The sequence below is a fragment of the Nicotiana tabacum genome, chromosome 5 (assembly GCF_000715075.1).
Source record: "Nicotiana tabacum cultivar K326 chromosome 5, ASM71507v2, whole genome shotgun sequence".
Classification (NCBI taxonomy): domain Eukaryota; kingdom Viridiplantae; phylum Streptophyta; class Magnoliopsida; order Solanales; family Solanaceae; genus Nicotiana; species Nicotiana tabacum.
In genome coordinates this window covers 90,588,002-90,660,090 of record NC_134084.1, presented here as the reverse complement: position 1 = coordinate 90,660,090, position 72,089 = coordinate 90,588,002, and the positions used below count along the sequence as shown (strand labels likewise).

At 39.4% G+C, this 72,089-nt stretch overlaps 1 protein-coding gene and 1 pseudogene across 1 annotated transcript; one reads left to right on the top strand and one right to left on the bottom strand.

The window, feature by feature from the left end:
• Positions 1-46,621: 46,621 nt before the first annotated feature.
• LOC107830103 (UPF0481 protein At3g47200-like) lies at positions 46,622-48,351 on the top strand. The gene has a single exon (XM_016657584.2). The coding sequence runs from the start codon at positions 46,663-46,665 to the stop codon at positions 48,175-48,177; it is 1,515 nt and encodes a 504-aa protein (XP_016513070.1). The 5' UTR covers positions 46,622-46,662; the 3' UTR covers positions 48,178-48,351.
• Positions 48,352-49,294: 943 nt separating this feature from the next.
• Positions 49,295-55,347, bottom strand: LOC107830100 (inosine-5'-monophosphate dehydrogenase 2-like; annotated as a pseudogene).
• Between the last annotated feature and the right edge of the window lie 16,742 nt (positions 55,348-72,089).

Sequence of the window (72,089 nt, the reverse complement as noted above, 5' to 3'; positions counted from 1 at the left end):
TGAAACAACTTCAGAAACTCGAATAGGTCCAAAGAAAATAGGGTTTTGAAACCAAACAAGTTCAGAGATGAGGAACCAGTAAATCACATAGCAAATAGTCTTTGGACTCGAATGAACCCAAAGTTTTAGGGTTTTTACCATCAATCGAGTCATAGAGATGAAAAACAAGCAATCGAACACATACCAACACGAAAATATATTCAGAAACCTCAAAAAGAACTAAGACTTTTAACATGCACACTCCAGTAGAAGAACAACATAAAGAACACAGTAGAATATGTTAAAAATCAAAAAAGCTTCGAAATAATTTAACAAAAAACCTAAATCAAAAAAGGTAAAGATGTTTCGAAAGAAACTTTGAGAAAACGTTTAAAAGCTTAGAGAAAACACAGATCTACAACGGATCTAAAATAATCGGGAGAAACCTCGAAGGTTAAGGTTCCAGAAGAACCAAGAAGGTGAGAGAGGCTTGGAAAGTCATTGATCTAAGCAGGAGAAGTCAAGATCAGGCTTGAATAGCCATGGCTGGCTGGAGCAAGGTCGAAAATGACCGGAGACAGCATGGCACTGAAATAAACCAAGGTCTGGACCAAACTTCTTCAAGGTCTGGTCTTGAGACCATAATAGTCGAGCATGTAGGAGTCGTAGGAGGCAGGTACAGGCCTTTAATGGCTTTGGAAGCCATGGATTCCGGCAATTTTAGGGTGGAAGCGGAGGGAGACAGCTAGGGTTTGAGAGGAGCTTGAGAGAGAATTAGGAGAAGGGGGAATTCAAGGGTGGCCACAGATGAGAAATGATTCGGTTTAGGGGTTAGTTCAGGTTAAAAAAAGGAAGGGGCAAATGTGAGCCGTTGATCTAAATGATCAACGGCTGGGATTAAAAGGGGATCCGGGCGGGTTATTTAAAAGGGTCGTGGGTCGGGTAGATTAGGACTTGGGTAAGGGTAATTGGGCGTATGGTTGGGTCTAATTAGAGGTTCAGATATGGCTAAAATTGAAATGCAAATGGGCTAACATTTAAATAGCCATTTTCCCTTATTTATTTTATAAAAAATAGTAAAATAATTTCTGGAAATAAATTAAAAGTAATAAAATGATTAAAATACATAATTACCAAATGAAAAATACTGGAGTCAATTTTATAAATATAATTACAATTAAATCTTAAAAGAGGCCAATATTGCAATTATATGCAATTTAGTTTTAAAAATACTAAATAAATTTGTAAAAATATGCAAAAATTATGTTAGCTATATTTTAGTATAAATATAAGAATCCAATAAATGAATCACCAAAAATAATAACTGCGGGGATAATCATTTGATTTTTCTTGATAAAATAGGGCAACAAATTGATTTAAAAATTAAGGAAAAATAATAAAATGTTTGGACATACTTATATATCCGTACATATGCTATTTTGAAAGTATTTTGCATATTAAAATATACAGAGAAAAATTGGGTATCAACATCATGTACATCCCAAAGCTTCGTTTCAGACGACCTCCCATCAACATGAAGAGCCTTGTACACATTGAGTTGGGCCTCGGCGTGAACCCACAACTCATATATATATTGAGGCACGATAGGGTCAGCTGGTGCATAAGATGAAGAAGGTTGCGACTATCGTTGTACGTCTTGCGCTTTCAAAGAATCCATTTGCTTGTTCAATACGGACAGTTCCGCCTCCAACTCTTGAACACGCCCCTCAAGCCCTACTATCTTAAGTGTGGACGCCTCCTTCTCCTTGGTCGGACAATGTGTACAAGGCTCTTCACACTCAAGCCCTACTTCACTTTTTTTGTACCCTTGAGCGGACAACTCAAGAGGGAAAGGCATGGAACCATCGACTGTACCGCTGATCGACTGGTTTTACTGCAAATATGCCTTTGCCAAATTTAGGGGGTGATAATATTGGAAGGGCGCAACCACTCATTATAAGCGTTGCTATGGTATTTTGTTTGACACGAGTGGAATATGATATTGAATATGCAATTACAGGAATGAAACAAGTTGTCACGTATTTGCACGTTCATAAAGTAATGATTACAATAATTGCTCATAATTACAACGACATTGAAGGAAAGCGGTAAACGAAAGCATTAAAGAAAAGAAACAAAGAGCCAAGTCAGTTTCATAGCAAAAAAGAGGTAAAGACATTAAATAAAGGTAATAAAGAAGCAGTGAAGTCACAAGTAACATGAGATGGTAAAAGCCTAAAGAAGCCCCCAGCAGAGTCGCCATGCTGTCGCGCCCCCCTTTTTCTAAAAGCGAAATCGAGTTTATGACATTTGGGAGGACAACTCGTTCCCTCTTGGGAATTGGGTTTTTTGAAGAGTCCCCACCTAATGATTAAAGTGCATTAGGCACTAAAGAAGAGTTCGAGTTGGAAAACCAGAGTTCGGGTAAGAGCTAGAAATTATCTCGAGGGGAAGGTGTTAGGAACCCCCCAAGATCCACTAGTGTGGTTCCTGGCCATGCTACAATTGTGACTTTGAATAACAAGTAAGCAAATAGAAGTCTCAAGTAGAAGGGGGTTTTCACATAATATTGCAAGCAAGTTGAGAGTTTGACGAAAGTAAAGAAAGCAGAAATTTTAAAGAAATAGTTTGAGAATAAAATAAACAAATAAAGGAAAGGGGGTCCTAGGTTTAAAAATAATATGGATCACATCAATGCAATACCCGGTAATGACTCCTCAGAAAAGGGGTTACACGTGGTATTAGCGCACCGGTCATCATATCCATATCTACCCTTTCCCACCCCGTTAAGGTATTAAGCACGGAATAGTATCGTTACTTATTACATGCTAGTACCCGCCCCAATCCTATCAGTCCCGGAGGCATTTGGGACTACTAGTCCTAAAGGGAAGGGAGATTTGGCTTTTCAGAGTTTTAAAAGGATAAAATTCTAGGGCGACAATCAAAACATATAAGGTAGGTGTGGGAGAACACATAACAGTTTAAATGGCTCAAACGGGCCTCCTCATTTAAAGAAACAAATTGTTTAGCATGACTTACAAATACTGGTTATGGTCTGAATTAAATTTAAAGCGTTAGGGAAGGCTGATTTATCACATATTTCTCAGATGAGAAGTCCGAATTAGGCCTCCATTGGTTGTAATTATCAAAGACTGATGCAGTTAATTAATTACCTAATGGCTTACCTAAGTGAAACCTATAGGCATGATATCTAACGATGCTTACTCTGATTTTAAAGAAGTCTTACTAATTATATATATATAAAAATAAGATTTGCAGATATTAAACGACATTACTACTGATTTTAGACTTGCAAACGATTCAGATTCGGTTAATTACTCTTATAGGCATGCTTTTTAAGCGTCGTTGGTCTAAAACAATTATGAAAGTGCAGGAGTCCTATAGATATGGTATCTAGGATGCATTTTGTTATTTTTAACCTATAACTGTTTGCCTAATGATGGAGGTATACACGGAAGTGCAGAAAACCTATAATCATGATTTCTATATGCAGAAGTGCAGAAAAAAACTACAGACAGGATTTCTATATGATATGCAGAAGTGCAGAAACTTATAGGCAGGATTTCTAAATGATATGCAGAAGTGCAGAAACTTATAGGCGGGATTTCTATATGATATGAAGAAGCTATAGGCAGGATTTCTATATGAAATGCATAAGTGAGAACTTGTAAATAGTAACACCTATGAGCATGATGTCTACCCTTTGCATACATAAATGACCCTCTCCTTCTTACTTAGAACCCTTTAAGTTATTATAAAATATTACAGACCAGAATAAATCAAAAAGAAATACATCAGAACTTCCAGCTGCAACCAAACAGCCTAATTCAGACTCAAAGTCTAGCAATATAAGATAAACCAGCTTCCAGGATCCGTTTTCCAAAAAGCCTTTCTCTTATTTGGGATGTGTCAAAGTTCTCAAGAGTCTAAAAGGGACTCAGGGCAGTGTTTACACCCCAAACGCATTGCAAAATCAGATTATAATGCAGTGTGGAAGAGTCAGCCCTAAAATGTCCAAGTTCCGAGAGAACTCAGGGTCACAAAGCATGGCTCATAAGAGGGGGACAGAACGTAGAATCTAAGAGTAAGTGCAAGTGCATAGAGGGGATTTAGGGGAAGGCCATGACAAGCTGGTGGTCATGCCCAGCAATTAGGAGTGCTGGCACACCCCTGACCAGCCTGTTAGCCAAAGTTGGGAGTTAGGATCCATTGAGGATCAGGTTCAGACCTAAGCAGCAACTTGGATGTTGTCAGGCCATGAACCTTAACTCAAACACATAGAAGAGAGTGGGGGTATAGGGAGTTCATAACAAACAGCAAATGTAAAGAAAAAAACAATTTACATAGTTAACATTAATCACTGAACATGAACAGCAAAGTAAACAAGCTTGCAGAAACTGTAAATAAACACATAGGGGAGTGAGGCAGAAAAGTTAAATTAGAACTTACCAGTTTCAGGGAAAACAAACAAGTAAAAGCAGTCTTGAGAAAGCTAAGTTGCAAGCAAACAATTCCAAAAGATCTCAGAAAGAGTAGAATGATGTAAGAGTGTTGAACTCAAAGCAGTATTGTAAGTATGTAAGTAAGTCAAAAGTATTGAACTAAAGGCTCGAGGTATTCAACTCAAAGTAGTGGTGTAAAAGTATTGAATTGGAAGTGTGTTAAAAGTGCGGAATGGTAGTCCTTTTTATAGTGCAGAGAAGCAAGTAAGAAAGGTAAGAAAATAACTTGCAATCAATCACATAAAATTTCCCTTCAGTTAAGGGATTTGATTTCAAATGGGTAGAAGACATTTAAGGAAAGAAATTTTGATTAAAACCTTTTCAAAGTAGCACAAAAGGGGTAAATACATAGATGTTTATTTAAGGAAAGGCTCAGTGGTACACGGCTTGGGAAAAATAAGGAAAGGGAATCAATCAAACAGCCAGGGAAATCAAAGTTACAGGTTTAATCTCGAATGAACGAAGTCAGGAAAGGTAAAGAAGGTTCAATTAGAGAGAATCAGTAACAATCAGTCAGGACTCATTAAAAGGAATTCGAAACCAATCAATTAGTCGGTAAAGACCTTTTGAAAGAAGAGTTCCCATATATAAAGCACACAAACATGTGAATCAAGAAGTTATATAGAAGAGAGTTTACTCAAAGAGAGGTTCAGAATCATGAGCAAGAAAGGGTACAAGTCCAGTTTGCAGACTCACAATGAGTTTGAGAGTTCAGGGTCCCAACGCGGAACCCTAACTCGCACAAATTCAAAATTGCCAAGAAACACCCAAATCCTAGGGTTTCATAGAGATGAGAAAGCAAGTCATTGAAATAGGCTCAATTGCCTCTTTCAAAGACTTATGAGAAACAAACAGACATGATACAAAGAAAGAAAGATACTTTGAGGTCATAGAGAATATATTTGAGAAACTCGGAACTTAAACAAGTTCAGAAAAGAAGAGGTGATACAGACTTAAATTAAAACAGAGGAAGCATGTTCAGCAAGAACGCAAACAGAGTTTAATAGAGCAAACAAAAATCAAAAAAACTCAACAGTAAGCACATATAGTAGAAGAGTAAGGGAAACATAACAAGGATTAACAGGAGTAACAGGTATAGTAGAAAAAGAAGAGTAGGAGAACAACACACGCATAGTAAAAGAAGCCATACGAGCATAGCATAAACAAACACACATAAAGAAAGAATCAGAAAGATCTTTTTTGAAAACTTTTTCATAAATGATTTTTGAAAAGAAAATTTGGGGTATACACTTTAAAAGCCCAGTAGAACACGAACATACCGTAGATCTAAGAAAATAAATAGATAAGAGCCTCGAACAACTTAGGGTTATAAATGAGAAAGGCTTGGAAGAAAAATCAGATCCTGAGTCGAAGAGGTGAGGAATCAGGCTCCTGAGGCCTGAATGTGCCGGAGCATGGCCGGAGAAGCTATAGAAATGAAGATCTGAGAAGATCTGGAAGAACCATCGAAGTCAGCCTTCAAAACCTCGAACAGAGGGTAGGTGGGAACCGGGTAAGGGTCATTTGGATCGGGTTGTGGGTTTGGTCAAATTAAAAATTGGGCCGGTCCAAATGGGTTAAGATTTGGTCAAAGAATGGTTAAAATTGAAAGGTAAAAAAGATGTATTTGAAATGGAATGAGGCTAGATGTTAACTAGCTAATTTTCCCTTTTATTTTATAAAAATAGAAAAAATAATTTTAAAAATAAACTAAAAGTACTGAGCCAATTAATAATATATAAATATTAATTTAAAAATACTGAAAATAATTTTACAATTGTAAGATGCTATTAATCTTAATGTAGGCTAGAATTGCAATTATATGCAATTTAGCTTTAAAAATACCAAATAAAATTTGTAAAAATATACAAAAATCACCTTAACTATATTTAGGTATAAATATGAGAATAAGAAAAGTTATTCACCAAAATAATAATATTGAGAATAATTATTGGATTTTATACTGCTAAAATAGACAATATATTGATTTTAAATTTTTTTTAAAATTAGGAAAAATACCAAAACTCTTGGGCATATATATATATATATATATATATATATATATATATATATATATATATATATATGTATGTATGTATGTATATGGTATTTTGAAAGTGTTTTGAGTATATAAAAAATACATAGGGAAAAATTGGGTATCAACAGCTGCCCCTCTTTACCCGAGAAGGATGAAAGAGTTGTCGGGTAAAGATATGATGGCCAATTTTGATCGAATGAAACGATTTTGAAGATTTGACCGAGCTCTAGTTTCTGAGCTGCCTATATATCCCTGGTATTATAGGAATCAGGCCATATGTAGTTCGGGATCCGATGGAGATTTTCGAAAAGCGGACGCGATGTTCAGGTTGAGAAAAGATGGTCAGAGTCTGATAGGCTACAGGAACTGGAGCGGGATTCCTCCTGCTGATACGGTCGTTGCTAGCCGGTGTACCTGCGAATGAACACAATACCAGCATATATATACAAATAAGCAATACAAGTGTATATTGTGCGTAAATTTAAACATGATGCAAGTTCCCGTTGGACCGTGAATGCTGTCTTTGGACGGTTAGGATGACGTCCTCAGACCATGATGTCCTGGGCCATGAAGCGTATGATAAAGGATTCACAGGCTATGAAATGATGTTCTCGGGCTTTGAGGATGATGCCTCCGAACCATGATGCCTTTGAATAATGATATGCAAAAGATAAAATGGGGTCCTCAGGCCATGGCATTCTCGGGCTATGAAAAAGGTGCCTCCAAACAATGACGCCTTTGGAAAATTTGGCGATCTTTCAACCCATGAAAAAGCATAAGGTGGCGATCTTTCAGCCGATGCAAGACGTAAATAAAGGGTGGCGGTATTTCAGCCAAGCAAGAGAAATAAGAGTGGCGATATTTCAACCATGCAAGAGAAATAAGTTTGCGGTATTTCAGCCATGCAGATGGAGGTAGAGCTTAACCTTGGAAGGCAGAAAGGTAGCCTTAGGCAATGCAGGAGATGCATATGGAGGTAGAGCTTAACCTCGAAAGGCAGAAAGGTAGCCTTATGCAATGCAGAAAATGCAGATGGAGACAGAGCTTCGTCTCGGAAGGCAGAAAGGTAGCCTTATGCAATGCAAAAGATGCAGATGGAGGTAGAGCTTAACCTCGGAAAGCAGAAAGGTAGTCTTATGCAATGCAGAAAATACAGATGGAGACAGAGCTTAGTCTCGGAAGGCAGAAAGGTAGCCTTATGCAATGCAGAAAATGCAGATGGAGACAGAGCTTAATCTCGAAAGGCAGAAAGGTAGCCTTATGCAATGTGAAGAAATGAAGATGGAGGTAGAGCTTAACCTCGGAAGGCAGAAAGGTAGCCTTATGCAATGCAGAAAATGCAGATGGAGATAGAGCTTAGTCTCGGGAGGCAGAAAGGTAGCCTTATGCAATGTAGAAAATGCAGATAGAGACAGAGCTTAGTCTCGGAAGGCAAAAAAGTAGCCTTATGCAATGCGGAGAAATACAGTTAGAGGTAGAGCTTAACCTCGGAAGGTAGAAAGGTAGCCTTATACAATGCAGCAAATGCATATGGAGACAGAGCTTAGTCTTGGAAGGCAGAAAAGTAGCCTTATGCAATGCAGAGAAATGTAGATGGAGGTAGAGCTTAACCTCAGAAGGCAGAAAGGTAGCCTTATGCAGAAAACAAAAGGCGAATAGTAATGAAATCTCTTAGCTAATAGATGATAGCTGATAGCTGATTGCTATATTATGGCTGTTGTGGATGTCGTGTACGGATAGCAATTGTAGATAGGTGATGATTCTGAGAGATGTATTCACGGGAAGTATGAGTGTATAGATATATCTGATGATTTTACGACTTGAGTGCCTGCATCCAAAGAAAAATCGCGAGTTTTGTAAAGGGGGGGAAGGTTAGTTCGTTTCCCCATAAGCTTCGCTAGTCGTGCTTGGCGTTGTGTATCATTGAGGTAGCATTGCTAAACAAAGCAATTTTGATACCAGACATGCATGATTTAGAAAAAATGTAACATAAATACATAATTTAAAATAGTTTTCTTTAGATGAACCGACGAATGTGACACGGTTCAAGACATTGCAACCTCTCTCGCTTCGGAATTTTGAGGGTCCTCCTTAAAATTCTGCCCCAGTTTACTGGGCTGGTGCTTCTAATGGATGCGTGCGACAAATGGCTGAAATCATCTTCGGAATTTTGAGGGTCCTCCTCAAAATTCTGCCCCAATTTCCAATAGTGGGAGGGGAATGAAAATTTTATTGAATTGTAACCGAACCCATAGGGCTGCCTACGTATCCCCTCTTAAACGGGAATCAGGTCAGGCGTAGTTCAAATTTATTATATAGGAAATCGTTAGAGTTACACATAGTATCGCTTCACTGCATCTGAATTGATCGGCTTCGGCCAAACTTCACCATCCATTTCTACAAGTATGAGGGCTCTTCCAGTTAGAACCCGGGAACCATGTATGGACCCTACCAGTTGGGAGAGAACTTCCCTTTGGCTTCATCTTGATGCAGGAAAATCTTCTTTAACACCAGCTGCCCCGGTGTAAACTGTCTCGGTTTGACTCTTTTGTTGAAGGCTCTGGACATGTAGCGACTCCTTACCCATTCTGTATTGTCAAGTTCTGCTTCCTGTATGATTCTCAAGGAGGGAATTTCTACCTCGGTGGGAATGACTGCTTCTGTACCATAAACCAATATATAGGGAGTTGCCCCGGTTGATGTGCGAACTGTGGTACGGTATCCCAATAAAGCAAATGATAACTTCTCAGGCCACTGCTTATGTTTCTCTATCATCTTCCTTAGTATCTTCTTGATATTTTATTGGCAGCTTCTACAGCTCCGTTCATCTGGGGTTTGTAAGTTGTAGAATTCTTGTGTTTGAACTTGAAGGTTTCACACATAGCTTTCATCAAGTCGCTATTGAGATTGGAACCATTATCAGTGATGATTTACTCTGAAATTCCGAACCGACAAACAATACGGTCGCGGACAAAATCTGCTACCACTTTCTTAGTCACTGCTTTGTACGATGTTGCTTCAACCCATTTGGTGAAATAATCAATTGCCACTAGAATGAACTTGTGCCTGTTTGATGCGGCATGCTCGATAGTTCCGATAGCATCCATTCCCCAAGCGGCAAACGGCCATGGCGAGCTTGTTGCAGTAAGCTTTTTGGAGACACCTTTATCATGTCTGCATGTATCTGACAACGATGGCATTTTCAGACATACTGAATGTAGTCCGTTTCCATAGTCATCCAAAAATAACCAGCTCGGAGTATTTTCTTGGATAAGACAAAGCCGTTCATATGTGGTCCGCAAATCCTCGCATGAATTTCCTCCAATAATCTGGATGCTTCCTTTGTGTCGACACACCTTAGTAATCCCAAATCAGGAGTCCTCGTATACAGGATTCCTACGCTATAAAGAAGTTGTTAGATAGTTTCCGAAGTGTGCGCTTCTGAGTAGGATTTGCGAGTTCTGGGTATTCACCCTTTGTCAAATATTCCTTGATATCATGAAACCAAGGTTTTCCGTCTGCTTCTTCTTCTACATGAGCACAGTAAGCTGGCTGATCATGGATTTTTACCGAAAAAGGATCAATGAAGTTCTTGTCTGGGTGCTGTATCATGGATGATAGGGTAGCCAATACATCGACAAACTCATTCTGAACTCTGGGAACATGTTGGAACTCTGTCTTTGTGAACCTCTTCCTCAACTCCTATACATGATGCAGATAAGGAAGTATCTTGGAGTTCTTGGTTGCCCATTATTCTCAGACCTGATGTATAAGAAGGTCTGAATCTCCGATCACTAGCAATTCCTGAATGTTCATGTCAATGGCCAACTTGAGCCCTAAGATGCAGGCTCCGTACTCGACCATATTGTTGGTGCCCGGGAACCTGAGCTTGGCATACATCGGATAATGCTGGCCGGTTTCTGATACTAGGACCGCTCCTATGCCAACTCCTTTGAAGTTTGCTACTCCGTCGAAAAACATTCTCTAACCATCATAGGATTCTGCAATATCTTCCCCTATGAAAGATACCTCTTCATCAGGAAAATATGTCTTTAGAGGCTCGTATTCTCCATCCACGGGATTTTCAACAAGATGATCTGCCAGTGCTTGTCCTTTGATTGCCTTCTGAGTCACGTAAACAATGTCGAATTCACTCAGCAAGATTTGCCACTTGGCTAGCTTGCCCGTGGCATTGGGCTTCTGAAAGATGTACTTCAAAGAATCCATCCTTGATATGAGATAAGTAGTATAGGCACAGAAATAGTGCCTCAACTTCTGAGCTACCCAAGTCAAAGCACAATAGGTGCATTCCAATAGAGAATACCGGGCCTCATGTGGGGTGAACTTCTTGCTGAGATAATAGATGGCTTGCTCCTTTCTTATCATTTCATCATGCTGCCCAGGACACAACCGAAAGCCCCATCCAGTACTGCAAGGAAGAGTAATAGAGGTCTACCAGGCTCGGGCGAGACCAAAACTGGCGGTGTTGACAGGTATTCCTTGATTCTGTCAAAGGCTTTCTGACAATCATCAGTCCATTTGGTAGCGGCGTCCTTCTCAACATCTTAAAGATTGGCTAACAAATGACAGCGGATTGAGCTATGAACCGGCTGATGTAGTTAAGTCTTCCCAAGAAACTCATAACCTCTTTCTTGTTCTTCGGTAGTGGCAATTCTTGGATGGCTTTGACCTTTGACGGATCCAATTCTATTCCTCGGCGACTCACAATAAACCCAAGTAGTTTTCCGGCAGGAACCCCGAATGCACACTTGGCGGGATTCAGTTTCAAGTTGTACATTCTTAGTCTATTGAAGAACTTCCTCAGATCTTCCATGTGGTCAGTGGCTCTCTTGGATTTGATGATGACGTCGTCTACATACACCTCGATCTCTTTGTGTATCATGTCATGAAAAATAGTAGTCATGGCCCTCATGTAAGTGGCCCCAGCATTCTTTAACCCAAACGGCATCATCTTGTAATAGTACATCCCCCACAGCGTAATGAAAGTTGTTTTCTCCGCATCTTCCTCATCCATCCATATCTGATGATACCCAGCAAAACAATCAACGAAAGACTGTAGTTCATGCTTAGCACAGTTTTTAATTAGAATGTGTATGTTCGACAAGGGGAAATCGTCTTTCGGACTGGCCCGGTTGAGATCCTGGTAGTCGACACAGAGTCTAACTTTCCCATCATTCTTTGGCATTGGTACAATATTGGCTAACCATGTTGGATACTCTGCTACCCTGAGAACCTTGGCTTTGACTTGCTTGGTGACTTCTTCCTTGATTTTCAAACTCATGTCAGGTTTGAACTTCCTGAGCTTCTGTTTTACTGGTGGACATGTCAGATCGATTGGCAATTTATGAGCTACAATAGATGTACTGAGACTAGCCATGTCATCATAAGACCAGGCGAATATGTCCTCATATTCCCTTAGAAATTTCGTGTACTCTTTCTTTTCTAATGGTGACAGATGAACACTGATGCACATTTCTTTGACATTTTCTACATCTCCCAGGTTGACAACCTCAGTTTCGTCCAGGTTAGACTTAGGTCTGTTCTCAAAATCCTCAACCTCTTTAACAACCTCTTCTGGTATATCATCTTTTTCTAAGTCTATATCTGTTTGTTGTGTTGTCTCGTTGCATGTCACAATCGTCGGTTCATCAAGATAAGTAATAGTAATATTGTGTAAATAAAGTAAACGATAAATAGTAATAAGAGCAAGATTTATGAGAAACTGAAATGCTTTGATAAATTTCATTATTGTTTTGAACATTGGAGCTCTTATTTCAATATAAAAAATGCGGAAAGAAAGTCAACTAGTGAAAAATAAAGATAATGCATGGTTCTTTGTTCAATCTTGCTACCCCGAAGCTTTATGGGCCCTGGTGGTTCTGATGGACCAATTGTTGAGGCGTGCTCCTCGGCTCACAGATTGTATAGAAGGGACTTCCTCCTCGAAAATGACACAACAATCCATATTGTCATCTTCCAAAAACAAATTCCTCATCGCCGCCAGTGCTTCCTCTTCTTCTGGCCCATATATGACATCAGCTGGCTAGAAGGTTTGCTCTAAATGAGGTATCGGATGCTCCAGCGGGTAGTAGGGATGGCACCATAGTGGAGACCAGTGGTTGAACTCCTCCAAAGTGTATTTATATCCCAAACTGAAAGTGGTACCGTGTTTCTTCAACTTGATGGGCTTAGCGATTCCTTGGAGATTCTTTCCAATCCCTTGCCAGGTTCGTATCCACACCAATTCAGTATACTTTCAATTTTGTTATCCCACCATTTATCCTTGTCCACGGCGTTGACTCGCTCAATGTGATGGTAAGTTTCTCCGTCTATCTTCCTTCTTCCTCTTATTGTTGGGATGGTCTGGCGACTGTATATGGGATTGTTACCATCGCCGTGAATAATTACCTCTTGGTGATTCCATTCGAATTTCACTGCTTGATGTAGGGTTGATGTTACAGCCCCAGCGGCATGGATCCAGGGCTATCCCAATAGCAAGTTGTAAGATGCTGGGACGTCTATCACTTGAAAATCAACGTCGAACTAAGTCGGTCCCATTTGCAGACACAAACTAACTTCCCCAATAGTGGACCTTTGGGATCCATCGAAATCTTGATAGTGATGGCTCCATCCTTGATCTTATGCAGGCTCTTTCCCAATGTTCTAAGAGTAACCAATGGACAAATATTGAGGTTGGACCCTCCGTCAATCAGGATTCTGGTGGTGAAATAATCTTTGCACTGCACAGTGATATGCAATGCCTTATTATGGCTTAGCCCTTCAGGTGGCAGCTCATCTTCGTGGAAAGTGATTTTGTGACTCTCCAATACTTGCCCTACCGTGTTTGCCATTTCTCCTCCAATTATGTTGCTGGGCACATATGCCTCGCTCAGCACCTTCAATAAGGCATCCTTATGTGCGTCAGAGCTTTGTAGCAGAGCAAAAGTAGAGATCTGGGCTGGCGTTTTGTTCAACTGATCAACGACCGAATACTCTTTGGCTTGTATCTTCCTCTAGAGACCATCAGGCCCAGTTTCAGTGACGGTTGGTCGTCTAGAGGCCTGCTTACTGGACTCAACTAGATGTTATGGAGTATAAACCCTACCGGTTCTTATCATACCCTGTGCTGTAATTGCTTCTCTAGATTTGGTTTTCCCTTTCCTTCTCGCCTCGGCGGTGTAATCCCATGGTATAGCCTATGGGTGGAACGGTGTTACGGCTGTCATGGCCACCGGAATGGGTACCCTTGCTTTGGGAGGTAATACAGCAACCTCAAATGGTACAGGTGCCTTTGGGGACCCAAACTCGACCTCAATAGGCCCTGGCGTCTTTGCAGAAGAAGGTGCTTCGAACTCAAGTGGTATGGACATGTTCACTTTGGCGTCTCCAGAAGGTTGCATCTGGACCACAATCAGGTTAAGGGTGACAGTTGGTTTCTTTGGCTCGTCACCTTCAGCGATCAATCCAATCGACCCTTTGGGGTCCCAATCGTCTTTTATCTCAATCATGTGAGCACCTCCACCCTTGTGGTCTGGTAGAGGGTTGTTACAGACATTCGGAGTAGGCTCCTTTGCCACAATGATCTTGTTGTCAATTAAAGCTTGGATCTTATCCTTCAGAGAGCGGCACTCATTAATGGTATACCCCTTCATGCCGGAATGGTATGCACAGGTTTTGTTTGGGTTGACCCATTGGAAGGGGTTTTCGGGGTTTATGGTAGGGATAGGGGTGACGTAACCAGTAGCTTTGAGCCTTTCATACAACTGGTCGATAGGTTCAGCAATGGCGGTATACTATTTGGAGGGTCTGCGGTCAAAGTTTGGTCGGGGTCTAGGGAAAATTTGGCGAGGGGGAGGTGATTGATAGTGGGCTTGTTGGGTGCGGGTTGAGAGTATCTGGGCGAAGTGGGCTGATATGTGGGAGGTGGAGATGATTGGTAAGTAGGCGGTGGAGCTTGGTAAGAGGGACAGAGTGCTTGGTAATTTGGGGTAGGCTAATATGTGGGTGGAGGTAATGGGTAGGTTTGGTATTTGATTGGGGACTTTGTCCTCTGTGCAACCATCACGGCACTCACATCCCTTTTCTTGGACGTTCCACCAGACTATATAGCCTTGTTGGTAGCCTGTAATGCTTCAAAGTTTGTGACCATACCACTTTTAATACCTTCCTCGATCCTTTCCCCTAGCTTAATGATGTCGGAAAATTTTTGTCCTTCAATCAACATCAACCTCTCATAATATTGTGGGTCTTGAGCCCGGACGAAAAATCTATTCATTTGTTATTCTTCTAAAGCCGGCCTGACCTTAGCAGTTTCTGATCTCCAACGAGTACCATACTCGCGGAATGTCTCTGTAGGTTTCTTCTTTAAGTTCTGGATGTAGAACACATCTGGCGCATTCTCTGTGTTGAATCTGAATCTGTCCATGAAATTGGATGCCATACTTACCCAATTCGACCACTTCTTCGGGTCTTGGCTAATGTAGCAAGATAGAGCATCCCCTTTCAGGCTTCTCATAAAGAGCTTCATGCGAATCTTTTCATCCTTCCCTATTCCGACCAGCTTGTCGTAGTAGGTCTTCAAATAGACTCTGGGATCCCCTGTGCCATCAAACATCTTGAACTTGGGAGGTTTGTACCCCTCGGGCAGTTCAATATCTATGTAAATGCAAAGATCTTCGTAATTCAATCCCTCAATCCCCTTGCTTCCTTCAACATACTGAACTCGGCTAGTCAGCTTCTTAGTTCTGCGGCCAGATTCCTGATAAGAGAGTCTTTGTCATCAGACTCAGGTGTACTTGAAATAGGTTGAGTATAGTGTGGTATGGTTTCCACATAGATGGGGGTGTTGTGGAGATGATCGTTTGTGGAGTTTAGTGGTTCAGTGATGAGCAGTGGGGTGTTGTTTGAAGTGTGGCATGTGTTGCAGTGGTGATGGGGAGCGGGTTGGTTTCGTGGTTTCAGGATGTTTTGTGGAGGTGTGGGGTTTTGAGTATTGGGAAAGTTGACATCTGGGGTGATGAGGGAAAACGACAAGCTTGCCAAGTTCCGAACTTGGTCCAGTTCTTCCTGAAATTTCAACAACTTTTGCTCGAGCTGGGAGGCACTTTCCTTGGAAACCTGAATACCTTGAGGAACCTCTACCCTTTCAACTGAGTTCTCCTTTCTGATGTTGCTCAAATCTTCCATTTTTCCCTTGTTCTTGTTTCTGATAGGACTCGGAGGAGGAGGAGGCGGAGGGCCCTTAGATCTTGTGGAGTATGATGACGATGCCAGAGTGCACGAACTAACCTTTGGAAGGGGAATAAAACAAACAAAAAAAACAAAGGTAGCAAGTTAGTGCGGGTTGTAAGAAAAAGAAGTTGCGATATTTAAACATATAGTGCGAGAATATAATTCGTGTCCTAATTTGGGAGCCTCGTTGTGCCCGAGGTAGGCCTAGCGACAAGTTGATTTGGAGAACTTATAATGTTAAATGCCTCATTTTATTGATAAAAATAAGACGAATCCCATAACGACACTAAAAACAATAGAAAATAAAATGTCACTATGGCCATTGGCCTTATTATATTCTTAAAGCAAAAGAAAAGACTCCTAGCTACTTGGTCCCAGAAGGACCTTCTTCAGGTTGAATGTTTTCGTTGATCAGATCCTCCAGCTCGCACAGATTTTCTAGTAAAAATGCCTTCGCCAGGCGTTCTCCTTTATCTTCCTCAGCGTTTTGACAGTCGGTGACTCTTTTCCTCACTTTCCCTTCCAACTACAGCAGACTGTATTCCAGATATTCCACCTTCTCACAAGCCCTGGTGACTCTCTCTTTCCATTCGTTGATTTGGTTACTTGATGGGAGGTTCCTCCACTAGGTTAGCAAGAGTGAGGGTATGTTGACCATACCAAAGTCGGGAACTTTGTCATTCATTTCTGCAAAACAAAAGGGTGAGGCCATACTTCTGACAGATTCGGCTATTAAATATCAACAATTAGCATGAGCAGCATTTAGTTCTCCATATAAATGCACAGACATGGTAGCGTCCGTTTGGGTTTCAAGGGAACCCAGTGGACTTTGGACAAGGCTATTTTAAAGAATCATTATGCGGACAGCATAACTGACTCGACTAGGTTTGACAGTGATGCATGCACAATTGAACAGAGTAAGGTTTCTATGGGTATTAGACTGGTACCCTTGAGCGAACAACTCAAGAGGGAAAGGCACGGAACCGTCGACTGCACCGCTGATCGACTGGTTTTACTGCAAATATGCCTTTGCCAAATTTAGGGGGTGATAATATTGGAAGGGCGCAACCACTCATTATAAGCGTTGCTATGGTATTTTGTTTGGCACGAGTGGAATATGATGTTGAATATGCAATTACAGGAATGAAACAAGTTGTCACGTATTTGCACGTTCATAAAGTAATGATTACAATAATTTCTCATAATTACGACATTGAAGGAAAGCGGTAAACGAAAGCATTAAAGAAAAGAAACAAAGAGCCAAGTCAGTTTCATAGCAGAAAAGAGGTAAAGACATTAAATAAAGGTAACAAAGACGCAGTGAAGTCACAAGTAACATGAGATGGTAAAAGCCTAAAGAAGCCCCCAGCAGAGTCGCCATGCTGTCCCCCTTTTTCTAAAAGCGAAATCGGGTTCATGACATTTGGGAGGACAACTCATTCCCTCTTGGGAATTGGGTTTTTTGAAGAGTCACCACCTAATGATTAAAGTGCATTAGGCACTAAAGAAGAGTTCGAGTTGGAAAACCAGAGTTCGGATAAGGGTTAGAAATTATCTCGAGGGGAAGGTGTTAGACACCCCCCAAGATCCACTAGTGTGGTTCCCGACCATGCTACAATTGTGACTTTGAATAACAAGTAAGCAAATAGAAGTCTCAAGTAGAAGGGGGTTTTCACATAATATTGCAAGCAAGTTGAAAGTTTGACGAAAGTAAAGAAAGCAGAAATTTTAAAGAAATAGTTTGAGAATAAAATAAACAAATAAAGGAAAGGGGGTCCTAGGTTTACAAATAATTTGGATCACATTAACACAATACCCGATAATCACTCCTCAGAAAAAGGGGTTACACGTGGTATTAGCGCAGCGGTCATCATATCCATATCTACCATTTCCCACCCTGTTAAGGTATTAAGCACGGAATAGTATCGTTACTTATTGCATGCTAGTACCCGCCCCAATCCTATCAGCCCCGGAGGCATTTGGGACTACTAGTCCTAAATGGAAGGGAGATTTGGCTTTTCAGAGTTTTAAAAGGATAAAATTCTAGGGCGACAATCAAAACATATAAGGCAGGCATGAGAGAACACATAACAGTTTAACGGGCTCAAATGGGCCTCCTCATTTAAAGAAACAAATTGTTTAGCATGACTTACAAATACTGGTTATGGTCTGAATTAAATTTAAAGCGTTAGGGAAGACTGATTTATCACATATTTCTCATATAAGAAGTCCAAATTAGGCATCCTCGCTGATTGTAATTATCAAAGGCTGGTGTAGTTAATTAATTACCCAATGGCTTGCCTAGGTGAAACCTATAGGCATGACATCTAACGATGCAGGAGTATACTGATTTTAAAGAAGGCTTACTAATTATAGGAAACATAATATCTGCAAATATTAAACAACATTACTGATTTTAAACGACATTACTACTGATTTTAGACTTGCAAACGATTCAGATTCAGTTAATTACTCCTATAGGCATGCTTTCTAAGCGTCGTTGGTCTAAAATAATTATGAAAGTGCAGGAGTCCTATAGACATGGGATCTAGGATGCATTTTGTTATTTTTAACCTATAACTGTTTGCCTATTGATGGAGGAATACGCAGAAGTGCAAAAAACCTATAATCGTGATTTCTATATGCAGATGTGCAGAAAAAACCTACAGACAGGATTTCTATATGATATGCAGAAGTGCAGAAACTTATAGGCAGGATTTCTATATGATATGCAGAAGTGCAGAAACTTATAGGCAGGATTTCTATATGATATGTAGAAGCTATAGGCAGGATTTCTATATGAAATGCATAAGTGAGAACTTGTAAATAGTAACACCTATGAGCATGTTGTCTACCTTTTGCATACATAAATGACCCTCTCCTACTTACTTAGAACCCCATAAGTTATATAAAATATTACAGACAGGAATGAATCAAAAAGAAATACATCAGAACTTCCAGCTGCAACCAAACAGCCTAATTCAGACTCAAGGTCTAGCAATATGAGATAAACCAGCTTCCAGGATCCGTTTTCCAAAAAGCCTTTCTCTTATTTGGGATGTGTCAAAGTTCTCAAGAGTCTAAAAGGGACTCAGGGCAGTGTTTACACCCCAAACGCATTGCAAAATCAGATTATAGTGCAGTGTGGAAGAGTCAGCCCTCAAATGTCCAAGTTCCGACAGAACTCAGGGTCACAAAGCATGGCTCATAAGAGGGGGACAGAACGTAGAATCTAAGAGTAAGTGCAAGTGCATAGAGGGGATTTAGGGGAAGGCCATGACAAGCTGGTGGTCATGCCCAGCAATTAGGAGTGCTGGCACACCCTTGACCAGCCTGTTAGCCAAAGTTGGGAGTTAGGATCCATTGAGGATCAAGTTCAGATCTAAGTAACAACTTGGATGCTGTCAGGCCATGAACCTTAACTCAAACACATAGAAGAGAGTGGGGGTATAGGGAGTTCATAACAAACAGCACATGCAAAGAGAAAAAATAGTTTACATAGTTAACATTAATCACTGAACATGAACAGCAAAGTAAACAAGCTTGCAGAAACTGTAAATAAACACATAAGTGAGTGAGGCAAAAAAGTTAAATTAGAACATACCAGTTTCAGGGAAAACAAATAAGTAAAAGCAGTATTGAGAAAGCCAAGTTGCAAGCAAACAGTTCTAAAAGATCTCAGAAAGAGTAGAATGTTGTAAGAGTATTGAACTCAAAGCAATATTGTAAGTATGTAAGTAAGTCGAAAGTATTGAACTAAAGGCTCGAGGTATTCAACTCAAAGTAGTGGTGTAAAAGTATTGAATTGGAAGTGTGTTAAAAGTGCGGAAGGGTAGTCCCTTTTATAGTGCAGAGAAGCAAGTAAGAAAGGTAAGAAAATAACTTGCAATCAATCACATAGAATTTTCCTTCAGTTAAGGGAATTGATTTCAAACGGGTAGAAGACATTTAAGGAAAGAAATTTTGATTAAAACCTTTTCAAAGTAGCACAAAAGGGGTAAATACATAGAAGTTTATTTAAGGAAAAGCTCAGTGGTACATGGCTTGGCAAAAATAAGGAAAGGGAATCAATCAAACAGCCAGGGAAATCAAAGTCACAGGTTTAATCTCGAATGAACCAAGTCAGGAAAGGTAAAGAAGGTTCAATTAGAGAGAATCAGTAACAATCAGTCAGGACTCATTAAAAGGAATTCGAAACCAATCAATTAGTCGGTAAAGACCTTTTGAAAGAAGATTTCCCATATATAAAGCACACAAACATGTGAATCAAGAAGTTATATAGAAGAGAGTTTACTCAAAGAGAGGTTCAGAATCATGAGCAAGAAAGGGTACAAGTCCAGTTTGCAGACTCACAATGAGTTTGAGAGTTCAAGGTCCCAACGCGGAACCCTAACTCGCACAAATTCAAAATTGCCAAGAAACCCCCAAATCCTAGGGTTTCATAGAGATGAGAAAGCAAGTCATTGAAACAAGCTCAGTAGCCTCTTTCAAAGACTTATGAGAAACAAACAGACATGATACAAAGAAAGAAAGCTACTTTGAGGTCATAGAGAATATATTTGAGAAACTCGGAACATAAAGAAGTTCAGAAAAGAAGAGGTGATACAGACTTAAATTAAAACAGAGGAAGCATGTTCAGCAAGAACGCAAACAGAGTTTAATATAGCAAACAAAAATCAAAAAAACTCAACAGTAAGCACATATAGTAGAAGAGTAAGGGAAACATAACAAGGATTAACAGGAGTAACAGGTATAGTAGAAAAAGAAGAGCAGGAGAACAACACACGCGTAGTAAAAGAAGTCATACGAGCATAGCATAAACAAACACACAAAAAGAAAGAATCAGAAAGATCTTTTTTGAAAACTTTTTCATAAACGATTTTTGAAAAGAAAATTTGGGGTAAACACTTTAGAAGCCAAGTAGAACACGAACATGCCGTAGATATAAGAAAATAAATAGATAAGAGCCTCGAACAACTTAGGGTTATAAATGAGAAAGGCTTGGAAGAAAAATCAGATCCTAAGTCGAAGAGGTGAGGAATCAGGCTCCTGAGGCCTGAATGTGCCGGAGCATGGCCGGAGAAGCTATAGAAATGAAGATCTGAGAAGATCTGGAAGAACCATCGAAGTCAACCTTCAAAACCTCGAAAACCCAAGGTATAATGATAGAGAGGGGTGAGTACAGACCGTCCATGGCCTGAGAAGCCATGGATTCCGGTGAAAACATGGTGAAATAAGGTAGGAGGAGGCTAGGGTTTCGAAAAGCTAATGAGAGGATTTGAGAGCGTTTGGGATTCAAAGGTGGCGGGTCAGGTGAGAATGAGGGAGGTTAGTGTAGGTTGTTTTGTTTAGTTATGTAAGGGTGAGTTATGACCGTTGATCTTGTGTGATCAACGGCCCAGATTTCGGAGGGTAAGTGGGAACCGGGTAAGGGTCATTTGGATCAGGTTGTGGGTTTGGTCAAATTAAAAATTGGGCCGGTCCAAATGGGTTAAGATTGGGTCAAATAATGGTTAAAATTAAAAGGTAAAAAGGCTGTATTTGAAATGGAATGAGGCTAGATGTTAAATACATAGTTTTCCCTTTTATTTTATAAAAATAGTAAAAAATAATTTTAAAAGCAAACTAAAAGTACTGAGCCAATTTATAATATAGAAATATTAATTTAAAAATATTGGAAATAATTTTACAATTGTAAAATGCTATTAATCTTAAAGTAGGCTAGAATTGTAATTATATGCAATTTAGCTTTAAAAATATCAAATAAAATCTGTAAAAATATACAAAAATCACCTTAACTGTATTTTGATATAAATATGAGAATAATATAAGTTATTCACCAAAATGATAATATTGGGAATAATTATTGGATTTTGTACTACTAAAATAGACAATAAATTAATTTTAAGAATCTTTACAAATTAGGAAAAATACCAAAACTCTTGGGCATGCTTATATAAATGCTATTTTGAAAGAATTTTGTATATAAAAAATACATAGAAAAAAATTAGGTATCAACATTGTATAGTGAAATTGTGAAAGTATAAGTGACGATTGAAGTTTTAGAGCATTAGCTCGAGTAGTGAAATGAGTTATGAAAGTATAAGTAAAAATTGAAACTCTTGAGCATTGGCTCGAGTTGTGAAGTGAATTGTGAAGTAAGAGTGAGAAAAAGAAGAGATCATTATGTTGCCCCCTTGCCGGGCTATTGTTGAATTGTGGTTCCCTTGCATTGTTTTTAAGAGTGAGAAAAAAAGAGATCATTATGTTGCCCCCTTGCCGGGCTATTGTTGAATTGTGGTTCCCTTGCATTGTTTTCTTAATTGATATTACAGATGCTTAGGTTGAGGATTCTTTGTGTTGGGTAGGGATTATGGGTATAGCTGAAGTAGTTAGGTGTCAGAATGAGGTTGGTTATAGCTGAGGTAGTTAGGTGTGGCGACGAGTTTGGTTATAGCTGAGATGGTTAGATGTTGTAATGAGTTTGGTTATAGCTAAGGTAGTTAGGTGTAGTATCAAGTTTGGTTATAGCTGTTTCTCCCTTGCTGGGACGTGGTTGCTTATGCTGTCGAATCCCTTGCCAGGACAGTGTAGACCTTATTGATCTCTTGTCGGGACTCTCGTTATAATTGTAAATATTATATATGAACCGGGTTGCACGCCGCAACAATATTATATATGGATCGGGTTTCACGCCGCAATAATATTATATGTGGATAGGGTTGCATGCCGCAACAATATTATATGTGGATCGGGTTGCACGCCGCAATAATATTATACGTGGATCGGGTTGCACGCCGCAACAATATTATACGTGGATCGGGTTGCACGCCGCAACAATATTATATGTGGATCGGGTTGCACACCGCAACAATATTAATTGTGGATCGGGTTGCACGCCGCAACAAAGATATAATAAAATGGGAGCGGGTGGTACGCCTACCACAAGACAAGTGAAATGGGAGCGGGTGGCACACTTGCCACGAGATATGAAAAGAAAGTGAAATCTGCCTTTGTTCCCTTTTTCGTGTTAGTTGATGGTTTTGATTCCTTAATAATTCTCTTGATATTCTGTTTTACCTGTTATCCCCCGAAACATGTTCCCCCCTCCCAACTTTACTTGTTTAGTTTGTATTTCTTTCCCACTGTATATAATTGAACTGCACAGGTTTATTTGGTAGTCTGGTCCTAGCCTCGTCACTACTTCGCCGAGGTTAGGCTAGGCAATTACCAGCACATGGGGTCAGTTGTGCTGATACTACACTCTGCACTCTTTTGTGCAGACCCCAGTGTTGTGGACTTCGGACCGCAGTGAGATTGCTGATTCTTGATCATCAGGCGACCCGAGGTAGTCCTGTAGGCGTCCGCAGGCCTTGGCGTCTCCTTCTATCTACTTTCCTGTTTCTTACATGTATTTCCAGAAATAGTGTTGTAATTAATTCTTTCAAACCTTTATTTGTAGTATTCTTAGACCGTCTATGAAACTGTGACATCAGTTCTGGGTAGTCGAGACTCAAACAGTTGTAATAGACATTTATGTTTAGATGGCTTATTGTTTTCTTCTATATTCCGTTGTTTAAATGTTATTTCTTCGTAATTGTTAAAGAGAATAAAATTGGTAAAAAGGTAGATGGTTCAATAATTGGCTTGCCTAACTCACATTAGTAAGCGCTATCATAACTCCCGAGGTGGGAAATCTGGGTCGTGATAAGTTGGTATCAAAGCTCTAGATTACATGGGTCTCACAGTTCACAGACAAGCTTAGTAGAGTCTGACGGATCGGTGCAGAGACGTCTGTATTTACCCCCCCAGAGGCTACAGAGTTAGGAAAAGTTTCACTTCTATTCTTTCCTGTTGTGCGATTTTGTTCTCTCAATGCTAAATTGAAACCTCTATTCTTGTCCTTTCACGAATGACGAGGTCATGGACCGTTTCTTCAGCCGAGCAGCAGTAGCACAGACCGGTGATAGATCAGCTACGTTTTCGGAGGCTTTGTGGAGGTTGGATAAGTTTCACCAAGCTCTTCACTACTACTTTCAGCGGAGCATCTTTTGAGGATCCCAAGACTTTCTAGACAGTTGTCATGAGGTTCTAAGGAACATGGGGATCGTGGAGACCGATGGGGTCGATTTTGCTACTTTTTGCTTGTCTGGATCCGCCAAGGCTTGGTGGTGAGATTATTGCTTGGCTAGACCAGTCGGATCGCCAGCTTTGACTTGGGAGAAGTTCACGCAGCTATTCCTAGAGAAGTTTCTCCACATTACTCAGAGAGAGGTATTAGAGGTGGAGGTAGAGGTATTAGAGGTGGAGGTAGAGATGCTAGAGGTGGAGGTAAAGGTATTAGAGGTGGAAGTGCAGGTACTATTCTGGTTTGTGGTAAAGAAGCTTCGGTTTTATTTTGCGTTGTATCTGGTCATGCCTAGTAATTCTTTGAGTGCCCTTGTTTATGTGTCTACGCCGGTGGGTGATTCTATTGTGGTGGATCGTGCCCATTGTTCATGTATAGTGGTTATTGGAGATCTTGAGACTCATTAGATTTGCTTCTTTTAGACATGGTCGATTTCGAGGTTATATTAGGGATGGACTGGTTATTACCTTACCACGCTATCTTGGACTGTCATGCCAAGACTGTGGCCTTACCTTTACCGGGTATGCCTCATTTAGAGTGGAGAGGGACTCCTGGTAATTCTACCCGTAGTGTTATCTCATATGTGAAGGCTCGGCGTATGGTCGAGAAGGTGTGTTTGGCCTATTTGGCATATGTTCGCGATTCAAGTGCTGAGGTTTCATCTATGGATTCTCTGCCCGTTGTTTGTGAGTTCCCTGAGGTATTCCCTTCAGACCTGCCAGGTATGCCACCCGATAGGGATATTGACTTTTGTATTGATTTGGCTCCAGGTACTCAGCCTATTTCTATCCCGCCGTATCGTATGGCCCCGACTGAGCTGAAAGAGTTGAATGAGCAGTTGCAAGACTTGTTTGAGAAGGGTTTCATTAGGCCGAGTGTTTCACCTTGGGGAGCGCCGGTGTTGTTTGTTAAGAAGAAGGACGGATCGATGAGAATGTGTATTGATTACCGGCAGTTGAAAAAGGTTACATTCAAGAATAAGTATCCATTGCCAAGGATTTATGATTTGTTTGATCAGCTTCAGGGGGCCAAGGTGTTTTCGAAGATTGACTTGAGATCTGGCTACCATCAGTTGAGGATTAGGGCATCTGATGTCCCTAAGACAGCATTCCGCACTCGGTACAGGCATTATGAGTTCTTGGTTATGTCATTCGGGTTGACAAATGCCCCAATAGCTTTTATGGATTTGATGAACCGAGTGTTCAGGCCTTATTTGGATTCGTTCGTGATAATCTTTATTAATGATATTTTGATATATTCCCGCAGCCGAGAGGAGCACGAGCAGCATCTCAGAGTGGTTCTTCAGACTCTGAGGGATAGTCAACTATATGCTAAGTTCTCGAAGTGTGAGTTCTGGCTGAGTTCAGTTGCATTCCTAGGTCATGTTGTATCAACAGAGGGTATTCAGGTGGATCCGAAGAAAATTGAGGCAGTCAAGAACTAGCCCAGGCCAACATCAGCTATAAAGATTCGGAGTTTCTTGGGGTTGCAGGCTACTATTGTCGGTTTGTGGAGGGGTTTTCATCCATTGCAACCTCGATGACCAGGTTGACCCAGAAGGGTGCCCAGTTCAGATGGTCGGATGAGTGTGAGGTGAGCTTTTAGAAGCTTAAGATAGCTCTGACTATGGCACCGGTGTTGGTTTTGCTCACAAGTTCAGGGCCTTATACAGTTTATTGTGATGCTTCTCGTATCGGGCTTGGTGCAGTGTTGATGCAGGATGGCAAGGTCATTGCCTATGCTTCGTGGCAATTGAATATTCATAAGAAGAACTATCCAGTTCATGATTTGGAGTTGGCAGCCATTGTTCCCGCATTGAAGATTTGGAGGCAGTATCTGTATGGTGTGGCATGTGAGGTGTTCACGGATCACAAAAGTATTCAGTATTTGTTTAAGCAAAAGGAGTTGAATTTGAGGCAGAGGAGGTGGTTGGAGTTGTTGAAGGATTATGATATCATTATCTTATATCACCCGGGAAAGGCCAATGTGGTGGCCGATGCCTTGAGTAGGAAGTCAGCCAGTATGGGCAGCCTTGCTTATATTCTGGTCGGTGAGAGGCCGCTTGCTTTAGATGTTCAGGCCTTGGCCAATCGGTTCGTGAGGTTAGATATTTCTGAGCCTAGTCGGGTATTAGCTTGCACGGTCACTCGTTCTTCTTTATTGGAGTGTATCTGTGATCGACAGTATGATGATTCCTATTTGTGTGTCCTTAGAGACACGGTGTAGTGCGGAGGTGCCAAGCAGGTCACCCTAGATGATGATGGAGTTTTGAGATTGCAGGGTCGAGTGTGTGTGCCAAATGTGGATGGGCTTCAGGAGTTGATTTTAGAGGAGGCACATAGCTCCCGGTACTCTATTCATCCGGGCGCTGCGAAGATGTATCATGATTTGCGGCAGCATTATTGGTGGCGTAGAATGAAGAAGGACATCGTTGCATGTATGGCTCGGTGTTTGAATTGTCAGCAGGTTAAGTATGAGCATCAGAGGCCTGGTGGTTTATTTCAGAGGATTGAGCTTCCCGAGTGGAAGTGGGAGTGGGTTACTATGGATTTCGTTGTTGGACTCCCAAGAAGTTCGACGCAGTATGGGTCATTGTTGATAGGCTGACCAAGTCAGCGCATTTCATTCCTGTGGCAGTCTCCTATTCATCCGAGAGGTTAGCTGAGATCTATATCCGGGAGATTGTTCGTCTTCATGGTGTGCCTGTGTCTATCATTTCGGATCGAGGTATGCAGTTTACCTCATGTTTCTGGAGAGTAGTTCAGCGATAGTTGGGCACTCAAGTTGAGTTGAGTACAGCATTTCATCCTCAGACGGACGGGCAGTCCGAGCGGACTGTTCAGATTTTGGAGGATATGCTCCGAGCCTGTGTCACCGATTTTGGAGGTTCGTGGGATCAGTTCTTGCCTTTAGTAGAGTTTGCCTACAACAACAACTACTAGTCAAGTATCCAGATGGCTCCTTATAAGGCTTTATATGGCAGGCAGTGTCAATCTCTGGTTGGATGGTTTGAGCCGGGAGAGGCTCGGTTGTTGGGTATGGATCTGGTTTAGGAGGTCTAGGACAAGGTCAGGATTATTCAGGATAGGCTTCGTACAGCTCAGTCCAGGCAAAAGAGTTATGCATACTGCAAGGTTCGAGATGTGGCTTTTATGGTCGGTGAGCAGGTATTGCTCCGAGTGTCACCTATGAAGGGCATGATGAGATTTGGGGAAAAGGGCAAGCTTAGCCCTAGGTTCATTGGTCCATTTGAAATTCCTGATCGAGTGGGAGAGGTGGCTTATAAACTTTCATTGCCGCCGAGCTTATCAGCCGTGTATCCAGTGTTTCATGTGTCCATGCTTCGGAAGTATCACGACGATCCATCCCACGTGTAAGCTTTCAGCACTGTCCGTTTGGACAAGGACTTGTCTTATGAGGAAGAGTCAGTAGTTATTCTAGACTGGCAGGTTCGTCAGTTGAGGTCGAAGAGTTTTCCTTCTATTCGTGTTCAGTGGAGAGGTCAGCCTCCTAAGGCATCGACCTGGGAGTTTGAGTCTGATATGCGGAGCTGTTATCCCCATCTTTTCCCCGACTCAGGTACTTCCTTCTTCTGTCTGTTCGAGGCTTTGAAAACCTCATTTAGAGTCACCTCAATTTGCATACGCAGTCCAGGCACGTAGCCGAAAAGCTTAAATGTGAAAATCTGTGAAAAATGATAAACTTTGACTGTAAAATGAATAAATTTGACTTCGGTCAACGTTTTGGATAAACGGACCCGGATCCGTGATTTGACGGTCCCGGAGGGTCCATAAGAAAATATTGGACTTGGGCGTATGCCCGGAATCGAATTCCGAGGTCCCAAGCCCGAGAAATGAATTTTTTAAAGGAAATTGTTTTCTGAAATTGTTTAAGGAAAATTGAAATGAAATTTGCTTAGAACATGATGGTATCGGGCCCGTATTTTGGTTCCGGCGCCCGGTACAGGTCTTATATATGATTTAAAATATTTATGTGAAATTTGGTGAAAACGGAGTTTATTTGACATGAATTGGACTTCCGGTTGAGGAGTTATGGACTTTGAGAGTTCTTGATGAAAATGTTAAGTTTTGAGGTTTAATTCATGATTTTACATGTTATTTTGATGATGTGATCGCACGGGTAGGTCCATATGATGTTTTTGAGTTAGTATACACACTTGGTTTGGAGTTTCGAGGGCTCGAGTGAGTTTCGAGTAGGTTTCGGGATGTCTTAGGCTTAAAACCAGAAGTTGCAGGTCTCTGAACCCAGCGGTCCGCGATCGACCTTGTGCGGTACGCGGTGGAGGTTGTGCGGCCGCAGTCGACTTTGTGCGGTCCGAGGCGCTTATGTGCGGCCGCAGTCGACTTTGTGCGATCCACATAGGGCACGGGACTGCAGTACCTCAGGAAGGCCTATGCGGCCGTAGTCCATTTTGTGCGATCCGCACAGGGGGTCTTAGAGGGGTATAAATAGACGGGATTTTCAGTCATTTTTTATTTTTCAAAACTCCAAAAACATAAGAGGATATTTTTCAAACAACCTTCTTCTCCAAATCAATTGTAAGTCATTTTTAACTACTTTTCTTCAATCATTAACATCTTTTAACATGATTTCAACTTCAAATCAATGATTTTCATGGGGGAAATTGGGTGTTTTGGGTAGAACCTAGGTTTTCCAAAAATTGGGGATTTAGACCTCGATTTGAGGTTTGATTTCAAAACAAATTATATATTTGAATTCGTGGGGGAATGAGTAATCAGGTTTTGGTTCGAACTTTGGGTTTTGACCATGTGGGCCCGGGGGCGATTTTGACTTTTGGGTAAAACTTTGGAAAATCCATTTTTCATGCATTCAAATTGATTCATTTAGCATTTATTAATATAATTAAGTAACTTGTAGCTAGATACGAGCGAGTTGGTGGTGGAATCAAGAGGTAAAGCGATAGTTGTGGCTTGAATTGCGTTCGTGGCATCGAGGTAAGTGTTTGGTCTAACCTTAACGTGAGAGATTAGGAGTTGTGTCCTATTTGCTATTTGCTTCTTGTTGAGTACGACGTATAGGCATGGTAACGAGTATCTATACGTTGGTGTCAAGCATGACCGTGAGTCTTATATTGTGATTTTCATGATTTCGTTGTATTATTCATGCCTTGGTGAAGATTTCTAATTGTTATATAAAGTTTGTGGAAAGAATTGTGACCTATGAACATTGAGGAGCGTTGGCTCAAGTTGTATAGTGAAATTGTGAAAGTCTAAGTGACGATTGAACTTTTAGAGCATTGGCTCAAGTTGTGAAATGAGTTGTGAAAGTATAAGGAAAATTTGAAACTCTAGAGCATTGGCTCGAGTTGTGAAGTGAACTGTGAAGTAAGAGTGAGAAAAAGAAGAGATCATTATGTTTTCCCCTTGCTGGGCTATTGTTGAATTGTGGTTCCCTTGCATTGTGTTCTTAATTGATATTACATATGCTTAGGTTGAGGATTCTTTGTGTTGGGTAGGGATTATGGGTATAGCTGAGGTAGTTAGGTGTCAGAATGAGGTTGGTTATAGCTGAGGTAGTTAGGTTTGGCGACGAGTTTGGTTATAGCTGTTTCTCCCTTGCCGAGACGTGGTTGCTTATGCTGAGGTAGTTAGGTGTGGTATCAAGTTTGGTTAGAGTTGTTTCTCCCTTGCCGGGACGTGGTTGCTTATGCTGTTGAATCCCTTGCCGGGACAATGTAGACCTTATTGATCTCTTGTCGAGACTCTCGTTATAATTGTAAATATTATATATGGACCGGGTTGCACGCCGCAACAATATTATATATGGATCGGGTTTCACGCCGCAACAATATTATATGTGGATCGGGTTGCATGTCGTAACAATATTATATGTGGATCGGGTTGCACGCGCCAATAATATTATATGTGGACCGGGTTGCACGCCGCAACAACATTAAATGTGGATCAGGTTGCACGCCGCAACAAAGATATAATAAAATGGGAGCAGGTGGCACGCCTGCCACAAGATATGAAAAGAAAGTGAAATCTGTCTTTGTTCCCTTTTTCGTGTTAGTGGGTGGTTTTGGTTCCTTAATAATTCTCTTGATATTCTGTTTTACCTGCTATCCCCCGAAGCATGTTTTCCCCTCCCAACTTTACTTGTTTAGTTTTGTATTTCTTTCCCGCTGTATATAATTGAACTGCACAGGTTTATTTGGTAGTCTGGTCCTAGCCTCGTCACTACTTCGCCGAGGTTAGGCTAGGCACTTACCAGCACATGGGGTCGGTTGTGCTGATACTACACTCTACACTCTTTTGTGCAGATCCCAGTGTTGTGGACTTCGGACCGCATTGAGATTGTTGATTCTTGATCATCAGGCGACCCGAGGTAGTCCTGTAGGCGTCCGCAGGCCTTGGCGTCTCCTTCTCTCTACTTTCCTGTTTCTTACATGTATTTCCAGAAACAATGTTGTAATTAATTCTTTCAGACCTTTATTTGTAGTATTCTTTGACCGTCTGTGAAACTGTGACACCAGTTCTGGGTAGTCGAGACTCAAACAGTTGTAATAGACATTCATGTTCAGATTGCTTATTGTTTTCTTCCGATTATATTATATTCCGTTGTTTAAATGTTATTTCTTCGTAATTGTTAAAGAGAATAAAATTGGTAAAAAGGTAGATGGTTCAATAATTGGCTTGCCTAGCTCACATTAGTAGGCGCCATCACGACTCCCGAGGTGGAAAATCTGGTTCGTGACAACTTTAACATCGGAAATGTTAATTGAGCAGTCAATTTTGCACGATTGGAATGACGAATAGTGTCTTGAGAATTTTGAAAAACTCCAAGAAGGCAATAACATGAAGGGGAAAAGTTTATCATTATAGAGATGGTTATGGAAAATCCAGAGATGGATGATGAATCTGCCCAAGTACAACTCTTGATAGACATGGTGATGATGGTTTTCTTAGGTAGCAAAGAAAGAATGGGAGAAACTTTTCTTAGATGCTGGATTTAGTAGCTACAAAATTAACCAGACTCTGGGTTTGAGGTTTGTTATTGAGCTCTACCCTTTCTCTTTCATGCTTGTATAAGATTAATATTTTGGAGAAAAATCCAGATTTGCTCTTTACTATTGTATGAAACATCTAATGTTACATTTCTATGTCATTCATATCCTTATTGTTAGCAAATCGTCTCATAGATTTTCTTGACTTCAACAGCATATAAAACAGAAAAAATGTAAAAACTTACCCATTTATATTTTTTTTACTATGATTTAAACTTTAAAAATGTCAAAACTTACCCATTTATTTTTTTTAATTCTTTCAAATTTGAATACCCTTTGTAATTTTTGAATCTTAGGCACCCTAAGCATACATATGTACAATCAAGGAGAAGCTGTCAATACCAAAGCCACCCAAATAAAATTGAATCTTAGGCACCCTTTGCTTTTATTAAAGATTAAGATGTTTGAATATTTCGATGTGTATCTAAGTGTCATCAATAATTAAGATGGTTTGTTTTTTCAACATCTCAATATGTAAGATTTATTTTTATTTAACAGGTATAACCCTTGTTCAGCTTTTGTGGCACAATTACTATTTTGAGACTCAAATATTTTTTTCAAATACTTTTAAATTATTTTGAATTATTAACTTCTGTAATTTATAATAATTTTTATACAGTTTCTAAATAAATTTTATTTCATATAACGTGATGATTCTTTGTTCAAATTCATATTGAAAAATAGGTTGTTGGATTCTCATACTTGAATCATGTCACATAAAGTGGAATGGAAAGTAATCTATCTATATTTATCTATCTAGATCTATATCTATCTATATTATTATAAAAGCACGAATATTTCATGCTACATATTAAATGACCAAAATATCCTGACAATATTGATCGACTTTTATACCTTTCAAAACTAAATTATTTTTTCATATAAATAACTTTATGTTGGATAAAATTGTAAAATTAAGAAACTTACCTCATAGTACTTAGGATTTTGAAACCAATTCAAATTTTATTAGAATTTTGTAATGGAACGTAATCGAACAATTTGAGCTTGCAAAAGGAAAACTTCGTGAAGGAACGAGATTGAAGAATTCGTGCTTGCAAAGGAAACTTTCCTCTAAGTCTCAATTTAATTAGGAATCGATTACATATTATACATTAATTAATTTTATACTGATAAAATATCGCTGACTTTTCTCCTTTTAGTATGTGTGGAGTGATGATACTTTAAGTGTTTATTCTCGTATGCCAATATTCCTTTTACGAGAATTTTACGTTGGGTCTCACACAACAAAACATAGGTGTGTTAGCCTCCATTTAAATCGTGACAAGTGGAAAAAGGGTCCCACGAGATTAGTTTATTGTTTTATCAATCAAATACCTTCTTTTATCTGTATAGTTCAAACTAATACATCTTCCACTAAAATCTCGTTACCACTTCCGGTAACTTTGCCTGCGGAACCTCATTTTTCCCTTTCTTTTTTCCTTTTTATTTTAGTCTTTTCGTCTCTCTCTCACAAACAAACACAATCATGCGCACACAATCATATAATCATATAATCACATATTTACTATTTTTCACAATACAACGTACACTTTATAATTACTATGACCCGTTTAGCCATAGATTTTGTCAAAATATTTTTTGATTTTTTTAGCAAACACATATTTATTCATAAATTTTATCTACATTTTGGCAATTCCCAAAACCCAAATCCCAAAATCATATCACTATTACATTTTTAAAAAATTGCCCCAAACTTTTGTATTTTATAAAAAAGCCCACCATTTATTATTTTGTAACAATAATACTTCGTCTTCTCGGTCATCTGATAGTGTTATTATGTAGTTCATTATCAAAATAATAATTTTGTACCAAATTTATTTTGTTCAGGACTATGGTTTGCAATAATATAATGAATGTCATTGATAAAGGTACTGTTGGATATTTGTATAGTTTTTAGAACTTGTGGCTATAAGTCATATTTCATATTTTATCAAAAAAAAAAGTGAAATATGTTTTGAAAACATATGTCCAAACACATTTTCATCTTCAAACCAAACTTTACCCAAATCAAATTTTTAAAACAAATTTGGAAATTTACGGCCAAACGCTAGCTTGTATTCCAGCTTTTTCTCTTCCTCTGGACAAAAGTTCTCTTTCACTATTCTAATATTGTGCAAAATTTAAAAAATTTAAAATTGGGAGTTTAAAAGAATTACAACTTTGAAATCAATTCATTTATTTCAAGAAGAGAAACTCCGAATTTTTCACTAACTATACATACATTAATTCTATAATTTCTATGTTATTAAAGCTATATACACAATATAGGAGTATAATGTTGCCAAAGGAAAAATCTAAAAATGAAATAAAAAAAAATTGTTTTTTTTTTGCGATTCTGAAAATTTGGCAAACGAGATTCTGAGATAGAGTTTGGTTTGTTTACAGCGGAACACGGCTGGGGTTTTGTAGATAAAGGGAGAAAACTTAGTTGCTTGGCCATTTTGGGGCCCACACTTCATTAATTAGTCCCTCACACAAGTATTAGGTGGCATGTTTCACACAACTTCAAGACCGCAAGCACACGAGTTTTTGTTTTGTATTAGCGGGGAAAGGTAAAATTTTATTTTGTGTCTCGTACAACTGACATTAGTTGTATGAGATAATTTTTTCGTCTCACAGTTTTGTAGATCCAGAAGTGCAAGATTGAGGTCCACAAATTTGTGAGATAAAAAAAAGCCTCATACAATTAGTGTAAGTTGTATGAGACACAAAATAAAACTTCTCGTATGGAAACTGATATGTTTGAGTTTATTTTTAGCACATATAAAAACAACTCGCCATATATATGACTACAGCTTAATGATACATTAATTGAAGAAAACTCGAAAAGATTTATATAACGAAAGAGCCGTTGGCGAAGTTAGACTGTGCTTCATGTGACGTCCATGTCAGGTTATTTCGAGAAATTAGGAAGTTTTTATTGCATAATTTCCTTAAGCTTTATTTTTTAATTTCAAGTCTGATTTTGCTAGAAATCGTAAGTTTATAGGATAAGAAAATTTACTTTGTCGACAAAAAGTTATTACTACATACTCTCTCCAATTGTTTTTTTTTTTGTTTGTTTTATTTTCTTCTGATCTTAAAGTTCAATTTTGTTGGAGAGCCTATGTTCACAAGAAAAGATAAATCAATTTTATAAAAGTTGTGTTTGTTCAAGTTAATGAGCTTTGTTTGACGATTAATATTTTACTATCTTTTGTACCACTAATGTAATGATTGATTTAAGATATACATGACATGTATACAAAGACTAGTTATTATAAAAGTGAGAAGCCTGAACTAGAAAGGTCAAATTACTAAAATGTCATTATTGAATACTTTTCACGTGTGATAAATAAAAGTACGACTTTATCTTCTTCTTTTTCTTTTGCGCTTGCATATATGTTGGTTTAGTTAGTATATACTATTATAATAATAAGTTTCTGGTTTAGTTTCTTTCCTTGGTCTGATTGAAAAGAGAGATGACTATAATCTCTGTGGAGCATATTTTTCATGCATTTGTTCACACGAAGGAAAGAGAGATCAAAATTATCATTTAGGCCCTGTTTGTCAATAATTTTTTTCCTTTTTCTATTTTTTTTTTAATAATGTGTTTGCACATGAAATTTTGCAAGTCTTTGAAAAAATTTAAAAAATGAGGTTTTTCAAAAATAAAACATTTTTTCCCACTCACAAAACTACAATATTTTTTTCAAATGAAATGTATGTCCAAACATAATTTCAAATTTCAAAATCATATTTCAACTTAACTCCAAATACTATTACAATTTTTATGTCCAAATACATACTTAGTATTAAATATGTTTAGGAATGAAAATATAGTAATTATTAAAATATAATGGAAAATTTGCAAACTTTAGAAAGATTTGTGCAACTCTCGTGATTTTTATGGATAAAAACAGGATAACACACCTTGATTATCTTTATCTATTTTTGTTACAAAGGAAATGCATTTGTTGAGAGTTGTATAATTATTTATGTTGTTTATATGTATACTGTTATGTGATTAGTTGTATGTTAGTTGTTAGAGTAGTGTTAGTTGAGTAGTTAGTGGCCAGCTTAGCGTTAGTTGTTACACATGTGTATATATTCACAACAGTAATGAAGAAAGACTAAGCTTTCCATTTCCACATTTTTTACTTTCATTTCTGATGAACTCTCTCTCCCTCAGAACCTTCTAGAACGACTCCATTGGAGTTCAAGTTCGAGCTTCAAACTCACATCCAAATCAGATCTTAACATGGTATCAGAGCAAAGGAAGCTCATCCTCGATTATTCGTCTTCATCTCCGTTCATTTCCCCCAATTTGTTCCTATAATAATTCTGCTTCTTCAATCAGATCGATTTTTGCCCTAATTTCTTCAAATCGCAAAATCGACAATCAATTCTTCAAATTTCTGCTGGTGTTAGTATATAACACAACAAAGCTCTATACTCATGGCCATATTAGATTAGGAAAGTTCATCTGTTGGTGATACTGATGTTCCAGCTGCGACGACCATCGGAATAGATCCAAGTGATCCACTTTATCTACATCCGTCAGATAATCCTGGAGCAATGCTCGTTTCAATTCCTTTTAGTGGAATTGGATACATGTCTTGGAGACGCAGTGTAATGCGTGGTCTATCCGTCAAAAACAAGCTAGGTTTCATAAGTGGAGAGTGTAAGCCACCGGAGCCTCAATCTCAGAGATTCAGACAATGGGAGCGATGCGATGATATGGTAACGTCTTGGATTCTGAATTCATTTTCTAAAGATATTACAGATAGTGTGGAATATGCTAGTAATGTTGTTGAGCTGTGGAAAGAATTGGAGGATAGATATGAACAGACTAATGGTGCCAGACTATACTAGATCCAAAAGGAGATAAATGATTTATCTCAAGGTGTGTTGGACATTATAGGCTACTATACTAAGCTGAAAAAGTTATGGGAAGAGCTAAACACTTTGAGCAAAATGATTCACTATAGTTGTACCTGTACATATGGTGCCAAGGAGAACATGCACAAGGCCGAGCAGGACAGAAGATTGATACAATTTCTTATGAGACTCAATGAAGTCTACCCTGATGTGCGAGGTAGCATCCTTATGATGAATCCACTACCAAATCTTGCACAAGCCTTTTCGTTACTTGTTCAGGTTGAGAAACAAAGAGAGATTAAACCAAGTAACCAAATGCTACTTGAGTCTGCCTCCCTAAATATCACCACATCAAGACCTGGCTCTTATAAAACCAATTATGCTGCTAATAACAATTCAACACGAGGTAATAGGCCTCGTCCTTTCTGTGACTATTGCAAAAGGTTGGGACATACCAAGGACAAATGTTACAAGTTACACGGGTACCCTCAGAACTTTGGAAACTCATACACTCAGAATTCAAATAGAGGACAGAATTTGAACCAAGCTGAAAGGTTCAACAAGGGAAGAAGAATAGTGGCCAGTGTGTAGGGCACTTCATGTGAAGCAATGCCAACAGGTAAAGATGAATCAGAAGATGGAAACGAGGGAGGGAAAATCAATCTCTCTAAGGAACAGTATGGACAGATCCTGAGCTTGCTGCAGCATTTTCAAATTGGAACATGAGGAGAAAGCTTCAGTTGCACAAGTCATGCCAATGGTGCTGTGAACTTTGCAGGTATAATAGTCTGCACCTCCTCCATTGATTTTAGCAAATTGTCCTGTGAGTGCTTCAAAAACAAGGCAGACTCCTGGATATTAGATTCAAGAGCATCTAATCACATGCCCTTCAACTTGTACTTATTAACTAACATTGTGACCTTACCATATCCCTTATTAGTAGTTCTTCCAAATGAATATAAGGTAAAAGTAACACAAATTGGAAGTGTGACATTGTTTCCTAAGATCATTCTGCATAAAGTCATGTACATACCTTCCTTCAAATACAATCTCATATCAATTCATTTATTAACTAGTTCAACTCCTCAAAGCATAGTTGTCTTTATTGATATGTATTCTGTAGGCCCCTTCAATGAAGAGGCCTTTGGAAATTGGTAAAGTCGGTGATGGGATCTATCTCCTCTGCCCAAGGTGTCTCAAGAGCAAACATTTAAGGTCATTTGTAAATAATCCAAATGCTAATTCTATTTCTTCTACTTGTTGTACACACAACTCACATTGTTTTCATCATTCCACTGTAAATAACTCATTATCTAGAGGTAGTTGCACATCTCATTCTGTTGTAAATACTTGTTCCCCAAATAATAAAGTGCAACTTTCCATTGTAAATGGTGTCAATTCTTTAATGTCTTCAAGTAGTGACATAAATGTGTTGTGGCACAACAGACTGAGATATGTACCCTTTGTCAAGATGAAGGGAATGTCTAGTATCCCTGCATCCTTCTCCCCAAAACAGCCTTTTACCTACTCTGTCTGCCCCATGGCAAGACAGAAAAGATTACCATTCCCAGAAAAATCCACTAATTCTACCAAAATATTTCAGCTTCTTTATGTTGATCTCTAGGGTCCTTATCACATGCCAATCCATGATAGTTTCAGATATTTCATCACCATGGTGGATGATTACAGTAGGCCCACTTGGACTCATCTACTGACTAGTAAAAGTAATGCTCTCCAAGTCATCAAGCACTTTGTGTCAATGGTTGAAAACCAATTCAGTACCACTATCCAATCTATAAGGTCAGATAATGGCTTGAAATTTAACAATACAGAAGCCAATCAGTTTTTCCTCTACAAAGGAATTATCCACCAAAAGACATGTCCTTATACACCATAACAAAATGGCATAGTGAAAAGAAAGCATAGGCATTTGTTAGAGACAGCTAGATCCCTTTTATTCAAATCAAAATTACCCTTGAGATATTGGGGTGAATGTATCCTATGTGCAACCTATATAGTAAACAGAATGCCTTCTTCTCATTTCAAAGGCAATTCACCATATGAACTACTGTATAACAGAAATCCTACTTACTCTCACATGAGGAGTTTTGGGTGCCTATGTTACCCTACAGTACCCAAAATCTACAGAGATAAGTTTGAACCTAGAACCACACCACATGTTTTTATTGGATATCCCTTTGGAGTAAAGGGGTACAAAGTGCTCAGTCTGGCCACCAAGAAAACACATGTATCTAGAGATGTCTTTTTTAATGAAAATATCTTTCCTTTTTGCATGTCTAAGGATACTACTTCATTCCTTCGTATTGTCCAATCTATTCCTTTCATTGATTACGTGTCTAATGATAATGAGCAAAGGGAAACCAGTGAGTCAAATGATCAAAATATTTCAAATGTCACACATCTAGATTTGTCTAATGTTCCTTCATCCTCTTCTCTTAATGATATAGGTTCACATACTCTAGAAGATTCACATACTCCAGAATATTCACCAAATGACTCACCAATAAGATCTATAAGCACACCTGAACATGTCTTAATACCAAGGCAATTTCATAGAATACACAAAGTTCCTACATACCTGAAAGATTATATTTACAAATTACCTCAACTCAAACCAAACATCAATACCACCACTGCATCCTTTTCTATCAATGCCTTATCTCCACCCACAGTCACACACCTACTGAGTATCCAAATCAGAACAAACAGCCCTGTCTTGTGAGAAGCACTTGCAGTGACAAGGAACCTAATTCATATGAGGAAGCAGTTATGTATCCTGTTTGACAAGCAACAATGACACAAGAGTTTGAGGCATTGCATGCCAATAATACTTGGGAGCTAGTACCATTACCAGTGGGGAAACAAGCCATAGGGTGCAAGTGGGTGTACAAAGTGAAGCATAGGCATATGGTAGTGTAGAAAGGTTCAAGGCTAGATTGGTGGTCAAAGGGCATACCCAGCAAGCTGGAATTGACTATACAGAAATATTTAGTCCTGTGGTGAAAATTACAACAGTAAGAGCTCTTATAGCTGCAGTAATGAAGAAAGGCTGGGATATTTTTTAGTTAGATGTGAATAATGTCTTTCTTCATGGGGAACTCCATGAAGAGGTATACATATAAGTACCACAAGAATTGGTGGTAGAGGACAGACACTTAGTATGCAAACTTAAGAAATCCTTGTATGGTCTCAAACATGCAAGTAGATAGTGGTATGCAAAATTGAGTGAAACACTGTGTTGCAAGGGATATACTCACTCTATGTATGACTATTCACTTTTCTACAAGAAAACAACTGAGTCAACAATATATGTGGCAGTATATGTTGATGATGTAGTACTGACATGCACTAACAAGGAAGAAATAGAAGAACTGAAGGAATTCCTACATGAAAGCTTCAAGATCAAATACTTGGGCAAACTCCACTACTTTCGGGGCTGGAAGTATTGTATAAAGCTAATGGAATTGTAATCACACAAAGGAAATTTGTACTTGATTTACTGAAAGAATATAACTGCATGGACTATAGCAGTCTTGCTTCACCATTTGATCCATCAGTGAAGTTAAGAGCCAAAGAGGGGATTGCATTACCTGATCCTACTTACTACAGAAAACTGGTTGGGAAATTAAACTTTCTCACCAACACAAGAATAGACATAGCCTACAGTGTACAACACTTCAGCCAATTCAAGCAAGATCCAAGAGAACTCCACCTAAAAGCAGCATTTCACCTGCTTATATATTTGAAGGGTGATCCCTCAATGGGAATATTCATTTCACATGATCCAACATTTAAGGTTAGAGCTTATTGCGACTCTGATAGGGCTGCTTGCCCAAATTCAAGGAAATTAGTGAGTGGGTACTTAGTTCTACTAGGGAATAGCCCTATGCTGGAAATCTAAGAAGCAAGAGACAATTTCATTTTCATCACCAGAGGTAGAGTACAGGACACTCAGAATAGTAGTAGGGGAGCTGGTGTGGCTATGCAGTTTATTTGAAGAACTTAATGTGCCCTTTAACAAACCAGTAGAAGTCTTTTGTGACAGCCAATTAGCTCTACATATAGCACAAAATCCTGTGTTTCATGAACGACCAAAACATATTAAAATGGGGTGTCACTTTGTTAGAAGCAAGTTATAGGAGGGATTGATCTCACTTCAACATGTAGCAACAAACAATCAATTGGTTGATGTCCTTACCAAGGTTCTAACAAGAGTGAAACATTCAGCTATATTGAGCAAGTTGGCAGTGTACATGACACCTCCAACTTGAGGGGGGTGTTGAGAGTTGTATAATTATGTATGTTGTTTATATGTATACTGTTATGTGATTAGTTGTATGTTAGTTGAGTAGTTAGTGGCCAGCTCAGCATTAGCTGTTATACATGTGTATATATTCACAACGAAAGACTAAGCTTTCCATTTCCACATTTTCCTACTTTCATTTCTGATGAACTCTCTCTCCCTCAGAACCTTCTAGAACGACTCCATTGGAGCCCAAGTTCGAGCTTCAAGCTCACATCCAAATTAGATCTTAACAGCATTTCATCAAAAATAAACTTAAGTTATTTTGAGGGAGTTAGAGGTGTCTATAGATGGACTGAAATCTAGGAATAGATCACATGAGTGATCCCTAATTTAAAAAAATACAACAAAATAAGAAATCTATGTAATTTAATGATTAGCAAGCTATTATATTGTAAATTAGTGCACATTTCTAAGTAATATTAAATCACTTACCATTTTAACTGAAAGGCAAAATAGTAAAAAATATCTAATATATGGAGGAAGAAAAAACATAATAAGATCCTCCAAATAAAATATATTTAGAAATAAACAAATAAAGTATATTTGTAATATATTTCTCTTTTTTTTTTTACAAAATATAAACAATTAAAATATATTTTTCAAATAATAGAGGATTTTCTTTTAAAAAGTTTGTACAATTTAACCGATAACTGATTATAGACACAAATGAAACTAAAACACTGTATTTGTAGGAATTGGTTGAAAGAATAAATTCTAACTATGATTTTTTTTATTGTTTTGTATTTTTACTTCTTCGAGGTTAGTAATAATATACAACAACAACAACAACAACAACAATAACAATAACCCAGTATAATCTCATTAGTGGGATCTGAGGAGGGTAGTGTGTACGCAGACCTTACCCTTACCCTGGGGTAGAGAGGCTGTTTCCAAATAGACCCTCGACATCCTTCTCTCCAAGAAAAACCCACCTTGCTCTTGGGGTGATTCGAACTCACAACCTCTTGGTTGGAAGTGGAGGTTGCTTACCATCAGAGCAACCCCCCTTGTCCCAGGATAGTAATAATATAGTCCTTTCAAAATCCATCAACTAAAAGTGGTTCGATAACAATCATAGACTGTCACGACCCGGATTTCCCATCCTCAGGAGTCGTGATGGCGCCTACTAATGTGAGCTAGGCAAGCCAAACCTTTGATCTAATTACTTCATTAACCGATTATTTCTTTATAACAAATATACGGCGATAACATGATAACAACGGAAATTTAAATTTAAGCGGAAGACAACAATAAAATATATGAAAATTGTATCTATTACAAATACTTAAGTCTTAACCACCCAAAACCTGGTGTCACAGTGTCACAGACTATCTAAGATTGCTACATACAAAGTCTGAAGAAATAACAGTACACTGTTTCTGAATAGAAGGAAGATGAAACAGGAAATAGGGATAGAGGGGGACGCCAGGGCCTGCGGACGCCTGCAGGTCTACCTTGGATCTCCGGGTGGACTGAAGGTAGCTTCCACACTACGGTCCAAATGCTACTTCGGGATCTGCACATAGTGCAGAGTGTAGTATCAGCACAACCGACCCATGTGCTGGTAAGTGTCTATCCTAACCTCGGCAAAGTAGTGACGAGGCTAGGACCAGACTATCAAATAAATCTGTGCAGTTCAAATACATATACAACGGAAAGAAATACAGAAATAGCCAGTCAATATGGGAGGGGAGCATGCTGTGGGGGAGATAACAATTCCAAATAGAAAGACATCAAGTAATGAAAAGAACAATATAACTCGGATATTAACAAAGAATCAGAAATTAACAAATGCACGACATCACCTTTCATGCTTTTACTCTCGTCCTCACCAAAACAATCATACAATAAAAATGTGCACGGCATCACCTTTCGTGCTTTTACTCTCTTTCCTCACCATATAATCAATATAATCGGCACGGAATGGTACATCGTGCGGCACGACATCACCCTTCGTGCTTTACACTCTTTCCTCACAATCATACACGACATCACCCTTCGTGCTTTACACTCTTTCCTCACAATCATACACGACATCACCCTTCGTGCTTTACACTTTTTCCTCACAAAACAAACAATGCACGGCATCACCCTTCGTGCTTTAACTCTTTTCCTCACCCAAACAACAATCACAAACAATAGGTCAAGGGAACAAATGAAATTGCAATAAAAATTCTGGCAAGGGAACAACAATTCAACAATTTAATCTTGACAAGGGAACAACATCAATAACATCAACATCCCCACAAGGGAGATATCAAATAAATCAACAATAGCCCGGCAAGGGTGACAACATAATGATCTCTTCTCTTTCTCACTTCTGCTTCACTATTCACTTCACAACTCAAGCTAATGCTCTGGAGGTTCAATTATCACTTATACTTTCACAATTCGTTATACAACTTGAGCCAACGCTCCTCAAGGGTCATAAATCACAATTCCTTCCACAAACTTTATACCACAAATAGAAATCACCACTAAGGCAAGAAAGATACAACGAAGTCATGGTAATCACAATATAAAGACTCACGGGCATGCTAGATACCAACTTGTAGATACTCGTCACCATGCCTATACGTCGTACTCAACAATTACCACATAGCAAATAGGACTCAACTCCTTATCCCTCAAGCTAAGGTTAGACCAAACACTTACCTCGATGCCACGAACACAATTCATGATTCAATTATAGCTTTATCCCTTGATTCCACCACCAATTCGCTCGTATCTAGTCACAAGTTACTTAATTACATCAATAAACGCCAAATGAATCAATTTGAATGCATAAAAATGAGTTTTCCAAAGTTTTGCCCAAAAAGTCAAATATCGCCCCCGGGCCCACATGGTCAAAACCCGAGGTTCGAACCAAACCCGATTACCCATTCCCCCACGAACCCAAATATATAATTTGTTTTCAAATCGAGATCCAAATCCCCAATTTTTGAAAACCTAGGTTCTACTCAAAACACCAAGTTTTCCCCATGAAAACCATTGATTTTAAGTTGAAATCATGTTAAAAGATATTAATAATTGAAGGAAATGAGTTAAAATTAACTTACAATCGATTTGGAAGAAGAGTTGTTCTTGAAATATCGCCCAAAGGAGTTTGCATTTTGAAAAGATGTGAAAAATGGGTTTAAAATCGTCTAAGTATAAAGTTGCAGGTCGTAGGTATGGAAAATGCGAACAGGGGTTCGCAATTGCGAACCCTGACCTCTGCTAAGTTGGGAAATGCGAAACAGGGTTCGCATTTGCGAACCCTTCAGGAAAGCTGGCCTTTCGCATTTGCGAAAGGGACCCTCGCATTTGCGAGTTGGAATTTGCGAGAGGAGAGTCGCATTTGCGGCTCAAGGCTGAAACAGGACTAATCGCATTTGCGATCAAAGCCTCGCATTTGCGAGCAAGACAGGCCTGGGCTGGTTTCGCATTTGCGATCCAGCCTTCGCATTTGCGAGCCTGGCGTCGCAAATGCGAAGCCTGCAGGCCTGATCATACCAACAAAGTTTCTGCAACTTTCTGAGTCTAACAATCCACCCCGTGGCCTATCCAAAATTCACCCGAGCCCTCGGGGCTCCAAACCAATTATACACACAACCTCAAAAACATCCTATGGACTTATTCGTGTACTCAAATCACCAAAATAACATCATGAACATCGAATTAGATCTCAAGATCAATGAAATTTCTCAAAACTCCTTTAAACATCAAATTTGCATTTAAGGTCCGAATCACGTCAAACGGATTCCGTTTCTTACCTAACTTCACAGAGTTATCTTAAATCATATATAAGACATGTATCGGGCGACGGAACCAAGATATGAGCCCGATACCAACACGTTCTAATCAAAATTCATTTCCAAAACCTTTAAACCATTTTGAGAAAATAATTTTCTTTAAAAATTCATTTCTCGGGCTTGGGACCTCGGAATTCGATTCTGGGCATACGCCCAAGTCCCATATTTTCCTACGGATCCTCCGGGACCATCAAATCATGGGTCTGGTCCATTTACCCAAAACGTTGACCGAAGTCAAATTAATTCATTTTATAGTCAAAATTTATTATTTTTCATAGATTTTCACATTTAGGCTTTCCGGCTATGCGCCCGGACTGCGCACGCAAATCGAGGTAATGCTAAGAGAGAGTTTAAGGCCTCGAAACGTGAAATTTCATCACATAGACTCTTGCCTCACAAAAACAAAACATCCGTGTGCATGTTTATGTGCTTGGACAGAGAAAGAAAGTTTTCCCCAAAATAAAGAAACAATAGATCATTAATTAAAAGTAGTGGGTTGATTCCATTTTTGCGATATTGTTTTATTCTTTTCTTATTTGTTGGAAACTATTCTTATAGTATTTCTTATGGATTAAAGAAATAGGATAATTGACATTTTTTGTATTTTGCTCGCGAGAAAAAAAAAAGACTTCTTCTGTTAGTTACCTGGCTAGTTTAGTATTTAAATGGAAATAGCTTTCCAAGAAAATTTTAAAAAAATACATAAATCTTCTAGGATGTTCACGCTAAAGCTAAAAAGGAAGCACAATAACATGTGAAATTGAAGTAATAAAAATATATAGCTTGAATAAATTTTAAGTTGAATATATTGGTTTAAATGATTAAGGACTTATTCGGTATTATTGAGTTGGCTAAATAAGAATGAATAATCATCATTTTCTTGTAGTTATACTTTTATATTAACTTTTACTCTATAACTCGACTTCAATATTATATTTATGTATTTTTTTTTTAAAAAGTATACATTTATTGAGATGGGATAGCGTGTGCCGAGAAACTAGTAAAATATAAATACGACATGCATTTCTATAAGTAAGTATCATTTCTGCATGTTGCGGCATTATGATGTCGTTGTTACTAATATTAATCGAACGTTTGAAACGACATTTGCTAAAACCGTACATTACGATAAAACATTCAACATTCATTGAAAACATTAGTCTTTAGTATTTTTCATGCATTTCAGAAGAAGAAAGAGAGCAGATGTCGGAAGATTTCCCAATCTGTAGGAAGGTTTCAAGAAGTAATTCCAATTATATTGTTTTATTAAAACAACTCGCTATAGTTAATTGTCTTATTGCCTCTGCTCTTCTCCAATGAACATAGTAACTGTCTCTCTTTTTCACTGATTTCATGTGAATTTAATTTGAGTTTGAAACTTGATGCTCCATTCATCTGGAATATCAGCAAGTTTTTCATTGCCAATGATCCTTTCCTAACTTCTTCTCTAGTAATCATTGTTTCTTTTAACACTTTTTGGTGAATTAAGGACCCCAATCTTGATTAAATGATTTTTTTTTTCTTGAACATATTTATATTGGTTTAAGCTGAAACATTGGACTATTATTTTAAGATTTTCTTTTACTTTAGCCCAGGTTTTTTTGTTATCTTGTCGAGTCAGGTATTTGCACATTCATATTTCTAACCAGATACACCTCTCTGAGTAGGATCGGATTAGACAAAGAGAAAGAGCAGTTAATTCTTTTCCTGCCTCATAAGAAACATTAGTCAGGAATGAGGGCAATAGGTTCCTTTCTTTAATCATCCAAATCACCGACTCTTACTTTTTTTTTTTCTTTCTTGGTATAATAACCATACGGTATCGGAAAGACTAATCCAGCTTTCACTTTAATTGGAGACATCGGAATATACAAGACTTGATATTAGAGAGAACTTTATAGGAAGTAAAGATCCTACAGGATACCTATCATTTATGCTCATAAGTATCAGAAAAGCCTCCAAAATTAGAACTAACATCGAAGAATTTGGCTTTGGCCACTACTGTAAGCCTAAGCTATAGTGGGTGAAGCATATGAGTGGCAAACTGGCGGGTCAGGGTCGGATATGGTTCAGATCGAAAACGGGTAATGAAAAAACAGATAAATTATCCGACCCGACCCATATTTAATACGGATAAAAAATGGGTTAACCGGCGGATAATATGAGTAACCATATTATCCATGACTTCTTTCATATGATCACTTTTGGGAGAATTCTTAATCTCCCTAACTTGAGGAACCCCCTATTTGAGGCTTTATAAATGTAAAAGTTAGACTCATTGGTTATCCATTGGTTACCCATTGATTATCCATTTTCTAAATGGATAATATGATTCTTATCCATATTTGACCCGTTTTTAAAAAGTTCATTATTCAACCCATTTTATAGTCGATAATATGGGTGGTTAATTGTTTTCTTTTAACCATTTTGCAACCATTAGTGAAGCACAATCTTCAGATTGAAGGCAATCCAAAAGTGCTATCAGACCCTCCTTGTTTCCATTGGTTCAATCCACCATAGGAAACCGAACATTATTCACCTTCCCAAAAGTAAAAGAAGAGAAATCACCTTGCCTAAAGTAAAAGAAAACTTTTATTCTTTCACTAGTTAGTCTTATAAGTAGAATAAACAAATGTATACAAATTACAATTATCAACATTGAGGTTCTTAATTTGATGAGAAATCAGCAAAAATGGATAAACAATCTACTAAAGAAACAATGATTACTAGAGAAGAAGGTAGGTGCATTGGCAATCATCAAGATGAATGGAACATTACAATTCAAGAGTCAAACTCAGATTCTCATGAAATAAGTGAAAATGAGAGTCAATGGCTAAAGTCCTTAGAGAAGAGCAGAGGGTACCCAACCATTGGCTCATCACAGAAGCCAAAGATATACATGGTCCCCAAAATGCATCGCGAGATTGAATCAAATGTAAGGTGCTATGAGCCCCTTGTGGTTGCTCTCGGTCCATTTCACCATGGAAAATCCAAGCTTCAACCTATGGAGAAGTACAAGGAGATGATGGCAATTGAGTTTGCTGATCAAGAAAGCACCGAACCAAAATCTGCTGGGGTCTTATCACGGCTTTTAACGAATTCAGTGTCCATTGATGAGCTTTACAAAAAGGTGAAGAACATTGTCCCTAATGTCAGGGAGTGTTATGCTCTAGACTTAATCAAAGATTACAGCAATGAGGAGTTTGCACAGATGATGTTCCTGGATGGCTGTTTCATCCTCCAATATATTCTCTGCCTTGTCACCGGCAATTATAAGCAGCTGCAAATGAAGAGCCATGATATAGTTTTCATTCACCGTGATCTTTTTTTACTTGAAAATCAGTTACCTTTTGAAGTCCTGCATGTGTTAATGAGCTGTAGGTTCAAGAAAGATGAAGGAATGAGGATGATTAAAACATTCATCTCGAGTGCACATGCAAAGCCCCCTCGAAATCATGGATTAATTCAAAGTATCAAGGATTTCTTTCTAGATTTCTTTGGCAAGCATGAAGGAGAAGGGGCTTACCTGATCAAAGAAGAAAATCCTGCTCATCTGCTCGAGATATTAAGAACGCAACTCATAGACCCAAATGTTTTCTCAGAAGGCGGATGCTATCTAAGGGGTGAGTGGTGCTCATATCGCTCAGCCATGGAGCTCAAGAAAGCAGGAATATATTTCAGGCGTGGAAAGAGTCGTCGTCTTTCAGACATTGAGTTCAATTCATTTCATTGCTCAGCTCTTTTAACACTTCCACCTATAACCATAGATGATTCAACCAAGTCGGAGCTATTAAACTTGGTTGCATATGAGGCATGCCCTGACACACCAGATGACTTTGGTATTACATCTTATCTTTGCTTCATGGATTCACTAATTGATCATGCTGAAGATGTGAAGGAGCTGAGATCAAAAGGTATACTACTTAACTTTCTTGGAAGTGACCAAGAAGTAGCAGATCTCTTCAATGAAATAGCAACAGATTTGGTGCCTAATCCACATGCCTTTGTTGGTGTGAAAGACAAAATTGAGAATCATTACAATAACAAAGGAAAAATATGGATTGCTGAGTGGAAGAACACTCATTTTAATAACCCATGGACTATTTTTGCATTTATTGCCGCAATTTTTGTCATAGGTTTGGAAGTTACTGGTACAGGTTTATCAGGTATCCAAACCTACTTTGCAGTCCATCCAAAAGGCAGCTAGTAATGATAGTATTAAAAAACAACCAGTTATCTTTTCTTATTTTCTGCAGTAAATCATGTTTTCTGAATTCATCATTTGTTTTACATTACTGCTATGACGATGATCAATCTTTGTACTCCTGTTTATGCAAACAAACTAATGATTTGTTTGTTATTCATATTTTATTTGCGTAAATTTATTACTCTGAAGCACATGAATGGTATTGGATCATGACTTTTGACCTTTGAATGACTATTATACACACACTCAAGAGTCGAGACTGCAATGATTATTAGACAAAATGACAATGTTGTTCCTAATTAATCGAAAATCATTCTTATTCTTATGAAGAGGTTGTCTAAGTGAAACTCAAGTGACTGATACTTTGGAGTGTGTAACTTACTAGGAATTTCAAGAACAAGGAACACTAAATGCCATGCGTGTTCCCATTTCTTACTGTAGAAGCATCATGAGTTTTTTATTCAAACTATAGAACAAAAACAGAATTGCAGATATCAGAACATAGAATACTTGATATCAGAGAAAACTTTATAGAAAGTAAAATGCAAAAGATTTAGGCTACCTATCATTTTCACTGCAAAGCCTAGAAATATATATATTTTTTTTTTGGATAACCGTGGTGTCCACTAATTCCACGGAATACCTGCCACCTCCCACCAACAACAGGTACTAGGTAACTCTATGCACCAAGGCTTGGATAGATGGGAAGAAATCACCTAGTATTTTTTGCCTCCGCTAGGATTTGAACCTGAAAAGCCTAGAAATTTAAAACTAACATTGAAGAATTTGGCTTTGACCACTACAGAAATGGCTGCTCATCCGGATAAAATCACCAGCCGTGTACCCCTTTTGTATGACTTGCCGGTTTCTATAGAAAATTAAATCATCAACGTCAGCCCTTCCACTAAGAATACTAGAGAAGCCTAAACTACAAGGGATTCACTAGGAATACAAGTTAATTGGGGATTCACTATATGCCACCCACATCATCCTGTGACTATTATTTCTCGTACTCCGGTCAATAAAAATTTTACTATTAAAACTAATTATGAAAAGGAAGAAACTTTTCCAAATCCATCTTATGGAGTTATATTATATTGACAGTTAGAAGTTTCATGTAAATCTGATTTGCCATTTTGAAAATTGTATTGGCAAGAGATTGATTTTGCAGCACACTTTTCGACATATAAGGCAATAGTTGCTGATAAATAGAGAGAGAAACTTGGAGCATACATTCCCGAAATTTGACTAGACTGCCAACCACAGCTAAAGGTTTTGTAAAGTGTAAATACAAGAAACTTCTGGATCAAGCGTAACTGCTTACGTTACTCTCCAATAAAGTTAAATCAGAAGTATCTCTTCTCATGACCAACGAGACCATGAACCCCTCCTTCAACTTGTGCGGCTCCTGTTCGGACCTGGAGAACCAGAAAAGAGAGTTAAAGTCAGATCCACACGAACTAACAATCAAAAAAAGTTAGGTCCCCATGAACTATGAGGTAAGACGGTTCTCCTGTTTCATTTCGTTTTTTTCAAATACCCAGGAAAAAAAACACAAACATGCTACAATATAACAACCGTTGAGTAAGAAGATACAACAAATAACAAGAGACAAACCTCTAGCCTCAATTTGCCTGATCTTAAAAGATGATGAGCAGATTGCAAGGAGGAAGCACCTAGATCCTGGAATCCTTGCTTTACAGCTTGCATTGTATAGGGAATGAACTTCAGAATAGAACCTTTATCAGCAACTGAACCAACAACTCCCTGAGCAATCTTTAGTTTAGCAGTATCACCCAAGTATCTTGCATCACTCCCTTTTGTCATTGCTTCCAGGGATCCCATACCTCGATATTTTTTCACACGCAGACCATTCTATCCTTGCCCAAAAATTGACCAATGTTAACAATAGCACAAGGGTATATTTGAGTTGGCTACACTTGCAAATATGAATAGAATCACCAAGGTTCTTTTAGTCCCAAGAGTACAAATATTTGCAATCAAGCAGCTTTGAAGATAACATAACTCTTGTCACAGAAAGCAGTCTTGTCACAGAAAGCAGATATACTATGTGCCAAATAATCAAATATACTATGTATATTTAAAATAATATGCTAACATAAAAAAATTATAAGAGTTAGCACGAAATGTTTATTAGACACTGAAACTTTGCTACTGACCAACTGACATTTCATGCCAACTTTGAAGGACACAGTTAAATTGCCGCCTAAAAATTAAAAAGTTCTATATCCAAAGAGCAACTTTCCATGGACCAAGTCAACTTGCATGAGGGATATAAACTGAAAACAGATAGGAAAGTTTCCAGGAAATACCATGTAAAAATAAGACTCCAGAGTCCAGATACAGCTAAAGAAACCGTAGATTTGGAAGGAACTTTTGCATACACAGCATAAAAGCATTGAGAATCCTGTTGTACCTTATATTCATATGTGCCAGGAGCTTCATTACTACCAGCCAAGAAGCTTCCCATCATGACAGTTGATGCTCCCAGGGATAATGCCTTCACGATATGGCCAGGATTTGAAATCCCACCATCAGCGATGACCGGGATACCATGCTGCTCAGCAATTGATGACACCATGTAAACAGCAGTTGCCTAAACAAAATTGACAGAGAACATAAGTTTCATTTACTTTTACCGAGAAACCTATCAAAATGGTCCTTAATGATATCCGGGATTGCTTTATTTTGGTCCTTAATATATCACGCTTGACAGACATAGTCCTTAATGTATGTAAGAAGATGACACATTTGGTAGAAAACCTAAATCTAACAGATTTCCCAAAAGAGGTTTTACGTTTAATGCTTTTCCCTTTTCTTCCATTTATTCACTGGTTCTTGTGATGTTAGTTATTATTTCCATAGTTTTATTGATGGCACTGATAGAGTGTCTCTTTTCGTCTTTTCTTCTTCTTGAGCCGAAGGTCTATCTGCGTACACACTATCCTCCCCAGACCCCACTTGTGGGACTATACTGGGTAGTTGTTGTTGTCGTTGCTTTTCCCTTTTCCCTGCTCAAAGATCAGAACTTTTCCCTGCACGAGGAAACATTCACTGCTATTCTCTTCAAATTTGCACTAAAAACCTGCACTCAATGCTAAAACTGTATTCTTCAAATTTGCCCAAAAAAAAAAACTGCTCGCTGCACCAGAGTTTTTGACCGAAAAAACTGCAGTGCTCTCACTTCAGTGCACCATATTTTTTGACTAAAAACTGGCGCTTCAAAAATAATTCAGCAGATGTTTTACTTAGAAAGCTGCACTTCCATCACATAACCAAACATAGCAAACAATGCAACAAATTTTAAATTGGAATGACGGGAGCACAATCATCAGAACAAAACGCCAGATGCTCCCAACAATAACAAGTTAATGAAGAGATAGATAGTTCACCTGACCGCGACCCACAGCGCAAACCTCTTGAGTGGTACAGATGGACCCAGATCCCATACCAACCCTCAATCCATCAACACCCTGCTTAATTAAGTTCTCAGCTTGGTAATTAGTGACTACATTTCCACCAATCACATCCAAGTGAGGGTAAGTATGTTTCACATGCTTGATCATATTAATCTGGTACAGCGAATTCCCTTGCGAGCTATCAATCACCACAGCATTAATCCCTTCTTTCAATAAATGCTCCAGCCTCTCTTTATCTGATTCCCTCGTCTCCACCGCTGCCCCCAGTAAAAACTTCCTGTCTTCCCCTAAAGATGGCAAACCCAATTTCGGAAGACCCTTTATTTTCTCCATGTCAGCACTCGTGACTAAATTGACTACTTCCCCGTTTCCCTCCTCCTCGTTTACTAATGCAACAAAGTCCAGCTTTTTAGATGCCATGTAGCCTGACACGTCATTGAAATTATAACTCGAAGGCAGAGTAACGGGAGAAGTGTTCATAAAAGCAGAAATCCTAGCTTCCTTATTGCTCAAGTTCTTCCAATCAGACTTCGACACGTGTCCTAACAGTTGGGATTGTTTGTTCCCTGACTCGGTGACGAAGGGGAGTTAGCGAATTCATCGGCGGAATGGATGAATCCGAGGGAGAAGCGAAGATTAAGTCGGCGGAGAAAGGGATTTTATGAGATTTGGCAGCACGGATGATGGATGCTTGTTGAGAGATAGTGTTGTTGTAGTGAACCATACCTATTCCGCCGAGCGCCGCCATGGCAACGGCCATGGAGGTCTCGGTGACGGTGTCCATAGGAGAAGCGACGCAGGGGATGGAGAGGGAGATGTTGCGGCTGAGCTTAGTGGAGAGGTTGACGCCGTCGACAGGGAAGTCGATGTAGCCAGGGAGAAAGATGATATCATCGTAAGTGTAAGAGTAGCCTTGGTTGAACAATCTCTCAGAATGTTACACTTTATACAACTAATAATTGTATGAGACACAAAATAAAATTTTTCGGAAAGGATACCTCCCAACTAGAGTGATGCTAGTCAAACAGAAAAAAGATTGAGGGGATATTTATCTATTTTGTTCAACCTAATGGTATCCAAATTTTTCGTTTCTTAAAGAATTTTATTCTTTGATTTTCTAAATATATTTCTCCTTCTATATATTGTATTTCCCACTCTAAAGCTGATATGATTTCTGAACTAATACTACGTTTTACTATATAACTCGGTTCTCTATTTATTTTTAGATTTGATTCTTCTATTTGTTTAGCTAATTCTAAAGTTGATATTAATAGAGTCTTTGTTTTTCGTAGTATTTTCTTTAATTCTTCTTTTCTCAATATATTTCTACTTAAAATCCAATAGTTACAAGCTATTTCTTTAGCTAAAGGATGTTGTCTTAACATATATGTTAGCCTAATGAGATATGTTTTATCTTATTTCTGATGGTTCGGATATAATCCTTTTCTTGTTGTATTTCAATATTAGTTCTTTCTATTTCAAGAAGAAGGAATTTTTGAAAATCTTCAATATTTAAAATATCTAGTTCTGATTTTTCGAAGAAACTCTTTTGTGATTCTAATGTTTCTCTATATTCTATGTTATTTCTAATGCTCTCAAGACTAATATATATTAGGTGGTGATGATAACTTATATATTTAGTAAAAATAAGTTGTTTCATAAACCTTTTGGTCCGAAAATCTTCTTGCTCTGATACCAATATAAGAATGGGGGTTAGATAAAATAAAAAGGTCTATAGTTAAAATATAAAATCTTCTTCTTAGATGGTATAGATGATATGATTGATGGTATGATAATATTAACAATATCAGATGCAATTGTTTTCTATATATATCTGAACAGATACTACTATTGTGTTGTAGGTATATAAAATGTACGACCAAATCTACTATCGAATAAAATCCGATTTCTATGTCTAATATACATTCTTCTAAACTTTGGGTAAGACTCCTAGCAAAGCTTTCTGGATGGGTATAATTATTACGATTATTGGACATTAACAATAAAATTATTTTTTGAGATTAAACTCTTATGTTGTGAAAATCCTACTTGGTACTCTCTCTCTCTTATTCTATAGACTTGTATAGTTACAATATTATCCAAATTATGAACTGAGATTACCCCTTTACTATTTTTTTTAATTCACTCTGTTCATCTCTTCTTCCCAATCTTTTAAAGATTTTAACTCTTTTCTTAACTCTTATTTCTTTAACCTCACCCCGACCATGGTTAAACACTTATATCCTTCTTAATTATTTTCGGGTTTTACTTAACCGATTTCTCCTAGGAATTTACAAGTTAATCCATCATAGTTGTTAAGGAATTGGGAAGCTAACCATATACTAAGAGTGATATCTGGTTGTTATCATATGAACATAAAACTATACAGAATAACATAAAACTTTAAAATAAATGGGGGTAATACCCAGTAGAAACATAATTTAGATAAAGATGAGTAACTTACATGCTTATAGGAGAGAGATTTCCCTTTCGGGAAACCCGAAAAAGTCTACTGAGCTTTGGAAATTAAAAATGATCACACATAAGCATAAGGACTTATTTATTTTACAAGCTTAGAGGAGGAACTACTAAAGTATTCATAAGGAAATATTTTACAAAGTGTTTTGGAGGAGGGTTGGTGATGAAAAGGTTGGTTGGATGGGTTTTCTTCAGAGTGTTTTTTTTCTTCTTGTATCTTTTCTTTCTTTTTCTTTCTTCTCCTTTTTATAGCTAAGTTTTGGAACGGATTTGAAAACTGGATTCCAAACTCTTCAGAAATCTATCTTGTATAGCCTTGTAGGGTACTTTATTGGGCCCCATCTTCACATGGCTTGATCGGAGATTCCCTTAGTGCTTGTAACTTTTTCTTCCACTCAAAAATGTATCTTGTCTTTTAGCACAGCTTAGCATTACCTCTTGTCACATCTTCTTTACTTAGTGTCATTTGTCACATTTGTCTTTTAGCACAGCTAGCATTTCTTCCTATCACGTCTTCTTTACTTTATCGTTTTTCACACAACATTATTGCTCTGTCTTCTACACCAGCATTATTGCTCTTCTTTTGTCTTTGGTACTCTTAATTGTTGTTTAACTGAGACCTTGCTTTTATGTGTCTAAATTATGTATAGCTATTGAATCAAAACTCATTCCTGAGTCATCTTCATATGGGTCTTGAGCATCTTGATAATTTAGGTTGTCTTCCTAGTTATCATCTTCTCCTGAACTTTGAGTTCTTTCTGGATTTGGATTTGGACTTGGACTTGGATTAAGACTTGGATTCTTAACCATATGTTTGTCTTGTTCTTCTTTTTCTTGAAAGAAATTTTCTAATGTCTGTTTGATTATATTTTCTATTTTTTCATTTTTTTTTCTTTTTTGAAATTATACCCTTCTTTCTTAATGCTTCTCCCTGTGTTAATATTCTGGGTAGTCTTCGTCTCGATGAACCTTCATCTTCACTTTTTGGCAAAGTGAGAGCCATAAACGGATTTGATATGTCTTTACCGGTTACCGTTTGAACCGGACTAGCTGTATCATTATCCGATACAGTAGATCTTGCTGCATTCATTGGGGAATGCACACCCTTCTCATTCATTTTTGTTTGAGATGGAGAACTCTGTTTTGGACTGTTCATCTCTATGTCTTGCTGAGGAATAACTTGAGTCTGGGTTTGTGTCAATTCAAATCTCAACGCTTGTACCCTGTGTTCTAATACCTTTACCTGCTCCATAAGTTTTGTCTTTTTTTTGTGCCAGGATTTCATTTTTCTGGTTTATTCGTTTAAAGGCTTCTATCATTGATGAACAATGATCACAAAATATTATCTTGTCGTTGTCTTTTTGGATGTTGTATTGGGAGGTTTTTTCTGGGTTTTGTCTAAGTGCTGGGGAGATATAGTAGTTTGGTCCTAGTATTCCTCTTGCATAATCTAATGCTTCAGTAAAATCATTAAAACCTTTAAAAACGGTTTTTCTATATCTTTAATAGAGTCTAGTACTTCTAACCATGTCTGAAAAATACCATTTGTCTTACCATGTATAACCACATAATACTTAAATATTTTATCTTGGTTTTTATCTGTAAAATATTGTCCTAATGCATTAAGAGTCGCTATGAAATATTTAGTGTCTTTCTTATTATATGTTATCCATAAGTTATCAATTAAACATCGCTAAGGTCTGTCTATGACACATTCTGGTAGAACTCTAAACAACGTATTTGATGGTGGAAAAAATATTAAATTATATTTTCCAAAATTTATTCTTTCCAAATTAGTCTGTTCTGCAAAGGGGTGTGGCTTGATATGAAGATTACCTAATACTGTCTGCAAGTATTTGTCTGAGGGTGAGGCTTGAATGCCTTTCCCTTTGTCTTCAGTCTTGGAAACTATTGGTCTTATGTTGTACATGTAAAATACTTTTTTATTAATTGACAGTAATTTTGAGCCTATTTAACTGATCTGCTAAATTATTATCTTTTTTTTAATATGTTCAAAAACCAAATTATATATTGATATAGTATCAATAAAATTTAACCATCTTCTTTTACTACTATTCTTTGTGTTTATCTTCTGATGAAACTTAACTATGGCTTCGCAATCAGTTCTAATTGTTACTTCTTGTTTATTTAATATATATAATTTAAAACTATTTAATCTGTAAATTACAGCTAATATTTCTGCATCTATACTACTCATATTTCCTTTTTATTTATATTTACCACTTTGATAAGCACATATTTTTTCTGTGTTCTTGTCACTATATTTATTTGGTTTCGCTTTTAAAACTGCTCCCCATCATTTAAAACTACCGTCTGTTTTTATTATTAAGTAGTCTGTTTCTAGTGGCATGTTTAAATCAGGAATATTTTTTATTTTTTCTTTAACTTTTTGTACTAATTTAATATCTTTTGTGTTAAAATATTTTTGTCCTGTAGAGCCTGTCTTAGCATATAATGGTCCTGCTATTTTTCCTAAGTCTTTTATAAAATTTCTCGCATAATTTACTATTCCCAAAAACTTTTGTAGCTCTTTGGTATTATCTAATTTTTCTGGCATTTCTAGAGCCTTTTTGGTTATATGGGGTTGTAATTTAATTTTTCCATTGTCACGACCCAATCCCCGAACCCGGTCGTGATGACACCTCTCGTGAAGACAAGGCTAGCCAGACCAAAATGGAACACATCTTTTAAACAGTTAATCATCATAAACTGTAATAACATATAATATAATACTCATAAATTGCAGAATTTAACGATAATACCCGTAAGAACCATCCCGACACAGCCCAAACTGGGGTGTCACAAGTCATGAGCTACTACAGAATCTGCTATAGGTCTACAAAGTACGGAATCCGATACAATAGTCTGAAGAAAACATAAATGATAGAGGATAAGAGAGACAAGGGGCTGCGGACGTCAACAACTACCTCGTAACTTTAAATCACTGCCTAGCCTGGACGGAATCAGCGCTCAGGTGCGGGCTCTGCTATACCTGAATCTGCACACACGGTGCAGGGAGTAATGTGAGTACTCCGACTCAGTGAGTAATAATTATAAATAATGGCTGAAAGTATGAAAACACGTAAAGGCACAAAGCAATTCCATATCAAGCAGTAAAATCACTTAAAGTAGTAAATCAGCGAAGAAATCAAATGATATTCCTTTTAAAACAAGTAAAACCGGTAATTTAACAAGTAAATAACAAGTAGAAATTCGCCCCTCGGGCACAATATCAATCGCTCAGCATAGTATCAGCCCCTCGGGCTCACTCTCAGTACAGTATCAGCCCCTCGGGCTCAGTATCAATCACTCAAAACAATATCAGCCCCTCGGGCTCACTCTCAGAATAGTATCAGCCCTTCGGGCTACCTCACAATCACTCATATCAGCCCCTCGGGCATAGCATCAATCACTCGGAATAATGGGTATCCGCGCTCACTGTGGGTGTGCAGACTCCAGAGGGGCCCCTTACGACCCAAGCGCTATATCAAGCCACCTCGTGGCATCATCACTCAGCATATCCTCACATCACTCAAGCCACCACCGCGTGGCATATAAAGTATCTCAGGCCCTCGGCCTCATATCACTCGGCCTCACATCACTCAAGCCACCTCGTGGCATATAAGGTATCTCAGGCCCTCGGCCTCATATCACTCAGCATATCCTCACATATGGCCCTCAGCCTCACTCAGTCCAAAAAGCATCACAAGCCCCTTGGGAATTAGTAAATAGTAGTTCTCAGCCCAACACATGATGTAGAAATATCATTTAAGTTTCAAATTTGAGTAAAAGTGGCTGAGTTTGTAAAACAATAGATATCAATAGGACTGAGTTCACATAATAAGTCAAGCAGTGAGAAAACAGTGATAAAGATCCCCGAAGGGTTCAAATAATTGGCACGAAGCCCAAATATGGCAATCAGCCCCAAATCATGATGATAACAAATGAATTTCAGTCAAATATGCGGTAAAATCATCAATCGGGACGGACCAAGTCACAATACCTAGTAGTAAAAGACCCCACGCTCATCATCCAACGCGTATCTTACCTCAATATAGCACTACGATGTGCAATTCGGGGTTTCAAACCCTCAGAACATCATTTACAACCATTACTCACCTCGAACTGGCTAATTCTCTAGCTCGCGACACCTTTGCCCCTCGAATTGGCCTCCACACGCATCGAATCTATCCAAAATCAGAACGAATACGTCACAATATGCTAAGGGAACAAAGCCCAAGCGAAAACATTTGAAAAATATCGAAAATCCCGAAATTAGCAAAACTTGAGCCCCGGGACCACATCTCGGAATCGGGTAAAATTTACATTTTCCGAATCCTCATACCCTCACGAGTCTAACCATACCAAAATTATCCAATTCCGATACCATTTGGTCCTTCAGATCATCATTTTACATTTTTGAAAGGTTTCACAATTTTCTTCCCAAATTCCATCTCAAATCACGAATTAAATGATGAATTCAATGATAGATTCATGTATTCTAGCCAAATCTGAGTTAAAATCACTAACCTCGATGAATTTCTTGAAAAACCTTTGAAAAATCGCCAAAATCCGAGCTCTCTAGGTTAAAATATTAAATAAAACCCAAAACCTCGTATTTATAGGTACCTCTCAGGTTTCAGCTACCGCGGGCCGCACCAAAACGACCGCGGTCCGCGCAAGCCAGTGCGGTCCGTGCAAATGCAACCGCAGCCGCACATGCCTTCATCTGCAGTGATAGACTTTAGTATTTTGGCCATAACTTTTTTGAAAACTAGACACGAAGAGCTACAACTTTCATTTTTGAATCACTTCAAAATTCCTTGTAGATCAGAAGATATAAGCTTCCGATGTTGGACCAACGGGAAGGTTCTTCACCGCGGCCGCGCCCACTTTTGTGCGGTCCGCACGACGCCTACTGCGGCCGCGGCCGCTTTTGTGCGGTCCGCACAACACTCAACGCGGGCACACTTATTTTTGTGCGGACCGCGTGAGTGAGTTCCGGGGCCTGTAACCCCTGTAGACCTGCTACAGCTATGATTTTTGCACTAAAACATCCTGGAACCTACCCGGAACTCCCGGAACTTCAAACCAATTGTACCAACACATCCCATGACATCGTTCAAACTTGCTCAAAACTTCGGAACTCTCACAACAACATCAAATCACCAATTTAACATAGGATTCAAGCCTTAGAACTCCAAGAACTCTTAAATTATGCTTTCGATCAAAAGGTCTATCAAATCTCGTCCGAATGGCCTAAAATTTTGCACACACATCCCAAATGACACAATGAAGCTACTGCAACTCTCGGAATTCCATTCCGACCCCTATATATCTCGCCTATTAACCGGAATTTGCCGAAATATCAATTTCGCCAATTCAAGCCTAAATCTTCTCTACAATTCCAAAACCTATTCCGACCGCGCTTCTAAGTCACAAATCACCTCCCGAAGCTAACCGAACCATCGGAACTCACTTCCGAGCCTTCTAACACATAAGTCAACATCCGGTTGACTTTTCCAACTTAAGCCTTCTTAAAAGAGACTAAGTGTCTCATTTCTTACCAAATCCTCTCCGAACTCGAACTAATCAACCCGATCATATAAAACACGGATAACGAAGTGTAAAGAAGCTGAAATGGGGGGGAAACGGAGCGGTACTCATGAGACGACTGGCCGGGTCGTCACATCCTCCCCAACTTAAACAAACGTTTGTCCTCGAACGAGTCAAGAAACATACCTGAAGCCTTAAATAGATGAGGATATCTGCTCCGTATCTCCCGCTCGATCTCCCAAGTAGCCTCCTCCATGGGCCGACCTCTCCACTGCACTTTCACTGAAGTTATATCCTTTACCTCAACTTCTGAACCTGGTGACCCAAAATAGCTACTTGCTCCACGTTAAAGGTCAAATCATCATCCAACTGAACCGTGCTGAAGTCCAAAACATGAGACGGATCCCCAATATACTTCCGGAGCATAGAAACATGAAATACTGGATGCACACTTGACAGGCTGGGTGGTAAAGCAAGCTCATATGCCACCTCCCCAATCCTCCGAAGCACCTCAAAAGGCCCAATGAACTGAGGACTCAACTTGCCTTTCTTCCCAAACCTCATAACACCCTTCATAGGCGAAACCTTCAGCAAGACCTTCTCACCGACCATGTAGGACACATCTCAAACCTTCCAGTCTGCATAACTCTTCTGACGTGACTGCGTTTTACAAAGCCTCTCCTGAATCACCTTCACCTTCTCTAAGGCATCCTGAACCAAATCTGTCCCCAATAGTCTAGCCTCTCCAGGCTCGAACCAACCAACCGGAGATCTACACCGCCTCCCATACAAAGCCTCATATGGAGCGATCTGAATACTCGACTGGTAGCTATTATTGTAAGTAAACTCTGCAAGTGGTAGAAACTCATCCCATGAACCTCCAAAGTCAATAACACAAGCACACAACATGTCCTCCAATATCTAAATCGTACGCTCAGACTGTCCATCCGTCTGAGTATGAAAAGCTGTGCTCAACTCCACCTGAGTACCCAACTCTTGCTGAATATATTTCCATAACTAGGAAGTAAACTGAGTACCTCTATCTGAGATGATGGAGACCGGAACACCATGCAACCGAACAATCTCCCGGATATAAATCCCTGCCAACCGCTCTGAAGAATAGGTAGTACACACAGGGATGAAGTGCGCAGACTTGGTCAGCCGATCCACAATCACCCAAATAGCATCGAACTTCTTCAAAGTCCGAGGAAGACCACTCACAAAATCCATGGTGACCCTCTCCCACTTCCTCTCGGTAATAACCATCTGCTGAAGCAAGCCACCCGGTCTCTGATGCTCATATTTCACCTGCTGACAATTGAGACACCGAGCTACAAATCCCACGATATCTTTCTTCATTCTTCTCCATCAATAGTGCTGCCTCAAATATTGATACATCTTCGCGGCACCCGGATGAATGGAATACCGCGAGCTATGGGCCTCCTCCAGAATCAACTCTCTAAGCCCATCCACATTGGGCACACAAATCCGGCCCTGCATCCTCAACACACCATCATCACCGATGGTCACATCTCTGGCATCATCATGCTGGACTTTGTCCTTAAGGACAAGCAAATGCGGATCATCATACTGGCGCTCTCTGATACGATCATATAAGGAAGACCGAGAAACCACACATGCCAACACCCGACTGGGCTCCGAAATATCCAATCTCACGAACCGATTGGCCAAGGCCTGAACATCAACTGCAAGGGGTCTCTCCCTAACTGGAATATATTCCAAACTCCCTATACTCACTGCCTTTCGGCTCAATGCATCGGCCACCACGTTGGCCTTTCCCGGATGGTACAGAATAGTGATATCATAATCCTTAAGCAACTCCAACCATCTCTGCTGCCTCAAATTAAGATCTTTTTGCTTGAACAAATGCTGAAGACTGCGATGATCAGTGAACACCTCATAAGATATGCCATACAAGTAATGCCTCCAAATCTTCAATGCATGAACTATGGCAGCCAACTCCAAATCATGAATGGGGTAGTTCTTTTTATGGGGCTTCAAGTGACGAGAAGCATAAGCAATAACTCTACCCTCCTGCATCAAGACACAACTAATCCAACCTCTCGAAGCATCACAATACACAGTATATGAACCTGAAGCTGATGGCAAAACCAACACTAGAGCTGTGGTCTAGGCTGTCTTGAGCTTTTGAAAGCTCTCCTCACACTCGTTCGACCAAACAAATGGAGCACCCTTCTGAGTCAACTTGGTCAAGGGCGATGCAATGGATGAAAATCCTTGAACAAACCGGCGATAATAGCCTGGCAACCCGAGAAAGCTACGAATCTCTGTGGCTGAGGACGACCTAGGCCAACTTTGAACCGCCTTTATCTTCTTTGGGTCAACTTGAATACCCTCGCTAAACACCACGTGTCCCAAGAAAGCCACTGTACTGAGCCAAAACTCACACTTGAAGAACTTTACATAAAGCTTCTCCTCCCTCAATCTCTGCAACACAACTCTCAAATGCTTCGCGTGCTCCTCCTGGCTACGCGAGTACACCAGGATATCATCAATGAATACTATAATGAACGAATCAAGATAAGGCAGGAACACGCTGTTCATCAAATGCATGAATCTGTTGGGGCATTGGTTAGCCCGAAAGACATCAAGAAACTCATAATGACCATATCTGGTCCTGAAAGCAGTCTTAAGAATATCTGAATCCCTGATCTTCAGCTGGTGATATCCCGAACGGAGATCAATCTTGGAGAACACTCTCGCTCCTTGAAGTTGATCAAATAAATCATCAATGCGAGGCAAAGGATACTTGTTCTTAATTGTTACTTTGTTCAATTGCCTATAATCGATGCACATTCTCATTGTGCCATCCTTCTTCTTCACAAATAGAACGGGCGCACCCCAAGGTGACACACTAGGACGAATGAAACCCTTATCTAGGAGTTCCTGAAGCTGTTCTTTCAATTCCTTTAACTCTGCTGGTGCCATACGATACGACGGAATAGAAATGGGCCGAGTTCCCGGCACTAGGTCAATACCAAAATCAATATCCCTATCCGGTGGTATGCCTGGCAGGTCTGCAGGAAAAACATCGGGAAAATCCCTTACAACTGGAACAGAATCAATACTAGGAGTCTTAGATCCAACATCCCTCACAAACGCTAGATATGAAAGGCAACCCTTCCCAACTATACGTTGGGCCTTCAAGAAGGATATCACTCTACTAGGAACATAATCAGGCACACCACGCCACTCGATCTGCGGTACACCCGGCATAGCCAAAGTGACTGTCTTAGCATGACAGTCTAGAATAGCACGACACGGAGATAGCCAATCCATGCCCAAAATGACATCAAAATCCACCATGCTCAATAGCAATAGATCTACTCAGGTCTCCAGACCCCCAATAGTCACCACACATGACTGGTACACACGATCTACAATAACAGTATCGCTCACCGGGGTAGATACATGAATAGGTAAAGCAAGAAACTCCTGGGGCGTACCCAAATAACGAGCAAAGTATGATGACACATAAGAAAAGGTGGAACCAGGATCAAATAATACAAAGGCATCTCTGTGGCAGACTGAAACAATACCTGTAATGACAGCATCCGAAACAATAGCGTCGGGTCTGCCTGGGAGTGCATAGAAACGAGCCTGACCGCCCCCTAATTGACTTCCCCCTCTAGGGCGACCCCTGGCTGCCTGACCTCTACCCCTAGCTAGCTGGGCAGGTGGTGAAGTAACTGGAGCAGAAGTCGAGGGCTGACCCCTCTGCTGGGACGAACTAGCAACACGACAAGGACACTGCCTCCTCACATGTCCAAACTCTCCACACTCAAAACAACTCCCAGGTGCTGGAGAAGGGGACTGAAGGGAACCCCTCGCACCGGAGTGACCAGCTGATGCACTCGGCATAGAAGAACCCTGAGCTGACGGGGCACGAGATGAACTCTGGGCTGGAAGGGCACTGAGTGATGACTGGCCCCGTTGAGATATATGATGACCATGACCCGAAGATGCCCCGCGATACTCTGGGCGGGCTGACTGAGCATGCCTGAAAGAACGGCCTCTACCATGCTAAAACTGGCCCCTCAAAGAAGCACCACTATAACTGCCAGATGCTCGAGGCTTCTTAGCCTCCCTCTCCTCTCGATCCTGATGGCGAACTGTCTCAATCTCGCGAGAGATTTCTACCACCTCCTCGAACGTAGCACCCAACACCCTCTCTTGGGTCATAAGGATACGGAGGTGATAGTTAAGGCCATCAACAAATCTCCTGATCCTCTCACGATCTGTCAGAACCATCCAAATGGCATGACGAGCCAACTTAGAAAACCTCGACTCATACTGTGACACAGTAATATCCCCATGTCGCAACCACTCAAACTGTCTACGCAGCTTCTCTCTGCGGGACTGCGGCACATACTTCTCAAAGAAGAGAGTGGAGAACTGCTGCCAAGTAAGTGGCGCTGCTCCAACCGGCCTACGCCTCCCATACGCCTCCCACCAAGTGAAGGTAGCCCTAGTAAACTGAAAGGTGGTAAATGCCACACCACTAGTCTCAAGAATCCCTGATGTATGGAGAATTCGCTGACACTTATCAAGAAAACCCTGGGCATCCTCGCCCTCAGCACTACTGAATGACGGAGGCTGGAGTCTACCAAACCTCTCAAGACAACACTGCTCATCATCCGGCATAACTGGCACAACAAACTCCTGAGCTGGTACAACCGGCTGAGCTAGAGGTGCCCCCGGTGTCTGTAGTCCCTGCACTACCTGCTCAGGTGTGCGAGCAGCGGGGGTCTGATTGCCTCCCCTGGCTTGTGAAGTAGCTGCTGTTGTAGTGGCTGAAACTGCCTGAGCTAGGCCAGTGCAAACTAATAAGATCTGTGCCAAGGCCTCCTGAAGACCAGGAACAATGATAGGCACAGCTGGTGCCTAAACTGGTGCTGCTGGAGCATCCATAGCTGGAGCCTGATCCGGAGCCAGGGCAGCTGGTGGATCAACAGGTGCTGCCCTCGCTGCTCTGCCTCTGCCACGTCCACGACCGCGTCCACGGCCTCTGGTGGCCTCAGTGGGTCGTCCACCTCGTCCGGTAGCGCGAGTCTTCGCCATCTGTGAGAGAATCTAATAACATAAGTTTAGCATTCAGATCAACAAGTTTGCACGACAAGAGTTTCAAGAATATGAAGTTTTTCCTAAAGGTTCTGCAGCCTCTCGAGGATAAATACAGACGTCTCCGTACTGATCCGCGAGACTCTACTAAACCTGCTCATGACTCGTGAGACCTATGTAACCTAGGCTTTGATACCAACTTGTCACGACCCAACCCCCGAACCTGGTCGTGATGGCGCCTCTCGTGAAGACAAGGCCTGCCAGACCAAAACGGAACACCTCTTTTAAACAGTTAATCATCATAAACAGTAATAACATATAATATAATACTCATAAATTGCAGAATTTAATGATAATAACCGCAAGAACCATCCCGACACAGCCCAAACCGGGGTGTCACAAGTCATAATCTACTACAGAATCTGCTATAGGTCAACAAAGTACGGAATCCGATACAACAATCTGAAGAAAACATAAATGATAGAGGATAAGAGAGACAAGGGGCTGCGGACGTCAACAACTACCTCGTAACTCCAAATCACTGCCTAGCTTGGACGGAATCAGCGCTCAGGTGCGGACTCTGCTATACCTGAATCTGCACACACGGTGCAGGGAGTAATGTGAGTACTCCGACTCAATGAGTAATAATTATAAATAATGGCTGAAAGTATGAAAACACGTAAAGGCACAAAACAATTCCATATCAAGCAGTAAAAATCACTTAAAGCAGTAAATAAGCGAAGAAATCAAATGATATTCCTTTTAAAACAAGTAAAACCGGTAATTTAACAGGTAAATAACAAGTAGAAATCTGCCTCTCGGGCATAGTATCAATCGCTCAGCATAGTATCAGCCCCTCCGGCTCACTCTAAGTACAGTATCAGCCCCTCAGGCTTAGTATCAATCACTCAAAACAGTATCAGCCCCTCGGGCTTACTCTCAGAATAGTATCAGCCCCTCGGGCTACCTCACAATCACTCATATCTGCCCCTCGGACATAGCATCAATCACTCAGAATAATGGGTACCCGCACTCACTGTGGGTGTGCAGACTCCGGAGGGGCCCCTTACGGCCCAAACACTATATCAAGCCACCTCGTGGCATCATCACTCATCATATCCTCACATCACTCAAGCCACCACCGCGTGGCATATAAATTATCTCAGGCCCTCGGCCTCATATCACTCGGCCTCACATCCCTCAAGTCACCTCGTGGCATATAAGGTATCTCAGGCCCTCGGCCTCATATCACTCAGCATATCCTCACATATGGCCCTCAGCCTCACTCAGTCCAAAAATCATCACAAGCCCCTTGGGCATTAGTAAAACAGTAGTTCTCAACCCAAAACATGATGTAGAAATATCATTTAAGTTTCAAATCTGAGTAAAAGTGGCTGAGTTTGTAAAACAGTAGATATCAATAGGACTGAGTTCACATAATAAGTCAAGCAGTGAGGAAACAGTGATAAAGATCCCCGAAGGGTTCAAATAAATGGCACGAAGCCCAAATATGGCAATCAGCCCCAAATCATGATGATAACAAGTGAATTTCAGTCAAATATGCGGTAAAATCATCAATCGGGACGGGCCAAGTCACAATCCCCAGTAGTAAAAGACCCCAAGCTCATTATCCAACGCGTATCTTGCCTCAATATAGCACTACGATGTGCAATCCGGGATTTCAAACCCTCAGGACATCATTTACAACCATTACTCACCTCGAACTGGCTAATTCTCTAGCTCGCGACACCTTTGCCCCTCGAATTGGCCTCCACGCGCTTCGAATCTATCCAAAATCAGAACGAATATGTCACAATATGCAAAGGGAACAAAGCCCAAGCAAAAACATTCGAAAAATATCGAAAATCCCGAAATTAGCAAAACCTGAGCCCCGGGCCCACATCTTGGAATCGGGTAAAATTTACATTTTCCGAATCCTCATACCCTCACGAGTCTAACCATACCAAAATTATCCAATTCCGATACAATTTGGTCCTTCAAATCATCATTTTACATTTTTGAAAGGTTTCACAATTTTCTTTCCAAATTCCATCTTAAATCACGAATTAAAATCACTTACCTCGATGAATTTCTTGAAAAACCTTCAAAAAATAGCCAAAATCCGAGCTCTCTAGGTCAAAATATTAAATAAAATCCCAAACCTTGTATTTATAGGTACCCCTCAGGTTTCAGCTACCGCGGGCCGCACCAAAACGACCACGGTCCGCGCAAACGCAACCGCGGCCGCACATGTTTTCATCTGCAGTGACAGACTTTAGTATTTTGGCCATAACATTTGCTACAGATGTCTAAATGGCGATATCTTTACCTTTCTGGAAACGAGACACGATGGGATACAACTTTCATTTTTGGAATCACCTCAAATTTCCTTGTAGATCAAAAGATATAAGCTTCCGAAGTTGGACCAGCGGGAAGGTTCTTCACCGCGGCCGCGCCCACTTTTGTGGGGTCCGCGCAACGCCTACCGCGGCTGCGCCCATTTTGTGCGGTCCGCACAGCACTCAACGCGGGCGCACTTATTTTTGTGCGGACCCCATGAGTGAGTTCCGGGGCCTGCAACCCCTGTAGACCTGCTACAACTATGATTTTTACACTAAAACATCCTTGAACCTACCCGGAACTCCCGGAACTTCAAACCAATTGTACCAACACATCCCATGACATCGTTCAAACTTGCTCAAAACTTCGGAACGCTCACAACAACATCAAATCACCAATTTAACATAGGATTTAAGCCTAAGATCTCTAAGAACTCTTAAATTATGCTTTCGATCAAAAGGTCTATCAAATTTCGTTCGAATGGCCTAAAATTTTGCACACACATCCCAAATGACACAATGAAGCTACTGCAACTCTTGAAATTACATTCTGACCCCTATATCAAAATCTCACCTATCAACCGGAATTTGCCGAAATATCAATTTCGCCAATTCAAGCCTAAATCTTCTCTACAACTCCAAAACCCATTCCGATCGCGCTCCTAAGTCACAAATCACCTCCCGAAGCTAACCGAACCATCAGAACTCACTTTCGAGCCTTCTAACACATAAGTCAACATCCGGTTGACTTTTCCAACTTAAGCCTTCTTAAAAGAGACAAAGTGTCTCATTTCTTACCAAATCCTCTCCGAACTCGAACTAATCAACCCGATCACATAAAACACGGATAATGAAGCGTAAAGAAGCTGAAATGGGGGGAAATGGAGCGGTACTCATGAGATGACTGGCCGAGTCGTCACACCCATCCCCTAAAATTACTCCTAGAAAATTTATATAATTTTTACATAGTTCCATTTTCTTTTTACTAATTATTATTCCATTATCTACAAATAATCTAAATACTGTCTGTAGATGTCCTAAATGTTCCTTAATATCTTTACTAAATACTAATATATCATCCACATAAACTAAAATAAATCTCTTATATTCTCCAAATATACTATCCATTTTTCGTTGAAAATTGGTGGAGCTGTCTTTAGTCTGAACGACATTATCATTCGAAATGTCCTTCTGGACAAGTAAATGCAGTCCACTCATTGCTTTCTTCATGCATTTTAACTTGCCAATATCCTGATTTACAGTCAAACTTGCTGAATATCCTTTTTCCTTGTATTCTATTTATTAGTTCTGTTTTATCAGGTAACTTATATCCATCTATTTTAGTGTTGTCATTCAGTCTTTTTTAGTTTATTACCATTCTTGCTTTTTCTCTTACTATATCACTATGGTTTCTAACCATAAAGGCTGCTGACCTGTGTTTAGAAGTGGATCTTCTTATTACTCCTAAATTCATAAGTTCTTTAATTTGAATTGTGAAGTCTTCTAGATCTTGATTTGTAGCTTCTATTGAGGCTGTTTTAATTATATATTCTGGATTAATTATATCTAGCTTACACATAACTTTATTGTTTTTCCAATGTTTTAAAGGGTTTTCTCCGATTATTTCTATTTCATCTAATATTTTTATTATATTATCTAGATCCTTTTCGTTCTTTATTATTCCTATTTTTTGTAATCCTGTTTTAAAATTGTATAATTCTGTTTCGATATCTATTAAAGTATAGTCTTTTTCTAATATATCTCTATCTTCATTTTCTTCTAGTATTAAAGTTTTAGGTTTATGTTCTTCTTTAATCTTACAACATGTATTTTTATCTTTACACTCTTTACAACATTCTTCTTGATTTTCTTGCAGGTTTTTCTGGCTTGTGTTCAGTCGTGTCCTTATCCTGGTTGCAGTTTCTATTGTTTGTACGGGCGTTTGTGTAATATTTTTAAAGAATATTACTCCATCTCTACTTGTCAAGACCCCAAACAGGACCGGGTCGTGATGGCGCCGCTCATGAATACAAGGCCAGCCGACACAATTCCCAAATTAACCATTTTCCATTTAAAAGTGGTTTTTATACCATTTATAAACCATTAATCTCATAATGAACATTTAAAAGAACAATGCGGAATAATTACACAAGCCCGACATCGGGGTGTCACTAGTCATGAGCATCTACCAAGGTCTGAATACAACAAAATAGTCAAGTGTACTAAGTACAGAAATGGAAATGAGATGAAGAAACAGTGCTGCGAACGTCGTGCAAACACCTTGCTAACTCTGATGACTCCGTGTCTGAGCAATCAATACCCGCTACCGGGTTCTGAAATACCCGAATCTGCACACGAGGTGCAGGGAGTAATGTGAGTACTCCAGCCCAGTAAGTAATAAGATTAAAAAAAGATAGAGCAGTAGGAAACAATGAATTCACATTCATGATAACTCAATAAGCACACAGGCTGCTAATTCAGAATACGAGTCAATCGTCTTATTAAAATCCAGCATTTTGGTAAAATTCATTTGAAAATGCTTTCCAATAGTTTCAGTAGGGGTTCAATACCATTTGTAATAAAAGAGATGAAAAATCATAATCGGCCCCCCGGGCAAAACATACTTCGTAAATAGCCCTTCGGGCAAAACAGGAATCATAAACACCTCATAACATGAAAATCTCACTGAAAATAACAAAGCCAAATCAGTGATTAAATTTTGAACATCTCATAAAGCCCAGCTTAAATGAAAGTTGTTTTAAAACATTTGTTCAACACTTTCGACAGAGGCTCAATATAAAGATGAGTGAAAACAGTTAATAAATCAACATATTCGATAGAAACTCATTTTAAAGAGGAGTGAAAATCAATAAGTTCATAAACAGGCCCCTCAGGCAAAACATCACTCATGTGCATGTATATATCTATCGCCCCTTGGGCAAGCCTCTCAATCACTCGTGACTCAACTCTTATCAATCAGCTCACACTTAATAGGTACCATATAGTAACCGCTGCGGCGCGCAGCCTGATCCATATCGCTGCGGCGTGCCGCCCGATCCATATATCTCGTCAATGGCACTCACTGGGGGTGTGCAGACTCCGGAGGGGCTCCTACAACCCAAGCGCTATATCGCTGCAGCGTGCAGCCCGATCCAACATATCGCTGCGGCGTGCAACTCGATCCATATAAGTATCGTTGCGGCGTGTAGCCCGATCCATACACACACACACACACACACACACACTATATATATATATATATATATATATATATATATATATATATATATATATATATATATATATTGCCGCGGCGTGTAGCCCGATCCATAACTATATAATCCTCACAACCAGGCTCTCGGCCTGTCTCAGTCATTAACCTCACAATCAGACTCTCGGTCTATCTCAGTCATCAACCTCACGATCACTCGGACCATTAGTAAAACAGGGAACTCGACCCAAACAATTTTCATATTTTTAAGAAATAAAGTGATAAACTAGATTTAAACAATAAATAGTTAAAACACGATTGAGGATATGCTTTCAAAACAAATAGAGTGACGAAAAATAGTGGAAGTGCCCTTAAGGGTCTCAGCAGGTCGGCACAAGGCCCCAAACATGGCATACAACCCAAAATATAATAACATCAAACAATTAACTATCAATTGCGCATTAAAATAATCGTTCGGAATGGACTAAGTCACAATCCCCAGTGATGCTCTACCCCACGCTCGTCATCTTGCGTGTAAGTCACCTCAACATAGCACAACGATGTGTAATCCGGGGTTTTAAACCCTCAGAACAGCATTTACAATCATTACTTACCTCGAACTGGCTAAATCTCTAGCTTGCGATGCCCTTGCCCCTCAAATCGGCCTCCACGTGCGTCGAATCTATCCAAAATTAGAATAAATACGTCACAATATGCCAAGGGAACAAAGCCCAAGCGAAAACAAATCGAAAAATGCCAAAAATCCCGAAATTAGCAAAACCCGAGCCCTGGGCCCACTTCACGAAACTCAGAAATTTTCACATCAATAGATTCCTTATCTTCCCACGAGTTCATGCATACCAAAAGTTCTCAAATCCGACCCCAAATGGTCTTCCAAATCCCCAATTAAAATTACCAAAATTTCAAGCCCTAGTTCTTCCATTTTTGGCTTAAGTTCCATAAATTTCTAGGTTGATTTCACAATAGAATCAAGTTTTAGGTTCAAAGAATCTTACCTCCAATCGGTTCTCCTTGAATCCCTCTTTAATTTCCTTCAAAAATCTCTCAAAATGATCAACAATGGGGGAAATGAGCCCCAAATTCGCGGATGAAATGACTTAAAACATTCTGCCCAGCTCTGCCCGTTTCTTCATCGTGATCGCGAAGAGCAAATATTCAAGACCTCAAAAATACACTACGCGAACACGACCAACACCCTGCGAACGCGATGACCAGATGAAATAACCTTACGCGAACGCGAACAACCATACGCGAACGCGATGCACAAATTACCTTGAACCACATCTGACTCACTTCCTCTACGCGATCACGAGTGCCTTCTCGCGAACGCGATGCACAACTTCTCAACCTTTCGCGAACGCGAAGGCTAAATTTTGGCCTTCCTCCATTCCTTCTACGCGAACGCGAAGAGGTAATTCTCTGCAACACTGAACCTGCTTTTTCTGCAACTTTCAAACTCCAAAAATGGTCCGATTGACTACCCGAAACTCACCCGAGGCCCCCGGGACCTCAACCAAAAGCACCAACACATCCTAATACCTCGTTCAAACTTGTTACAATCATCAAAACACCTCGAACAACACCAAATCCACCAATTCACATCGAATTCAAGCCTAAGTTTTCTAAAAACTTCCGAAATACGCTTTTGATCAAAAACCCAACCAAACCACGTCCGAATGACCTGAAATTTTGCACACACATCCCAAATGACATAACAAAGCTACAAAAACTCTCGGAATTCCA

Excerpts from the sequence above, each read along its gene's own strand:
- LOC107830103 (XM_016657584.2), top strand. The coding sequence starts at position 46,663 with ATGGATAAACAATCTACTAAAGAAACAATGATTACTAGAGAAGAAGGT.